The sequence below is a fragment of the Bidens hawaiensis genome, unplaced genomic scaffold (genome assembly GCF_021521415.1).
Source record: "Bidens hawaiensis isolate Kalapana, Puna unplaced genomic scaffold, B.hawaiensis_p1.1 tig00005162_1, whole genome shotgun sequence".
NCBI lineage: Eukaryota > Viridiplantae > Streptophyta > Magnoliopsida > Asterales > Asteraceae > Bidens > Bidens hawaiensis.
The window spans coordinates 270,296-342,384 of record NW_027491330.1 but is presented as its reverse complement, the minus strand read 5'-3'; the positions used below and the strand labels follow the sequence as shown (position 1 = coordinate 342,384).

General features: G+C 36.6%; 3 protein-coding genes and 2 pseudogenes across 7 annotated transcripts in view; 1 reads left to right on the top strand and 4 right to left on the bottom strand.

Moving 5' to 3' along the window:
- Window positions 1-4,251: 4,251 nt before the first annotated feature.
- LOC143629112 (mitogen-activated protein kinase kinase kinase 18 pseudogene) lies at window positions 4,252-5,662 on the bottom strand (annotated as a pseudogene).
- Window positions 5,663-32,152: 26,490 nt separating this feature from the next.
- Window positions 32,153-35,598, bottom strand: LOC143629111 (WRKY transcription factor 6-like). The gene is made up of 6 exons (XM_077098469.1): window positions 35,057-35,598; window positions 34,846-34,926; window positions 34,562-34,711; window positions 34,261-34,458; window positions 33,563-33,676; window positions 32,153-32,686 (listed from the first exon to the last, which is right to left on the bottom strand). Exons 1-6 carry the CDS (start codon window positions 35,279-35,281, stop codon window positions 32,153-32,155), a joined length of 1,302 nt encoding a protein of 433 aa, XP_076954584.1. The 5' UTR covers window positions 35,282-35,598.
- A 6,012-nt stretch (window positions 35,599-41,610) lies between these two features.
- On the bottom strand, window positions 41,611-47,992 carry LOC143629147 (uncharacterized). 4 transcript variants are annotated; one of them, XM_077098500.1, is made up of 5 exons: window positions 47,673-47,992; window positions 46,467-46,633; window positions 45,220-45,963; window positions 43,287-44,190; window positions 41,611-43,232 (listed from the first exon to the last, which is right to left on the bottom strand). In XM_077098500.1, exons 1-5 carry the CDS (start codon window positions 47,923-47,925, stop codon window positions 42,682-42,684), a joined length of 2,619 nt encoding a protein of 872 aa, XP_076954615.1. In that variant the 5' UTR covers window positions 47,926-47,992; the 3' UTR covers window positions 41,611-42,681. The 4 variants fall into 4 exon arrangements, with proteins under 4 accessions (XP_076954615.1, XP_076954613.1, XP_076954614.1 ...); XM_077098498.1 differs by having other exon boundaries at window positions 41,944-44,190; window positions 46,467-46,630; window positions 47,673-47,991; XM_077098499.1 differs by having other exon boundaries at window positions 41,944-44,190; window positions 46,467-46,627; window positions 47,673-47,991.
- A 12,249-nt stretch (window positions 47,993-60,241) lies between these two features.
- Window positions 60,242-62,409, top strand: LOC143629110 (uncharacterized). The gene is made up of 6 exons (XM_077098468.1): window positions 60,242-60,319; window positions 60,430-60,511; window positions 60,601-61,115; window positions 61,598-61,718; window positions 61,790-61,917; window positions 62,002-62,409. Exons 1-6 carry the CDS (start codon window positions 60,242-60,244, stop codon window positions 62,407-62,409), a joined length of 1,332 nt encoding a protein of 443 aa, XP_076954583.1.
- Window positions 62,410-70,461: 8,052 nt separating this feature from the next.
- The window catches only part of LOC143629109 (uncharacterized), a 4,352-nt pseudogene continuing 2,724 nt past the window's right edge, over window positions 70,462-72,089 (bottom strand). The window contains exons 13-20 of the transcript XR_013152875.1: window positions 71,997-72,089; window positions 71,820-71,907; window positions 71,631-71,711; window positions 71,466-71,532; window positions 71,280-71,378; window positions 70,867-70,983; window positions 70,734-70,790; window positions 70,462-70,647 (exon numbers count right to left, since the gene is read on the bottom strand). The exon at window positions 71,997-72,089 is cut by the window's right edge and continues 69 nt beyond it. The product of XR_013152875.1 is annotated as an uncharacterized LOC143629109 (transcript). The remainder of the gene's footprint in view (window positions 70,648-70,733; window positions 70,791-70,866; window positions 70,984-71,279; window positions 71,379-71,465; window positions 71,533-71,630; window positions 71,712-71,819; window positions 71,908-71,996) is intronic.

Sequence of the window (72,089 nt, the reverse complement as noted above, 5' to 3'; positions counted from 1 at the left end):
AACTACATGCCAAGAGGAAGAACTCTAACCATGGCTAATATTACACTTTTTTTTTCATTGGACCAGTTCTTAAAACATTCACATCCCTTTCCCTGTATTCGAATTCAAAATTACACTAAAAATAACTGTTTTTTCTCTCTTTTGTTCAATTAAATAATATTTTTCTATGCATTTATCGTTACGTTTTCCTTTTCCTCCACTCACAACCACATTCAAAAAATATTAAAAAAAAAGTTAGACTTGTTACAGAAATTTTTTAATATACAAAAAAATCACAACATTTTCTCTCTCATTGACTCGTAACACCCTATCTCTATATTTCAAAAACTTCACTTACATAGTCACATAATTTGATGAATGAATTAGGAAAGCTCTTAAAGGAATTAGATAATGTCACAATGTAGAGATGTTGTTAGAGGCAATGGTTATTCATACACCCTTTTTGGCTATTCACACACCCTTTTAACACACATTTAAACCCTATATACACCCTATAAAAGGTGTATGAATAACACATCCCCCGTTGTTAGATGACTATTTGTATTTGAAAACACATAAAGTAGTTATAACATTAAAGTCAACCATGAAACAAGCATGAAACATATTTGATGTGCTTTAAGATGTTGAAATCATTGATGTTTAAACAAGGAGGAGCAAAATTTATAAATTGGTTGACTTGAACAATGTCAATCCTTTCTTTAATCCATCCATCTATCAAATCAGCTTTTCCTTCAACCCTTTTACCACCATGACAACTTGCACAAGGCAAAATATCTACTCCTACTAGCTTTGATTCTTTCACTATTTATATTATTATTTCATTAAAAAAACATCATATAGATCGTTCAAAAAGCCAAAAGAATGTACAACATAAAAAGATAAAAGATGAGCATTGGAATAACTGTTTGTGTGTCTTTATTCGTTTGGCAACAACCATCTAATGTGACTTGTTTATGTGTTATAAAATCCCTTTTTCTTTTATGTTTTTATTTGGTATGTGCACATAAAAAATAATACGTACACTAGCCAATGATGTAATTATAAACTGTTGAAATCAATTGAACTGTCTAAACTGAAGCAAGTTGAATTGTTTGTTCGGTTTGAGTTATTGGTTTATGACATCTATGTTGCATACTTGACTTTGAATTCTTCTGTGTTACAAAGTGACCTTTGAAGACTTACAAAATGAGTTTACTCAAAATGTCAACTGATATGAAGCATTGTATTTGATTATTTGATGTACTTTAAGAGGTTGAAGTCATTGGTGTTCACACAAAGAGGTTCAGATGTACAAAGTGGTTGACTTGTACAAAGTTAACAATTTCTTTAGCAATCCATCAAAGTCAACGTTCACTTTAACCCTTGCAACTTCCAACCGGACCCTTGCACAACAAGAATACCCACTCATGTTTTTTATGGTTCCATTTATTTTCATCTCGCGCCATATAAAAATAATAAAATGATTAAAATTATATAGACTTTAATCTATATTAATATATATAAACGAAAACATAAAAATCATACGTGTCACGATGTGGTCACTCCCCCCTTTTTTTGGAGTCACCAGATTTTCTTGATTTTTAAATGGAGGGTTCTCATGCATTTGACCCGAATTCACGGGTATGTGTCTCATCAAACCCAATTCTATAAACGAGTTATAACATCTCATTAAATAAATAATTATTCTCACCAAATTTTTGATATAAAAATCTTATAAAATAGGATATACTAAAAAATAATATCTTCTTTATTTTAAAAAAAAATATATATGTTATTTAAATTAAAAAACCAATTTTATAGTAAAAATAAACGGGGCTTGGGTCTCATCAAACCATAAGTATATTATTAACTTTCATAAATATTATTTATAATTAAAAAAACCAATTTTATAGTAAAAAAAATAAACGGGTCTTGGGTTTCATCAAAACCATATAGCTTTTAAACCAGGTTATAACATCTCATTTATTTGTGAAACAATTTATCATTAAACATCATCATCATCATCGTACTCAGTATATCCCACCAATAGTAATGCTTTGGTGGGTCTGAAGAAGGTAAGATGTAGACAACCTTACCTCTATCCCATAGGGATAGAGAGACTGCTTCCGGTGAGACCTCCGGCTCGATAGTAGTTTTGCATCAAGCCTTGAACATAAGGCACATAGCACTCAATCATCGGGACATCGGCTGATTGGTGCATGTGCCCTTGTCTTTCGGCTATCAACGCCACCACATGATGCCTGATTAACCTTCCGCCACTTTTAACGTTATTTTCACGAGATTAGTAAAATAACGTCAAAATTAGTGCAATTTTACTTTTGCCCACCCGAGGGTTCACACATATATACATTATATGCGCGCATCGCAAGCAGGGCGTAACTTTCATACAATAAAAAAATATAAATTCAATAAATAAATAAATATTAGAACAAACAATATAAAACAACCCCGTAATACGGGGAATAAAAACCAGTATATTTATAAAGATCAAATGAGAACTTTCATTTCGTGTAACAAGCGTGAGAACCACTATCAAGGAATCATTTTTTTTCCTCATATGTATTAGATGTCAATAATCGTTATTAAAAATATATATAAATATAAAAATATATATAAATATAGGTCAACTTATTATATATATTTAATCAATGAGCAAAAAATATATGTAATAAGTGAATACCCCGTTTACATAAAATCAACTAAAAAAGCTCCCGATATGCAAAATGATAATAAAAAGCCATATGAGTTTGTTCTCTCTGCAAAATAGTCCTTATTATCATGTACAAAGTACCTTTAGTATTTATGTTTTGCACATAACCTTTAGCACTGACTCACGATTTTACACCGTACGTAGTTTGCTACTTTGTTCTATGTTCAAATGGATCGTTGCAGAATCTCGAATTATAGCTAGACATGCATCTTCATGTACTCTTTTAAATATGTGATTTCTTGAAGTTTATATATTTTCTTCAAGTACTCTTAACAATATGTGATTTCTTGAAGATGAATTTTCTTCTAGGTTATAGCCTCTCTACCAAACACAACACACCAAACACAAGAGTCCAAATCTAGAAGGATATAGCATATTACAAGATTATACTTGCTGGCAAAACTAGAATAAAAGGTCAAAATAGATACTTTTAAACTGCAAAACTAAACCTCTAGTGGGCTGTAGGCATGTATATTTATTATTATTTGTGACAATAAAAAATTGAAGAAGTCTTTGGAACTCAAAAAGTGAACTAAATGCCAAGAGGAAGAACTCAAACCATTGACCTCTTTGTTCTCTTTTTTAACCTGATTCTACTTTCAACTTTCGGTTTATTGTAAAAAGCGACTAATCTTATGCTCGATTCTTCCTTCTTCGTATTAAATAAGTTTGTAAGCAGGCCGAATAACGTCACAAAGTAGCCCCATTTGTTATCAATTTGCAAAATGATGTTTTACAACTTATAAACTTTATTAACAAAAGAAAAAAGTCAACCATGAAACAAGCATGATATGTGATATACTTTAGGATGTTGACATCATAGATGTTCAAACAAAGAGGTGCTAAAATAGTAAAATGCAAATTGGTTGACTTAAACAATGTCAATTCTTTCTTTAATCCAACCATCTTCAAATCAACTTTTCTTTCAACCTTTTTACCACTTGCACAAGGCAAAATATCTACTCCTACTAGCTTTGATTCCATCACTATTTATTTATATTATTATCATTTTTATTTAACAACTAATAAAACCATAAAGAACATTCAAAAAGCCAAAAGAATATACAATTTATAATGATAAAAGATGATTATTGGAATAATTGTTTGTGCGTCTTTATTCGTTTGGCAACAACCGTCTAATGTGACTTGTTTATGAAATTTGAATTTTCTTTCGTCTTTTCATTTGGTATATTCACATAAATAATAGTAAAGCGATTAAAACCTATTAAACCGTTTAAACTTAAAAAATAAATTGGATGCTTTGGCTCGTTTGAAATTTGAACAATTTGTTTTGTAACTTGAAACCAGCCGTGTAAACACAACGTTTAACCTTTTAATATTCATATATTTTTTTCATCTTTGTAATAATATTATCAACGTATATGTATCAAAATCACGAAACATATTATTATTATATTGTAATTTTAATTAAAACATAAAAAGTTGTTTAAACCGTCAAAAAAAGTAAATTTAGCAAGTTCGGCCGATTCACAAACCCGACGGTATGTTTTAATCTTTTCTTTTAAAACGTAGTTAGTGGTTCAACCATAAATTTTAGCCAAAACTGCGTAACTAAATCGTGAACAAATCGCAAAGTTTAGATTTGAATCAACAAGCAAACAAATACTATTATCACTGTTCTTGAAATCAAGAAACCTTGAATTAACAACACTTGCAACACTAGTTTCAAGTACATTAGATTCTATAACACTTCTAACTAAGACATTGAACTCTTCTTCAAAATACAATTCCGAGATCGATACCGAGTCCGACCGAGTTGACTCACTGATTTCATCTTCCATGTCTAAATCTGTAAACAAATCCTCATGAATAATATTTAAATATTCTTCCACTTGATCACCTCTCACTGTGATCCAATCTTCTTCCACAGCCCAATTTGGCAAACAACAATTCTCCACCAATTGTTTTATCCGGTTCATCGGAGACTCACCCAAGAAACCCATGAACCCGGTCCGAGCTGATGACTCGGTTACCTCAAAGGTATCCCAAAACCCATGATCAAGTACACTACTCGGAGACCTTTTCGGGAAATTTTCAATCTTTTCGGCCCGAAAACCCGAATTAACAAAAGGGTGTTGAAGAAGCTCTTTTACATTCCATCTTTCTTCATAATTTCTTCGCAAACATTTTTTCAAAAAATCCTTAGCTTCCTCGGATAAATAATCCGGAAACACCGGTACATCACCCGAATACCCAATTCGGTATAAAGCTGACACCGGGTTGTCTAACCCCTGCCAGGGGTGACAACCCGTTGCCATCTCAATTACCGCACACCCAAGGGCCCACACGTCAGCAGCAAACCCTTGCACTTCCCCTCGTACAACCTCGGGCGCCATAAAAACAGGGGTGCCCGAGGTTGCAGAGGATGTGACATGGGTTGTGCTAATATCAACCAGTTTAGCACAACCCAGGTCCCCGATCTTGACACTTTCTTCACACACCAAAATATTTGAGCATTTAATATCACAATGCACAATATTATTAGAGTGAAGGTAATCCAACCCGAGTAGAATCTGGTGAGTGTAAGACCGGATCAAAGACTCGTTAAGAAACCCGCCTTGTTGCTTAATGACATCGGATATAGTCCCACCGGGTGCATACTCCATGAACATATTATACATTGGAATATTATTATTATTGTCAGCATAACTAATATCATACCCTATGTATTTGATCACATAAGGGGATATTAATTTAGAAAGAAGATATTGCTCTTTTTGTAACAACAATGAGTTGGTCAACTCCGTTGACTTCACGGCGAAGAGGTTTCCGGTGAAGGTGGTGGCAAGGGAGACGGTCGCGGTTGTGCCGCGGCCGATGATGGGGCCTTTTGTGTAGTGTTCCATTAATAATAAGAAGGTATAAAGTGATGGAGAATATTGTATATGGTTTATGGTGTGGTGATAATATATATATAAGGGAGAAATGAGATGTTGTGATTGGGACACGTGGCGAGAGGAATGGGTGGCCGACGATGGGGCGGCGTATGTTTATTTATTTATTTAAGTTTGCTTTGGGTTGAAAAAAAAGCCAGCCACATGAAAACATGTGAGCACGTGGAGTGAATGCGACATCTGCGTACCTTAGTTTTCACTGTCGCATGTACGTATGTATGTAACTTGACAATTCATATTGATATTATTTACATTGCAGCGCCGGCTGGTTTGGTTGTATGGCCGGTCGAAATAGTATTACCCTGGCGACACTGTTTCTTTTCTTTTTTTTACCCAAGTTAAGGTGAAAGGTTTACTCTTTACTAGATTTAAGGCATCCATTGTGGGGCGTTTTTGAAGCTTTTTTGGTGCAACCGGTAAGGCTGAGTGGTGTGGGGGGCTCTAACGGGGGCGTGAGTGGGGACTCCAGCCAATAATATTGTGACGTGTGGCAGAGAGAGAAACTGGATAAGGTGGGTGTTGGAGCCCCCGCTAGAGCCCCTGGCCCTGGTGTGGAGGGGCTCCAGCAGGGGCTCCAGCGGATTTTTTTTTAGTTTTTTATAAATGTATTAAAAAAACGTATTATTAAAAAAACTCATAAATTATTTAAAAAAACACACATTTTTTTTAAAATTCAAATTACAAAAAAAAAACATACTAAAAGTTAAACAAACAATAATACTTAATAATAACACTAATCTAATACAAGATCATCGGGTCGCCTCGCCCACAAATGTTCAACCAACTCATGTCGAAGATCCCCGTGTATCTCACGGCTCTTGATATTTGCTATGTTATGAAGTTTTTGTTGATCACTGATTGTGGACGGTTGTGGCGGAATGTCACCTTGGTAGTTTTGGCAGATAGCTTTGCCCTCGTCTTCTAACGTCATGTTGTGTAGGATCAGACACGTGTAGACGACGTCCGTTATCCTCTCCCGAGTCCAATAACGTATCGGGTTCGCCAGAACATAATATTGTTTTTTTATAGCTCCAAAAGCTCTTTCAATATCTTTTCTAGCAGACTCTTGCTTCTTCGTAAAATACTTCCGTTTGTCGGCGATTGGATCTGTAAAAGCTTGAACTAACAAAGCCCATTCGTTGTAAATACCATCGACCAGATAGTACCCGTACTTGAAGAGTTCTCCATTTGCAACAAAAGATTGAGGTGGTTCAACCCCGTCGATAAGGTCGTTGATCAAATTTGACTGATCGATAACATTAAGGTCGTTATTTGACCCAGCAACACCAAAAAAAGTATGCAAAAACCAAAGATCCTGTGACACCGCCGCCTCAAGTATAAGGGTCGGCCCTTCATGATCACCACGGTGGAACTGACCTCGCCAGGCCGTTGGACACATAGCCCATCCAACATGCGTACAATCGATGCTACCTAGCATCCCAGGAAAACCATGTTTTTCTGCGTGCACCTCATATATGCGTTGGATGTCATACATTGTAGGTTTACGCAGATATCTCCGAGCGTAAGTCGATATGACTCCTACGTATAATATATATTACAAAATGTAATAAATATTTAATAAAAAGTAAAATTAATGTTTTTTACCTTGGCAGAAAAAATGAAGGGATTCACGTGCAACCCTTTTCGACATCTGTAAATACTCATCCAAAGCGTCCGACGAGATGCCGTACGCTAATTGACGGATAGCAGCCGTGCATTTTTGAAGAGGGGTAAAACCGGGGAGACCCCTAGCATCCTCCCTTTGTTGAAAAAAGGGATACCGTGCCTCTAAATCATTTGCTATACGCATGAACAATTGTCTGCTCATTCGGAAACGAGTTCGAAAATCCGACTCCTCATATACCGGTTGAGGGCTGAAATAATGCCTAAACAAAGTATCGTTAGCACCCGATCGATCACGATCACGAGGTGGTGCTCTAACCCTCGGGAGTCGAGGTTGATGGGCTTGATTTTGCAAGAGATCGACCACGGTTGCGGTCAAAACTCCCCCTACATGAAGAAGCAAATCATCCTCTTCGGAGGAGTCGGAATCAGACAAGTACGACGACATTATTTTTTAAAAAAAAATTGGGAAGATGGGTTGATTTTGGGTTTTATTTTGAAGTTGTGGTGATTGATATGGGTGAAATGGGGTATTTTATAGATGAAATGGGGTATTATATAGGAGTTTGGGATATTATATAAGGGTTTTAAGGTTTTTTTTTAAAAAAATCTCGAGCTCAACGGCTCTTTCTCTCGAGCTCAACGGCTCTTTCACTCTCTTCTCCCGCGACCACACTCACGCCTGCCTGGATTTCCGCGCTCGCGCCCCGGCTCGCGCCCCGGTGGTGTGGGGTTAGCGCCCCGAGGCGCGAGCGGAGGGGCTCTCGCGCCCAGGATTGCGCCCCACACCCCTCAGCCTAACCGACGAAACTGAGCCTAAGTTAACTGAAAAATAATTATTGGCTATTTTTTGTACTCTCGGTTATTTGAAATTAATTGAACCACATCTTTCATATATTCATATTTTACAAGTTTTTATACCTCCAATTCTATGTATTAATTCATATTTAATATCACAATTTTATGTGTTTATACTTTCATTTCATATATTTATATCTTAATTGCATGTATATATGCATTTATTTAATGTATTTCTAAATAAAAGTTTTAGCCCAAGTTTGATTTGGTTATTTATTGAAAAAACTAACCGAATAAACCTAACCGAACCGAATCGTACACACCCCAATTGCAAGTGATTAATAAATATTGTTTTTCTCTATGAACAATATGTTTTTTCACAATAATTTACCGAACATTCTATTATTTTACTTTTTTTATTCAGTATTCCTTATAATATTTTGTTCTAGCAAGTGTTTCCATGGATTTAAATTTTCAACAACCCGAACAACCCATATTTTAACCACAAAACAACATGAAGAACCCGTTTTATCACCAGCTAAATAACCCGAAACTAAAATAGAACCAACTAATACAATCACTAAGAAATTTGGCATTTCCTATTTTAACTGCTCAACTAAAACAGAATTGAATCAAAACTATTGTGTTACTACTTGTGAATTGGATCTTTTAGCAATTGACAGTTTTAATCCAATTCTAGAATAAGGAATCTAGAACAAGATGATAGAGCATAGCATTGAGAACTCTTTTGGAATCTTACTTTGTGACGAATAACAAATGCACCTCTAGAAAAATAAAGTGAAAACTTGTTGTGTGAAGCTTCCTTAAAAGCACTTGAACACGCGGAAGAATAAACACTAATTCAGTTTATGCATATATTCTTGGCACACACACTATCGGATTATCCGGTGTATAACAAATGCAATCTCATCAATCGGGTTCCAAAATCCAGGTCTTAGAATCCATATCATAGCTAATGTTAATTACAAAGATGCCACACTAAGATGAAACATAAAGAAAAAACAAATAGGGCTTCAATCCTTTGAGACGATCAAACGGAAATCAATACTCAAATATCAATTCCAATATCAAACGAGGGAAATGAAAAAAGCAAGCTAGAAAACAATCGCGTTTCATTGTTGTTTTAATGAGAAATGGAGAGAGAAATGCGGAAAATTTATGCTTATTTTCTTTCTTCCATATAGAAGAGTTCTAAACACATCTTTATTTTATTTATTTTTCATTTCCTTCAAAATCGGAAACACGATAGTTAATTTTATATATCTCTTCCCCTTAATTTTTCTTCTCTTTCCTTATTTTTTTTCTCTTCTTTTTCTTGCATTTTTTAAACTTGGTAATACGCATATGTGAACCAGTTATCTTTCCCTTCTCTTTTTCTTATACAAGTTATATGACTATAATGGTTTCATATAAATTCAACTGAAAAACATATTATTTAGTAATTAGTATCTTACATGTTCACACTAAGACCATGGATTGTCCATGAAATTTTAGTTATCTGTTCATTATTAATACACTGTTGTACCATTTTAATCTGAAACTATAAATTTATTTTATGTTCCCTTTACAATTTCAAGTAATATTGCACCTTCCAATATCTTGAAAGGTTGGGAAACACACTATCCCAAACAAAATTTTGACGTTTATATATTGGTCAACCAGCTTAGCTTATTATAATTCAACAGACTTTGACTTTTGCATCTTGTGAAAGGCACTAATTCCACTTTAAAATTATATTAAAATCCAACCCAGACAAGAAAATAAAGGAAAAAGAAAGGAGCACATGAGATAAAAATGTTTAAATTGTACCTTTCAAATTCAGTAACTTTTGATCAATAGTTGCTTTAATTTTGTTTCTCTCTGTTAATAGAGAATGATATAAACATAAACATACACAAGTAAGTTTATTTTTAACGAAAGTACAAATAAGTTATATTTTGTGTTTGTATTTATTGTTTTTAATTAAAATTAATTTTGTTAAAAAAGATTTTTTATCGACTATTAACTATTCCTAAATCCATCTAACATGTCTATCGTGATGTTTGAACCTTCGATCTCCAAAGAGAGAAAACACATATCGTCAGATACCATTAGATTAAATGCTATGTGGTTTATTACGTTAAAATTATGTTTTTCTTTGCATTTAAAAATAGTTGACTTGATATTATAACAAAGATTTACTAGTGGAATATGGTTCGTGGTTTATTTAGAGGCCAGATCTTCCATGTGATAAAGGGCAAGAGCAATAAATGCCAATGAACGGCTCCCAAATGCCTCATGATTTCATTTCACACTACATGTTCCTTGAAAATTATGCTCCATGTGACATTGAAGTTTAAGAATATAATAATAAAAAAAACATTATATAATTAAACTAAAAAGGATGGGTGTTCACATTCCACTTTAGATGGTTTTTAACAATAAACCTACCCGAGCCGTTAAGTATGGCTTCAAAGAAACGATGCTACAAATCACAAGTTTTCTCTCACAATACTATAAAAATTCTAAAATCAAATAAAATAAGGACAATATCCAATCTTCTGTTTTAAACGTTTAACGATTTGAACTTGTTTAATTCTTATCTGAATCATTAGTTTTCACTAATAAAGCCTTGACTATCTGGTCCAATGACATGACGTGATGGTTAAGATGTAATTTGTTTTTTAAGAGGTAAAATGTATGCAGTCTGTGTATTACATCTGCAGGCCTTAGTAGAATAATAGGTGGGCCAAAGGTTTGCAATATATAACAAGAAGATTGTTGGTTTTTTAATTTTGTGGGATTTTAAAATAAACCGAAATACAATTATCTGGTTTAGCCGTTTAGGGTTAATGATTCCATTTCCTCAAACAAAAATCAAACTTAGGTATTTTCAATATGAGTTCTCAAATGTTATACACGTTGATTTCAACATTCAAATACACGGAAACCTAATGACTAATCACATAGCTGAGGTGAACAGAGAAAGTTAAAATTACATTGATTCATTCATTCTAAACTATGCAATATGCCCCTTTCAACCCATAGAAAATGCATTGCCTTGATCTAGTCGCATGTTCTTATTGTAGAATGTAGATGTGGGCATGCCGTTGAGTAATTTACAATTTCCACATTTCATGATGGTCACAAAAAATATTGTTATAGAAAGTTGAAGAGGTAGGTCCCAGCAGAGCCCAGTTGGACCCGCAAGACTCACCTTGAAAAGGAACGTCTGCGCAGAAACCAACTGGATCCGCAGGACCAACCATGCTCAGAGACGTGACGTCCTTACGCGCAGTACGCAAGCTGTTCCCGCAGGAAATGCCTCCCAATGGTGAAGGACTCCGCCTGTCCCCGCAGCCTCGGATACAAGCCATCAGGGAAGGCCACCCGCGCAGCAAGGCTACACGCACAAGGCACTTAGCTCTCAATCACTCAGTGTCACCTGAAGGAATGAGCAAAGCCGGGAACAATCCCGCACAAGGGCGGGAGGGGGAATACTCCCGCCCAAATAAGCCAGTCCGACGATACGGGAAGATCTTCTGTACTGTACCTGACGAGGTATGGGAAAAAGATCTGACTAAAGATACGACAGCTTATTGACCACAGTATGGCGAGCAGCATGCTCCTGTACTGTGTCACTATTAGCCGCTGCCTACTCACCAACTACTGCCATACCACGTGCGTAGCCGGCAGTTGGTGGAAAAGGAATAGTACACAGCAGGCCTGCCGCTGCCTACCCACCAACTACCAGCAGGGCACATGCGTAGGCCACTGTTGGTGGAACAGGAACACTGTTGCAGCCGGCCACACCTCCTTGGAAACCTACCTTCGGCTATAAATACCACAAATGGTATGACCATCTTATCTTATCTTATATCATCATATTATACCTGATATCTGCTCTAGCAATCTCTTAATATACACTTATATTTAAAGAGCAATCTAGTCTGATTCTCACGCCGGAGGGTGGTCACAAGGAGGAACCCCCCCCCCTTCTCAGTGACAAGCTCACGGTGTCTGTTTTGCAGGTTATCAGAAGAACCATCTTCTCAGGGTCTAACCCCTCGTGGGAAACATCTATCTAACCCCCAGGTTACCAGTAATCTGCCCGGGGTCCGGTTAGTGTTTCTTCATTGGCGCCATCCGTGCATAAAGCTAGAACATTTTTCTCCAGTTTTTTCAAACTTCTAAGATGGTTAAAGAAATTCCGGTAACCACAACCCCAGCTACTGGGGGGAATACCGGCAACACAGTTTTTACAAACACTACCCCGGCTACCCAAGCCGGGGCAAGTGAAGTAAATTTTACGAACACTACCCCAGCTACCCAAGCTGGGGCAAGTGTAGTAAATAATCGCTCACTGGGATTCACCGATACCCAGTTAGAGAAACGAACAAGACTCCCCCGCCAAACACTCGATGAGGTTAAGGCATGGGCGGAGGCACGTCAAAAGGAATTCCAAGCTGAGTTGGACGAACGCCTGCGTTCCGTCCAACAGGCTGACGAATTCGAAGGATACTGGGACGATGACTCGGAGTCCGACTCCGACGCGAACCCTCGCCATAGGGCAAAAGGGAAGCGTAAGGAAACGGACTCCCAACCGAGAAGGCATTTTGGACAAGCCTTCAAACCAAAAAGCACAGGTGGAAGTCCACGAGACTTCTCCAAAACATTCAGACCAAACGTTGCAAATGCGGGAACGTCCAAATTTGCAAGGGACATTGCGGAAGCAATCGCCCCAAAAAGTGCCAAACAAATGTCCAGCATAGGCACATATGATGGTATATCTGACCCAGATGATCATTTGAACAGATTCATAGCGGGGGCAACCGTCAGTAGTTGGACGGAACCCACGTGGTGTTACATGTTCCAAATGACGCTTGTCGGGGCTGCTAGAGCGTGGTTCGATCGTCTACCGGTCAATCACATCTACGACTGGGCTGACTTCCAACAGAAGTTTAGCCAACACTTCAGCCAACAACGAAAGTATACCGAGGAGCAATGGACAATCCTCAAGTGCATTCGAGAAAAAGATGAATCTTTGCTAGACTTCATCACTCGCTTCAATTCGAAGAAGCTGAGTCTGGGTAACATTAGCGAAGAACTTGTTCGCGCTGCCTTTATTCAGGGCGCGAACGACCCAGAGCTCATCCGCACCTTAACGGGTAAAGATGGCATGCCATCCACATGGGATGCCATCATGACAGCAGCAAAACGCTTTGCGGAAACGGAGAAGCAACTGGGTAGAGATCTCCCACAGAGCACAAACCTCTACACCCAGAAAACAAGGGAAGACAACGTCCTTACCGCCCGATTAAACAAAAAGCGAAAGCTAGGCATTTGGCAGTCAAGGGTAAACTTTGACACCTCATCCGGCTTGCAAAATCGGTTAGGCGGAAGGGATAACGTACAGCCAAATAAGAACTCCAGATGGACGCCGCTCACCAAAAGCGTCACCGAGATATTCGCCACCGAGGAGCTCCCATGGCCAAAGCCTCAAATAATCCGACATCGTCACAATGCTGATCGGAGCAAATACTGTGACTTTCACAGGACAAAAGGCCACAACACTGAAGAATGCATAGACGTAAAGGACATGGTCGAAGCATTCGTCAGAGATGGGACGCTCGCGCACCTCGTGGCGCAATGAACGCTGAGCAGGCTGATGCGTGTAGAACCCCAGCTGGGGAAAACACGAATAAAATTCCAGCTTCAATGTGGAGACTACATGCTGCGTAAAGAACGAGATCCCGAACCAGGTGCGTATCGGCTCGATGGCACTCCCATCCCAACAACATGGAAGGGAGCTCATTTACACAGTTTGCATGTAAATCAATTCCAAATTTGTAAAGAAAAGGCCAAGAGCCACTTCTAATGGAAACGATTCTCCTTAAAACATTGACGCTGATGATTTTACATTTTTATGAACTATCAACACGGATATGCCGGTTTTCACCGCATAATTACGTGAAGTCGTTGCGTGGGGAAGGCGGCAAAACCCGCATAAACCCAAAAAACGACAAACCTTCACGCAGGTCAGTTGAAGGGGAAAAGTTCAGTTATCCCACTAAATGAAAGTGCCAGTCTATCCGCATGAATCATGAAAAAGGGAACTGAACACTAACCTATTGACAACCGCGCGTCGAACGGTTAATTTATTCAACACGGATATGCCGGTTTTCACCGCATAAGTACGTGGAAAGTCGTTGCGTGGGGAAGGCGACAAAACCCGCATATACCCAAAAAACGACAAACCTTCACGCAGGTCAGTTGAAGGGGAAAAGTTCAGTCCTCCCATTAAATGAAAGTGCCGGTCTATCCGCATGAATCATGAAAAAGGGAACTGAACACTAACCTATTGACAACCGCGCGTCGAACGGTTCAAAACAGAATTTCTAACAAAAGGATGAGGAAAACCTACACGCAGGTTAGACGCAGGTAAAGTTTAGCCATCCTACTAAGTGCAAGTGACGGTCCTACCCGCACAATCACGAAAGAGGAAGCAAAACTTCACACCTATTATCTACCACGTTCAAAGGTTAACTTATCCTCAGAAGATGAGGAAAGCCTACACGCAGGTCAGATATAGGTAAAGTTTAGCCATCCTACTAAGTGCAAGTGACGGTCCTACCCGCACAATCACGAAAGAGGAAGCAAAACTTCACACCTATTATCTACCACGTTCAAAGGTTAACTTATTCTCAAAAGATGAGGAAAACCTACACGCAGGTCAGATGGTAAAGTTTAGCCATCCTACTAGGTGCAAGTGACGGTCCTACCCGCACAATCACGAAAGAGGAAGCAAAACTTCACACCTATCTACCACGTTCAAAGGTTAACTTATTCTAAACACTTGGAAAATTGCTAATTTAAACTAAAGTATGCAAGTCATATAACGTTTATAAAGCAAGGAATCCAATAAAAGAAGCGGTCTTACCCGCACAAAGATTTATATTTCACAATGATTCATTACAAGAATGGCCGGGTAACTACCCGCCTACAGGAAAATAAATCTATACAAGCTAAATCTATCCTAGCAGTGGGAAGGGATCTTCAGGATCAGGCTTCAGGGCCACTTCCACTTGGACCAGCACCGTCAGTAGAGCGTGACAGTTCAAGGAAAGCCTTAAGGAAAGCTAGCCCATCATCAGCAGCAGCAACTTCATTCACCTTCTCCACCACCGGATGCGGGAAGGCGGCGTACTGATTCACTGCTTGGTCGTAAACAGATTCAGTATCAACATTGTACAAAGGGAAGTTGGAAGGCGGGACGCCTTTCTCAACGAACCCTAGACCAAGCAGGAAGCCGACCTTTTCCCCATCCTCGTGAGAAGCGTTGAGGGCTGCGCTCATAGCATCATCATAAGAGGTCCCAGCAAAGACCCGATGCACAACCTACAAGAAAATATACAAGTGTCAAAACCTTTTCTATTTACAAAGAAAAGCGTAAAGACATGAAAAACCTACCTGAGACAACGCTTCTCGAAGAAGCCATTCCTTGGCAACCAGAGCTTCTTGGAGGGCAGCTTGAGCTTCGTTACGGGCGCGTTCGGCTTCACTCTTGTTGAGGTTGGCAAGCAACACTTCTTTAGCCGCAGCCTCTTCGACGCCCTTTAGCTTCCGCTCAGTATGGTCAAGCACCCCCCTCTGGTCCAAGATCTCCTGGAGCTTTTTGGCGTCTTCCATCGCCAAGGCATCATGAGCCTGCTGGAGAGCCTCTAATTTGGCTTTAAGCTCTTCATTCTCCACGCGTAGAGGCTCAGCAACAGCTTCAGCCTTGGTGGCCCTCTCGGTTGCGTTCCTTGCAGTTTCCTTAGCCAGCCGAAGCTGTTCATTAACAGCTTGGGCAGCCTTGGAACGGGCCTCAAGTCGAGCCTGAACTTCAACCTCGAGGGCCTTGAAGGCCTTCTCCTTCTCCGCAGCCACTGCGGTAAGTTTTTGGTTCTCCTCCCGGACAGCCCGCGCCTGAGCTACTTCTTTAACGCGAGCTGCTTTTAACTTGTCGTTTTCACGACAAAGCAGCTCGACGCGTGGCTGCATCCGGGCCAGGAGAACCCGAAGCTCATTGCTAAGCCTACCCTCCTGGTAGCTAGCCATGGCTTCCCCCAACGCACCACTAGGAGCAGCGTGACGAGCCCACTCCACGCACTCCACAGGGGTGCGAAGGGTTGTTCCTCGGCGAATGTTCCATCGTGGAACATACACTTCATTGGAATCCGACACTGCAAAAACATAAAGCAGTTAGGAAAAGATAAAGAATATATATATATAAAATGGGCCAAAAGAACCCTACGCACCTGTAGGGTCAATTACAGGCCGATAGCCGCCGAACCCATCACCTGAACCCAACGGAAATCCATCCAAGAGGTCAGGCAGATGGGAAGGTGGCAGAGATTGGCGAGAAGCCCCATGCGTACCTGATGGATCGGTCGTCGTTGCCGATGGCGGGGGCATGGTAGCAGCCGCCGCGGTCGCCGCCGCGGAATCCGCAGCAAAAGTAACCGCCGGCTCGGTGAAAGATGCTGTAAAAATAGCACTCACAGCCGGCGGTGACGTCATCTCAGCTGGAACAGTCGGCTCAAAGGAGTGAGCAACTGAACCAGCGAAAGCAGGCGCAGGCGCCTGGGTCGACGCCTCAGGTAGGCTGACCAAGCCTACCGTCATTGGCGGGGAGGTACTCCTCTGCGCTCCACCCTGGAATGCGTCAACATCCACGCCTGCGTAAAGAAGATAAGTGTTAACGATATTAAACTATGAAGATAAAAGCTAAAGGAAATTTGTACTTACGGGTTTTCTTGAGCCTGAAAGTACGGACGGGCGGGGATGAACCCGATGGAGCCGGCCTCTTCACGCCGGTCACAGCCTCCGGAATGGTGATCTTGTCACCACCGGGATTCCCCGCCACCTCTTCGCTCTCGGTCTCCGAGTCAGACCGAGGCGCTGGATCGGCTGTGGAGGCCACCTTCTCCTTCCCCTTCCCGCCGGCAGCCTTCTTCTTCCGCACCAACGGAGGACCATCTGCGGATTCCTCATCAGAACATACGATTAGAGGAATTCCAGTAGAGGTTTCAACATTGAGGGGTCGAGGGTCGAATAGCGCCTAACCTGGCCGACGGGCGCTAAGGATCTCATGGCCTAGCGGATAGACCTCCACGAACCGATCCGCCGTTTGTTCTAGGATGGGCAACTCGTTCTCGTCTAGAGCGCGAGTACCCATCCGAGTGGGACCGTCAGCCTCCCGCGGGTTCAGGAGCGACTGCAAGTCGTTCCCCTCTGAAATAAACAGGAAAAAAGTTAGAAGAAATTCTAAATCAACAAAAAGAAAGAAAGCATACCGTAAGGAACAGAGTTCGAACCGTATTCGAGGACGATTGGGATCTTATGCGCATCCGCAGCCTTCCACACCCGGCTCATCCCCAGCATCACCATCCCGGACTCCGCAAACCGGTAAACCGGAGATTGGACCCGAGATATCTTCGAGAACCATTCCGCCTCCTCGTAGTTGGAGGCGTGAAGGCTTGGGAGAGCTTGCCCATTCTTAAACTTCATGGCAAGGGGGATGGCGCGAGCGGAGATGAAGAAGAACTCCCGCTTCCACGCGCGAAGACTGCGCTCGGTCGCGCAAATCCTCAAACCCTTGATTCTTGTTATCAGGGTGTACCACTCCTAGATGCACCTCCAAGTGTAGAAGGTCATCAGGCGGTCAACATAGGGCTCAATGCCCAAAATCCGGCACACCCACTCAAAGTGGCGAATCTTGGCGATCGCCATGGGGTGCAACTCGGTCAAATGAACACCGTGCCTCTCAAGGACACGGTAAACAAACTTTGTCAATGAGAACCTAAGATTCCCATAAACAAAGAATGCAGCATAAACCCCGATCTTGCCTCTGGGGGCATCGTACACCGTCTGGTGGGGTTCAGGAAACTCAGGCTCGAGAGACTCGAGCATGAACTTCCTGATGACGTACCGATACAGATCGCCAGGCAGAGCACACTGGCACTCGCCAGCAGTACTCTTGTCATCAGCTGTAGATTCGAGATCACGAGACATCTTGTAAAAGAAGAAGAAAACGATTTCGGGAGAATGCTTGCCTGAAAAGGTGAGTATTCGCCGGAAATCGCAAAGAAGATGAAGAGAAGAGTGAAAGTGTGGATTACAAAGAACCCTCTACCCCTTTATATACTAATCGCAATTAATGCGATGAAATTAATGCGGAAGAGAGAGAAAACGAAGGTGCAATGAAACTATGACACGTGGCAAAAAGCAAGCTGGCAACAGCTGTTGACAGGATGCATACCATTAATTTCGCGGCCACGCGCCCGAAAAATTGCGCCCACGCGCCTGAAAAAGCGTCTGGAATGACCATGTACTGTCACGTCACCATAACTTCCTGCACGTCCTGACACAGTCAGAAGAAACCGTCGCACGACGTTTCAGAGGTTTGGACTGTTCTTATCTTTCCACCAACTCTTCGAATTTCAAAATTCAAAATTCAAAAAGATCAAAAAGTAGGCGGGAAAATACCCCTTACCTTGGCAACCAAGTAACCGTAAGACGGATGCGGGTACAGTGTTAAGGCAAAACCCTTCACATACCTAGCACCCGCAGGGAATTGAAGCCAAGAAAACCTTGGCAACCAAGTAACCGTAAGACGGATGCGGGTACAGTGTTAAGGCAAAACCCTTCACATACCTAGCACCCGCAGGGAATTAAAGCCAAGAAAACCTTGGCAAACAAGTAACCGTAAGACGGATGCGGGTACAGTGTTAAGGCAAAACCCTTCACATACCTAGCACCCGCAGGGAATTGAAGCCAAGAAAACCTTGGCAAACAAGTAACCGTAAGACGGATGCGGGTACAGTGTTAAGGCAAAACCCTTCACATACCTAGCACCCGCAGGGAATTGAAGCCAAGTATACCTCGGCAACCAAGTAACTATAAAACGGGTGCGGGTACAGTGTAAAGGCAAAACCCTTCACATACCTAGCACCCGCAGGGAATTGACGCCAGGAATACCTTGGAAGTAAAGTAACCGTAAGACGAGCGCGGGTACAGTGTTAAGGCAAAACCCTTCACATACCTAGCGCTCCGCTGGGAATTGAAACCAAGAAGGATCTTCTGGGCAATGCTTGCGGAAACGGAAATAACATCCCCGCATAGCGGGAACGTCGAGAACTACGTTGTTTGAAGCTCCATGATGGAATTGGTGGTTTTAACATAATTGATCATTATGTTCAAAACTACCAAAACCTCAGGGAGAATCCACACAAGTGGGACTCAACACTCCTGACTTGCGAGGAGGTTACAGCCTACCCGCATCATACCCAAAGATCAAGCAGGAAACTCGGGAATTTCTGCAAGTGACAAGGACTTCCGCGGGAAGAATCCCCATGGAAAACCTTAAAAAACCCTTTTCAAAACCCTCTGCTTAAGTCCAAAAGTTCACCTCACTTTATTAAACACTCATGAGAAGAACATTGGACTGGGGGGACTTGAAGAGGTGGTCCCAGCAGAGCCCAGTTGGACCCGCAAGACTCACCTTGAAAAGGAACGTCTGCGCAGAAACCAACTGGATCCGCAGGACCAACCATGCTCAGAGACGTGACGTCCTTACGCGCAGTACGCAAGCTGTTCCCGTAGGAAATGCCTCCCAATGGTGAAGGACTCCGCCTGTCCCCGCAGCCTCGGATACAAGCCATCAGGGAAGGCCACCCGCGCAGTAAGGCTACACGCACAAGGCACTTAGCTCTCAATCACTCAGTGTCATCTGAAGGAATGAGCAAAGCCGGGAACAATCCCGCACAAGGGCGGGAGGGGGAATACTCCCGCCCAAATAAGCCAGTCCGTACGATACGGGAAGATCTTCTGTACTGTACCTGACGAGGTATGGGAAAAAGATCTGACTAAAGATACGACAGCTTATTGACCACAGTATGGCGAGCAGCATGCTCCTGTACTGTGTCACTATTAGCCGCTGCCTACTCACCAACTACTGCCATACCACGTGCGTAGCCGGCAGTTGGTGGAAAAGGAATAGTACACAGCAGGCCTGCCGCTGCCTACCCACCAACTACCAGCAGGGCACGTGCGTAGGCCACTGTTGGTGGAACTAGAACACTGTTGCAGCCGGCCACACCTCCTTGGAAACCTACCTTCGGCTATAAATACCACAAATGGTATGACCATCTTATCTTATCTTATATCATCATATTATACCTGATATCTGCTCTAGCAATCTCTTAATATACATTTATATTTAAAGAGCAATCTAGTCTGATTCTCACGCCGGAGGGTGGTCACAAGGAGGAACCCCCCCCCCCTTCTCAGTGACAAGCTCACGGTGTCTGTTTTGCAGGTTATCAGAAGAACCATCTTCTCAGGGTCTAACCCCTCGTGGGAAACATCTATCTAACCCCCAGGTTACCAGTAATCTGCCCGGGGTCCGGTTAGTGTTTCTTCAAAAGTGTAGCTTTCGACCCTCTCCTGTGTCAATATGAAATTGTCATGTTATTGGAGACCAAGGATGTCTAGTGGCGAATGGCATTCAACTCTTAAGAGTTTGCACCATGATCTTATGTTGGACCATATGGTTTTTACGAACTCGCGCGTTAGTATGAGCTCTGTTGATTCCGGTCATACCCCATAAAGAGGACACATATTTGATGGTACCACTTCTGAATAATGACTAATGATAGAATTTTGTTCGAAAACGCTCCCCAAACAAAAAAAATAATAATATATGATACCATTTTGACCAAACAAACAATGGATTATCTTGGAACGATGCTTTACATTCAGTCTCATACTTGAGAGACTTTATCGTGAAGTTACGTGTCCCAACCATATCCATTTGTCTTCACTGTCTGAAAGTGTTAACCACCCAATCTACTCAATGCATTCTTATAGTGTTGCTATTTCTACAATTACGGTTGGTTCCCTGATCTTCCTCAAGCTCTAACACCATACTACACGATCGTCTTCCTTTTCGCATCTATCATTTTACATGATTCAAGCCTAAACATTCATAAATATCCTCAAATTCTTTATACGTATAAATATTGAATGAGTTAATTAGCCGGTGTATGTTCTTATTACTTTATGAGATTTATATGCTATTACAAGTTACAACAACAACCATCATCATAGTCGTAGCATACCATAAATATCAAAGCTATTAGTAGTGGGTGAGATATAGGCAAATTATATCTCTACCCTCTATATGTTATTAATAAAATAAATTATATTACATACAGACTATGGAAAATAATTATATTGTAAGTTATTATATCCGTTAACTAGTTTGAGGCCCGTGTATTACACGGGTAATTGATGAAAATTTAAACTTTAACCATTAAGTGAAATACATTCAATAAATTGATCATATATTGTTAATACAATTACTATTAACATTAAAATTACAAAAATTAGATAACTAAGATTGCACATATATGTTACAAATAAGTAAAAACTCACTTTTACACTACATATGTGATTGTATTAGTAGGTATACATTGTTTATCAAAAATCAAAATCTTTAGTCCATGTCTACTTGTAACTCTTAATAAGGTAGTATATGGGTCTGCTTATAACTCTTGATATAGCCACGTATAGCTGTCCGTATGACAAAAAAGGTTCTTCAAATACATACCAACTCTAGATAAATGATAATATATCCATAAAATTATTAAAAAAATATTCATACACATAAAATTTCATAGCTTTTAATCAATTAATATGATGTCATTTGAGAATATCTGCTCATGGTTATCCAAAAAAAAATGATTATCCTAAAAATCATATTACCTACACTTTGATTTTATAATCATCCTTAGAATCTTTAGAATTTAAAATTGATTGATTATGATAAATTTGTTGTCATTAATATTCTGTGTATGACAAATTTTTAATTGATTTTATATATTACAATTAAAAATTATACAATCAAGCAACATAAAAACCAAAAATTAAACTATAACAAAATGATTTGTTTAATTTCATATGAATGTAATTGTCAGAAAAATGACAAATACATACTAACCTTATAACCATGTTTAAATAATAGTGATTATTCTGAGTTAGAAGAATTTTAGAAGATTTAAAGTTGTATAAAGTGAAGGTAGTGATTCTTATATATAATAGTTGGAAGTGGGACTGCCACTTTTACCTGTAACCTGAAACCCAACCCAAGAAAACCTATACCCAAACCCAAACTAACCCGACCTGAGAAACTCGAACCCAAAAAAATACTAACCCGAACCTGAACCGAAGTAATTCGGGTTGGTTCTTGGTTCAGAATTCTAGGTTTCGGGTCAACAAAAATAAATTTTTAGTTTTAAATCATATATATTTTTAGGTATTAAAAGCTAAGCCTTAGTCGCTGACGTTATCAGGATTTCGTCCAAGTCGATTGTTCTCATTCCACATATAATGAATCGATTGTTTATTTTTTTATTATTTTGAATATAAACCATAATAAGCACTTTAATTATGTACTAACCAACATGTAACACTAACATAACCTCAATTCGTTGTATTTGTATACAAATAAAAACAATAAGTTAACATAATATAGAAATTGTGTAAATGACTAATGAAAACGATATTCTAGGTTTCAATATCTTAAATGATTTTTGGAAAACGAAAATAATGGAATGGGATTGAAACAAATTTTTTGGTTTAAAATATCAATTGCTTATAATTAAGTAATTTATCTTATAAGGCATATTAAATTAAATATATTACACTGTATGGAAAAAGTATAAATCAAGTCTTAAAACAAATGTTTCTGAAACATTTTGGTCTGAGTTATAAAAGAAAATATTGAAAACTAAATATTGATCTTCTTATTAAACTTGAATTCATATATTGAAATAACTTAAAAGATAAGGACCATATATGAAAATTTGTTGAAAAAAAGTGAAGAGGGCTATGAGCTTGATAAATAACAAAAAATTGTAGTATTTTATTAGAATAGATTAATCAAAAATATATTAAAATGTCACATTGATTTTAAGAAAAAAAAATGAAATCACAAAGTGAAAATGAGTTGGCGGCAGGGAAGCCACTCGAATACTTGATAAAAGGAAAGGTTCAAAATCACTCGTATAACCACCAAATTCCAATTCCAAAAGTGCACAAAAAATGAAGTTGGTGGGGAGATTTTTGTTCTACAAATTTCTAGTTTTCTACATTTTCTATTTAGTGACCGTTTTCTTTTTTCAAAAACAAGTAGCTAGGTTTATTAAATAAACTATTAAATTCTTTAAAAAGAAAGTTACTAGTGTGATATTTTAAAAATCAAACATTAATAAAATTCTGATAATATATAAATGCTACAATCCATCGGTCCTCAAAGACTTCATAATCTTATGAATTCTAACGTCTAACATGTTAATCATTTACTACACGTAAAGCAACCAACCATTTTCTTCATATATCATGTATCGTTTAATGATATCATTTATTGAATTATTTAACACTGGCCATACTCCTCTTGCAAACATACTCTCCCTCGACCCAGTCCGATTCTCAGACACCCCCCCCCCCCCAACAACAAAAAAAAGAGGCGCTACTCCCACTACCTCCAATTGGCATTGCAAAAGTGATGACAATTTGCCCACACTCATTCGATGACCACTCGCTCCCACCATGGTATAAAAAAACATTGTGTACCTCTTAGCCTTCACACGACCACTGGCCAACCCATTTCTTCACTCCCCAAATCCCACTTGTATACCTTTAATGATCCAAATTAGAAAACATGATTCACTGGAGAACATAGAGCACTGATAAATAATACGTATGATCTTGTTCTTCGGCCAACTAACTCTCACATCAAACGCTGCATTTTTTAATTCTGTCATAGATTCTATGTCAATATGTAGGTTATGTGTATCATGTGTAGAAATACCTACACATGTATAGATAAACATTTAAAAGTGGAAAATAAAACATATAAACAAATGAATTATTTGTTTTTTTTTTCTTTCAATAAGAAAATGCCTTGTGTGACATGTTTTAACTATAATATGATTGGTCATACTATTGAAAGGTTGAATTAATATTAAATTCTTAAGGTTTTAAAGGAAAAATTAATGGCAATTTGTTGGCGGAACCATATTTTCTAAAATTGTTGTTTTAAACAAAAGTAGCTCGAGTATTATTGTTTGTCGACAGAAATACAAATTTTGTCATTTAAACATACCTGATTTATTTATCAGGTCCCTTAAAGTGTTTACTTTCAGGCGGTGTCATATATATGACAGTTAGTTTAAAGGACGAAAATCAAATAAATATGACATGTAAATAACACCGTCTGAAAGTAAAATTTTAAATGACCTGATTCGTAAATCTGGTATGTTTAAAAAATAAAATTTGTATTTCTGTCCTTGATTGTCTTTTACTTCCATATAAATTCCTAGGCTTGTGTCATTGATAAGCAAAACCTATTGGGCCAATATATGTTCACTCAAACACAGCACACAAGAGGTAAACACATTACACATTGTATCAAATCATAGTGTTAACTCAATTATAATTATAAATGTGTTTTCTTCTTTTTTGTTTTAGTAAATATTTCTTCGAATATGTGGATTATTGTTATTTTACCTGTCACCTACTTAATTAACATGCCACTTCCTTTCTCTTTGCTTTTATGAAAATCCCCTTACATATGAAGTCATGTTTGGGTTTGAAGCTTCACTTTCGTATTTAAGAAGCTTTGTATGTTTATATTTTTCACGGTTTTACATAGTTTAAGCTGGTATGAAAATGTGACTGAAATATATTTCAGTGGTCAATTCAGATGTTAATATGTCAAAGATGCACACAAATTGTCGAGCCTTGTCAAGACATTTTTTCCCAAGAGATGCGGCCAAATGTCGTTGCCTTCTCAAGCCTCAATTTTCTCTAGCGGCAAATTAATCTACTCCTAATATAAGTACACCAGTGTCCACTACGTCACTCAAACCCTCGACCTCCAAAAGAAGAAACATCTTACAATACACCAAGATACCATCGGACCAAACGTTCTTTCGCTAAAACTCCCTGAACTGCTGAAATCTTTAATTCTCTTGAAATCTTCATGGACTTTATTTGTGGGCCTTTTATATTTATTCAGCCCATTTAAGCTCAACATGTTACATGGATACTGACTCTTAGCCCACCATCTCTTTTTGGAAGTAACCGTCCACATTTTATCGAGCAATAAAAGTCGAACCAAAATTCTCATTTTGTTTCAATCAGATTATCAATCTTAAAGTTGAAAAGGTTGATAACAATAATAACTAGTGTATAAATCCCATCGTGTCGTGGCAACAATAAATGTATTCAGTAGGTATTAATATGTTTGTTACGTTATTGAAACTAAATCAAAAAGTTTAATTTGTAAACGCTCAAAATAGCGTCGGTAGCTTATGCTAGAAAAAGATTAACATATTTAAACAAGTATGGTATTGGCATTAAGACAAATTAGTAAATGACACTAAACCAACAAAAATAAATAAGTAAACGTAAAAATTATATCGGCACCGATATAGCTTATGATAAAAAAAATATGGTAAATGCTCAAAATGGTATTAACACTCGTATAACTTATGATAAAAAAAATAGGATTAATTTATATATACCCTTACAAACATTACCCATATCATATATACTCAAGCAAAACTTAAAATATCATATATATCCTTACAAAATAACTAAAATATCATATATGCCCGTATAAACACAATTAAAATATCATATATTAATTAATAATAATTTAATAAATAACCATTTTACCGTTGTTTTTCAAAAAAAATTAACTTTTATATATGCCCATTTTAACGAATAAACCATTCTACCCCTTTCTATTACATAATGTGTTTATACCCTGTGTTATTATTTTAATTTTAATTGACGTTTCTCACCTTTAACGACAACCAAATCGTCTCTCGTCACTTCTTCAAAATTGCAAACCGTTTGAAGATTTATCGAATCGAATGGTCTACAATGTAAAACATTTTACCGCATCTAATCAAACTAGAGTAATATGGTCATTTTTAAAACTTTTTGATGAATTAGGTATATATGATATATTAATAACTTTGTAAGGGCATATACAATATTTTTAGTTTTGCATGGGTATATATGATATTTTCAATATTTGTAAGGGCATATATGAAATTGCCTCAAAAAATTAACGTGATTCTTTTAAATTTCGATACCAACACTAAATACAAAAAGTAAATTAGTAAACGTATAAAAAGTATCGGCACTTGTAAGTTATGACAAAAAAAATAACAATATAACAAAAATAAATATATTATCCGATGACATGGCGCATTACCATTGCTTGCCATGTGGTTCAATAGTATCATTGTGCTCATGGGCGGATTTATATGAGGGGCGGGGTAACCCGGGTTACCCTTCAACTTTTGTGATGAAGTGTAAAAATTTTGTTTTTTTTCTTCGTTTTAAGTATAAAATACCCCTGAGTAAATAATAGGTTACCCCTAAAAAACCTTGAGTTAAAAGAGAAAAGAAATTGTTTAAATGTTTTCTGGCCAAAAAGGGGTGTTCCGACGAACTGTGTAAATTGAAGAAGACAATGTGGACTTTTAGTTTTTCAAAGTAAATATTTAAATAGTTTAGTTTAGAAAATAAAGTTGGGTCCACCCACTATCTCCCTATAAAAGACATAATTACAAATTTTGTCCTTTAAAAAGAGCCAAAAACCGGTTCGTGTCCTTTTCTAAGTTTCCTTGCAGGCGGTGTACTTTAAACTTTTTTTTTCTACACGTTATGTCCTTTACGCTAACTGGGTTAGAAAAACTGAGTTAAATGCCCTCACGTGAGACGCATGTGAGGGCATTTTTGTCTTTTTGCCTACCCTGCAACTTCTTCTTCTTCAGATATGAACACCTCTAAATAAACCCAGATTCCGGTCAAACTCGCCAAGGGATCACCACCGCCACCATAGCTCCGCCACCAGCCACCACCGGAGAACCCATAAACCCAGATTCCGGTCAAACTCGCCGGAGAAGACACAAACCCAGATCCATCTTCCAGATCCAACTCGCCGGAGAACCCACAAACCCAGATCCATCTTCAACTAGAACCCGATTCTCTTGACCAGAATGTAAGCACACCATAAAAGCAATTTCAATTTACTGATTTTTGAAAAATATAATTGTTTGTGAAACAATTATATTTACCCAATGTCCAAGTCGCTATCGTAAATTAACAACCCGATTCTCTTGACCCGATTCTTTATACCCAATGTCCAAGTCGCTATCGTAAACCCTAGATCACCAAACCCCATCTGGGTCGTTCCAGATCTTCAGATCCGGCGACGGGGCTGTTCTTCGTCACCATTCGCCGGCCGCCATCATCGTCTTGTTCCCCGCCCACAATAGCTTCACTGCTACATCTTTCTTTCCTAATCTCGTTGTCACCATCTCCGCCGCCTGAAGCAGATATGAAGATGGTAGCGACTGTTAATAACAGAACCATCTCTACTGCCTTAATCGGAGACGAGAACGATATGAACCCTAGGGGTGTGCTGATGGCGGGGGGGGGGGGGGGGGGGGGCGATGGTTGTTTAACCCTAGGGAGGATGATTACGGTGGGGATATAAGGAAGCCCCATGATTGTTTTACTAGCTGTGTGAGAAATTGAAGGAAATGGGAGGTATGTATTATATTAATGGTGGTATCGGTCGGAGCGGGAAAAGAAGAAGAAGAAGAAGAAGAAGACGGCGGTGGTGATGTAGGTGACTGGTTGCAGGTACAGGTGAAAAGACAAAAATGCCCTCACATGCGTCTCACGTGAGGGCATTTAACTGAGTTTTTCTAACCCAGTTAGCGTAAAGGACATAACGTGTAGAAAAAAAATGTTTAAAGTACACCGCCTGCAAGGAAACTTAGAAAAGGACACGAACCGGTTTTTGGCTTTTTTAAAAGGACAAAATTTGTAATTCTGTCCCTATAAAATGAAAACCTTATTTTATTTTATGTGAATCTAGTAGTCCACCGTACCCAACCCAAAATTCCTTTTACACTCTTTCAAAATTACTAAGGCTGAGGGGTGTGGAGCGCGAGAAAGGGCGCGTGAGCCCATCCGCTCGCGCCCCGGGGCGCGAGCACCACACCACCGAGGCGCGAGAGGGGCGCGAGCGCGGAAATCCAGGCAGGCGCAAGAGGGCTAGCGGCTGGGATAACGCGTGAAGTGGCCTGGGAATGCGTAAATAGAGCCGTTGGGCTCTTTGTTTATTTAAAAAAAAAAAATTTATTCTTAAATTGAAATACACTGAATGAGAGACGAAAATAATATTATTTTATAATGAATACACATTAACATCATACCCTTTTTTGTTTACAAGAGACTTCAGTAACCTAAATCCGGTCGACCAAATGCTGATGGAAAAACAAAAGGAACGTATCCGGAAGAGGTTGATCAAAGAAGACCAAGCCGAAGAATAAGAATAATGTTTTTTTTTAGTACTTTAATTTTTTTTTAGATATTAATGTGTTTTTTTAATTAATGTGTGTTTTTTTAAATAATTTATGAGTTTTTTTAATAATACGTTTTTTTAATACATTTATAAAAAAATAAAAAAAAAACCGCTCGCGCCCCCTCTCGCGCCCCTCCACACCAGGGCCCGGGGCGCGAGCACCACAACCAACACCCATCTTATCAAGTTTCTCTCTCTGCCACACGTCACAATATTATTGGCTGGAGCCTCCACTCGCGCCCCCCACACCCCTCAGCCTAATCTTGATCATGCACCTATTTACTTTTTTTTTTTTGATTTTTTTATAAATACTTTTTATTGAAAGTTGTGAATTGAATTATGTATAAATGTTTATTCATATGTTAAGATATTTAGTTGTTAATTTAGTTGGTTAACTTTTAACTGTCGTCCAATAAATAAATAAATAAAGAAATAACTTTTAGATATATAAAAGTGTAATGTAAATCTCTAATTCTTTTATGTTAGGTTAATTGAATGGAGAAAAGTTGAAATTAAGTTTTATATGCAAACAAGGCCATAAGGTGCGGCCGGGTAGTCGACGGCTACAAGCCCGACACTTCACTAGGTTCGAATTTTTTTCTAAAAGAAATATTATATGTATTTTTATTAAACCAATATGTATATTTAGTGTTTAAACTCAATTACATAACTAATAAATTGGTCTAGTGTCAAAAAGGTATTGCTCCTAACCCAAAGGTTATCGTTTCAACTCTCATTTAAGGCATATTTAATCCTATTTTTATATAAAACCTTTTTATACAACCCAATTATAACCAAGTAAACCCATATAAAAAATAAATTGTTTAAACCCAACAAAAAACTTTTTTTACTTAAAGTCCCAAAAAAAATTTCGTCTTTGGCCCAAAAATTATTTTTGCTTTATCAGAGCCGGCCCTGTATGTAAAGAGATAAAATTAGGGTTTGTACAGTTGAAATAGTAAAAATAATAGATGTCAATATAGTGGCTCGACTTCAAGCAATCCGAAGAGGAAGAAACTATTAGGTATTTTTTTAACTTTATTTGTTATTGTGTTTTTTTTTTCATTTATATTGTTTGAATGTACAGTAAAAAAAATAGGCTACCCCTGAATATTTTTTCTAGATCCGCCACTGATTGCGCTGGCGTCGACCCTGCATATAGGGGTGTTCTTCGGGTTTTTTTTTTCGGGTTTCGGGTTTTTCGGGTCGGGTTCTTCGGGTTTCAAAGTTTTAAATCTTGACCCGAAACCCAACCCGAATCTCTCACGGGTTTTTTGGGCTCGGGTAATTCGGGTTCGGGTTTTTTTGGGTTGGGTTAATCGGGTTTTGAGTATCCTAGAAAACAAAACAAAAAATTTTTAGAAACTACAATGCTATAACTAAAATAACATATTATTGTTGCTCGTAAGCAAATAATCAAATAATAAACCAACATAACTTGATAAAACAATCCAAAAGAAGAGTAAAACTAACTCAAACCATAATCGCTTTCAATCGGGCATGATTTAGTTGTTTGATTACGGTTGCTATTAGTAATAAACGGAAAACATAAATTAACAACAAACAATCGATCTATAATAATTGTAATGACAACAATCGATTATTACTAGATTTTGATAACTTTAGTGGCTAAGACTAAGCATACTATACCTAAATATATATTTAATTTTAAAACTAAATTTTTGTTCGGGTTATTCGGGTTGACCCGAAACTTATAAATTAAACCCGAGAACCAACCCGAATTACTTCGGTTTGGGTTCGGGTTAGTCTTTTCTCGAATTCGGGTTTTTCGGGTCAGGTTCGTTCGGGTTCGGGTACGTGTTTTCTCAGGTTTGGTTTCGGGTAAAAGTAACCGCCCTAATCCATATAATAGTATGTAGTTGGCCATAATCCATATACACACTATAAACACACTGATATTGAATTAATTGTCCAAACTCTCTATAATATTGTAATTATTGTTATAATAAAGAGCAAAAACCACCACTAAATATATAGCGGTACCTCTCTCTTTAAGTATTTATACTAAACAAAACTTGTGTCCAACTCAATTTAACTGCAATTCCTAATAATACTCAAACAAGTCAATTTAACTACAATTCCTAATAATACTCAAACAATTATTACAAGCCTAAAAGCATTTATTTTATTTAATCCCATACTAGATAAACACCAACATAATCGTCATATTCTTGAGTTTTTTAACCAAGGAAAGAAAAGAAAATGAGAAGAAAGGATAAGAAAGGGAATAGAAATAAAGGAAATTTTTTTTAATTAGGTGTGTTCTTGAGTTAAATAGAAATTAGGGGAAATGAAAGGATAACTATGTTAGAAAATAGTTATCCTTAGTAATCATCCCATTTTTGGAAGGATAACTTATTGGAAAAATACATTAATTTAATCACTCCTAACTCCTCATATTCCTTTCTTTTTCATCCTAAAAAAAAATCTCAAGAACACCCATTTTTTAACTATCCTTAGTTTTTCTTTCTTTTCATTCCTTTAAAAAATTCAAGAACAGGACGAATATATTTTTTTTCTTTCGATACACCTCTTATAGTTTTGGGTTGCCTATGCTAAGCCCTTTTCAACATGTAAAATCAAAGATTATATCCATCATTCTCACCCTTAATCTCCATTTTTACCTTGGAGATATCTTTGATTCCAAGTAATACTCGTCTTTGATCCTACAACCCATTCACGATCCCCGACTTCCTGCATCCGCCAATAGGAATGATCACTTGTTTTCTTCCTCGCCTTCATCCCCAAATTCAAACACTCTAACTTCGTTCCAGAATTAGAAAATTAATGGAATCAAATCATGCCTTAGTGTTTTGCATCACCTCAAAACCAAATTTCCATCAAAGTCAATGTGGTCAACATGTCGTCACCGTAACATGTCTATCTTACGAACACATTATTTGTTATCAACATTGTGTCAACGTATCGAACAAGTTTCTTGTATTGGACTATCTATAGCAATGCAAGAAGAAGACCATTCTAGCGTGAAATGTTCGTGGTGGTGTTGTGTCGTTCTTCATCTTCAAAGGGAAAATAAACACCAAGGCCGACTCAACCTTTTTCAAGACCTAAAGCGAACATTGAAATTGAGGCTTTTTTCTATATGTCTTAAAATTTGAAGGCCTAAAGCCATGGAAATGAATAATATATAGCAGCCCTAATTTTGGAGGCCTTAAACTTTGAAGGCCTAAAGCACCTGCCTCACTTGGCTTATGCTAGAGTCGACCCTGATAAACACCGTAAACATCAAGAGCAACCCGTTCGAGGTCTCGGGACACTATTCAAGTCGGTACACTTGTATGATGTATTGAATATTAATGCATGCATCATGTATGTAGCCAAAATAATATGAAAGAACTTGTGTTATGGTGAAATCCAATATATCTTCATTTCTATATAATATACAAAACTTGACGGTCTTAATATACATGCATGGTCATATATAGTCCAGAAGGTTCAACAGTTGATACAAGTTTCCGTATATACTTACATAAACAACATGTATATATATATAACTCTTTTTCTCTTTACACAGTCATGCAAAGTTTGTGCTAGCTTTTCTATATATTTTAACATCTCTTGAAATTAACGAGTACCATTGTTCTGGTTGTCATTACCAATAATCGAGCCGATCGCTGCCACTAAAGCCGCCATAAAGTGTGGATTCGACGTGACAGCCGCCGTAGCTGCATTCATGATCATCTCCTGGTTGGAGCTCTGGACATCACAAAACTTTGTTGCATTGTTTTGTTGACCAGCCAAATGTCCTAAAGCCAGTGATCTGTTTGTAAGGTTAATATTCATATTATTATTATTATTATTATGCATGTTTGTGGAAAATGGGAAGTTAAAGGGTCTAGGATTGGTGAGGTCTAAGGTGACGGTTGGAAACGGTGCGGTGGCGGATAATATTGTGGTTACATGTGGAGGGTATGAAGAAAGCATGGGTGTAAGGTGGTGGTTGAGGTGATCCGAGCTTGATTTGGGACCGGAGAGTAGCATGGAGGCTGCTGCGGAGGTGGTGGAGGCCATTGCCATGGCGGCTTGTGGTAGCGGATGGTTGTGGGTACCTTCATATGTTGTTATTAGAACTGTTCGATCTTCGGCGCATCTTTGTACCTGTATAGAAGAATTTTGGTTAGAAGAAATGATAATCCTGATTTTATTAAACTGATTATATAGCTAACCAATGTGTCATATGTATTGGTAGTTTATTACATGATCGATCACATGCATGGAATGTATGCTACTATATTCTTTTAAGTTATTTGTTTGGCATTTTTCTAACTTAAAAAGTATATATAAAGAAGTTGATTACGTTATGTTGTATATCATGCATGTTTTATTGTGTTATATGGACACAAATTAATGGTAAATATGATCAGTTTCTTGTGTACACCCATATATAATTAAGTGTAACAAAGGTAAAATTGTTGAAAAGTAAGAAAGGATTTACAAATTTACATCAGTTATTAGTACTCTTAAATGAAAATAAATTAGCTAGAATTACTCTCTCTATATATATTAATGTTGTTATAGCAAACAATTGACTTTTGTGTGCATTTTCCCATATACATATATTTTCTTGTCTTTGTTTACACTTTAATTGTATTTGATTGAGCCGGATATGATTTGGATTAGTTGTATTAAAATGTATAAATTTATAAGTAGAATTAGATTAGTCGTTAAAAAAATAAATTTAAAAAATCGGATTATGATAAAAACAAGTACATATAACAAATACGATTTCACTTGTAGTTTAGTATTAAGTACTTTGAACTGTACGTGATAACTACATTTTCAATCGTGAATCCCTCAATATAGTCAATCCATGATCTATCGGTAAGCTTTTATCGACGATCATTTTACTCGTGTATTTTTACCAATGGATTAAAAACAGCCACAACCTTCATTGAGGGACCAACAAGGATTAGGTATATGTGTTGCTAAAGGTCCTTTGATATATATGTAGTGTAAAGAAGAAAGTGAACATACTTGTTTGCGGACCGGACAACCTACAGCCATTGTGCAGCGATAATAAGCACGAGGACATGGATTCCCTTTTGCCATTTTTTGCCCGTATTTCCGCCATTGACAACCATCTGAAATCTGTAATATCAACTCAGCTTGCCACTCTTATCAAGTTTAAACCAAACTTTTTAATAAAATCAACACAAGTAACTTATGATTTATAAAGTAAAAAGTTATTACAAACATATAAATTATTTTAGTTTTATATATATCGCATGTGCATCGAACCTCAAAGTCTAAATTATTAATGAGTAGTAATAACGAATTAAATTGAACAAATTTTTATTTTTTATTTTTTCAAAAATAAGACATTGGTTTACATGAGGACCACTCAAGTCCACGACTCTTACAAGTTTGGCAATTTGTTTCTGCTGGTCAAACTTAATTGGAGACTTATATGGCCAACTTGCAACTTAATTTCAACGTTCTTTCTTTCCTTTTAAGTTTTAATTACTTTTAATTATGTAATCTATTATTTTTAACATATATAGTATCGTGTACCAGTCGGTACTAATTTTTAATATATTACCGTCGTTTAAAAAAATGACAAAAAATTAATATGCTCACCACACATTTAGTTTTTGAGAAGGGTCATATCAACAAGTAAAGGGTATATTTCATTATGATAGATAATATCTATGAAGAATGAGTCTAGTACTAACCATGGATGCTTCGGACTGAGCTCGAACAGCCACACGAGCCCTTCTCATCGATGCTACAACGGCTCCTCGATCACTGTCTTTCGGTGAATCATACTTAGCATCTATGTTATCCGGGCTATCAACTCTTGAATCAGCCTTGAGTTCCAATGGAACCAATAACCTTTGTTTTCTGTCTTCTTGGGCGCCATCATTAATCAACTATATTAAGAATAAATCAATCCATCTTAATTGATTTTATTCTAACTAATTGAGAAAAAAAAACTATATATAATCATGAAATGATATACATCTATATTGATACCTTAATATGGTTTGCAGTTTCATGAGGTATGATGTTTTCTTCAATATGCCTTCGTAAATATATGTACTTTTCCTTAACTTGAGTAACCATTGATCGTAAACCTTCGTTTTCTCGCTTCATATTCTCCACTTCGGCTTGTAAAATCGCGAGCTTCGACAAAATATGAGGGTGAATGAGTTTACTAGCTATTGTATTAAATTTATCGAAAATTAAAAGATTTAGATTTGTTATTTATTCATTAATAATTTAGTGTTCATTTATCGAAATTCACTATACATACATACCTTGTTAACAGATTGGCTATTTGTATGCAAAGATCCGCCATTACTAATTGTTCTTTTTGTCGTAGTAAGATCCGAACCAACCTGCATATATATACATAAAACATGTACCAATTAACGCGCGCATATAATACATTAGTGGTGTATCAAAGCAATAACCTAAACAAAAACAAATGAAAATTAAAATGAAGAAACAAGATGTTATTCATGTTACATTTAAGTTAAGTTGAAGCTCTTCATGAACCCTAATATCTTGTTGTTGTTCTTCTTTGACATGATGAACAGTCAATGGTTTATTATTATTATTATTATTATTATTATTATTATTATTATTATTACTACTACTACTTGAGAAGAAATCCATCTCATGGTGAGTGACTGGAATTAACTTGTGACCATCTAATGAATTAAGAACCATATTTTCACATCTAGCTTCCATTATCAAAGAGAAAGATATAATATTAATGAGGAAGAACTGGATGGAATTGAAGTTTTAAAAGTCTACGGTTGGAGCGGAGATTAAGAAGAAGAAAGTGTGACCAAATGGGAAATGAAGTGAGGTTTGGAATATGTATATATATATCATGTATGTATACATTAAAATAAAAGGTGTCTAGTGAGGTAAGATGGTGCGTCAAGGTACATGTGTCCTGTCACAAGAGTGTCCTAGGAACAACCTTAACCCTAAACAAACCATGACTTTTATATATTATGTACTAAACTTCAAATTTCGCTTGTGTTTTGAAAAATTATTCATATTGACATATTCATGTCATATTCATTAACTAATCTTAAAAACTTGTGATAGGTTAATAAAAAAAGAACATTTTGGATTTTTTACATAAAAAGAGTAAGTTATCCAACCTTACTTTATAAAAAAGTAAGTTATAAAAAAGTCAAATTTTCACATTTATAAATTATAATATTTCTGATTTCTAAAATGAATGTTTGTTGAAAGTTTTATTAAGTTAATACATGTAGTAATTTACGTTTTATCCTTATTAGTTAAGATTACTTTTAAATACTTTTTTAATTACAAGAAAACCCCAAACCCTTTCTTCGTCGCTTTCTCAACACATTGCCACCAGAAAAGTCCTCAATGATGGTCGGAATGATTTTTCTTCATGATGGTTACATTTCTCACAAGCAAACGTAAATTTACGAGTTGGTTCAGGTCAAGTTTCTTACAACCAAACATTAAACCTTTTTTTTGTTTCAATAGCCCTAAAATTTATGTTTACCAAAAATATATCACAAATTCTAAGTTCACATTCACAAAATTCAAATTTAATTAACAAAACTAAACTATGAAAATGCAGGTTTCGTAGCCTTCGAATGTTTTTTAACAAGAGCCATTGAGACCCAAATAATACAAGCAACCCTGCTTTGAAATTGAATGGTGTTGAGCCTTGTATTAGGTGTGGTATTTAGAGGGAAGTTAGCTTCATGTGTAGTATTTATAGTAACTTGACACATTTGAAGGTTTATTCTAATTTCTAAGGTGACCTCAAATATCATAAAGAATGAAATAATACATTTATTATGTCATTCGATATTAAAACATTATTAAAAATAATAAAAGTAAAACATATAATGTTATAAATTCTTTGATTTATAGTCAAGTTTTATATAAAATGTATGTTTATTTTTGTCTTTTATATGTATATCAATATATGCAACATAAATAAGTAAATAATAGAAAATAAAAATCAACAAGCTCGAGCTTTGAATGAGTTGAGCTCGAGTCCTATTTCAATCCCTACCGACAAAACAGAGGTTTTTCAACTCGGCAAAGGTGAGAGTATACTCGGCTCGACAATCCTAAGTAAAAACAGGTATCACCAATAATAAATCAAAATGCATAGCATGGGTAAATAATCTAATGATGGGTTACTGATAATAATTACCACTAATTATCATATGTTTGGTTTATGGAGGCTTGGGCCTCGTCGGTTACGTGGGGTCGTTTGAGTTGCCGCTCGTGTCCATTGAATTCGGCGAAACCAAGACAAGTGAACGACATTTCCAGTTTTCCACAAATGAAGATATATCTTCATTTTGAGAGAGTAGAATAGTCCATGTTAACATTGAGAGTGCATACTATACATATGGTATTTTAGGAAATATTGATCTTTCAACCCCATATCAATAGATTTAATTTAAGGTAAAAGAATAAAACACTAAAAGGTGCATGTTGACCGTTTAAGGATCACATATGTGTAGAATTTTTACTGTCAAGGCTAAAGTGTTATCTATATATAAACACAAACTTGGTGTTGCCGTAATCTGATTGGGTCACATGGTGCTTTGCCATTGGACCATGCTATTTGTTTTTTTCTTTTTTTTTATGTTTTATATGCTCGCCGCCTTAACGTTGGGAGTGACAAGACTCGGGTTTTGCCAATGTCCGGGTTTTACCGACCGACGCCACCTCACCTGTTTTATATTTTTTTACTTCCGGTATCGTAACGAATGTAACCGTAACCGATCGAATTCACGTAACCGACTCACTTTCTCAACGCCAGAGACCAACAACGCTTGGGTTTTACTAACACCAGAGTTTTACCGACCAAATACACGTTGTTTTAAATATTTTGTTTTAATACGTTAATCTTTTGTATATTAGTTCGACGAATTTATGGTACTGTTACCAACGTAACTGATGCCTACCGAATTTTTAGCGTCGCACCATCGCAACTTGGGTTTTACCGACCGAATAAACATTGTTTTACCTATGCTATAAGAGTGGTGCTATACTTTTTTAGGTTTTATTCTAAGTATGTTAATTTGACGAATATATTTTTAGGTTTAGTTCCGACACCGTAATTAACGTAAACAATACCGACCGAATTCTCATTACTCGTCACTGCAACGCCCTGGTTCGCGCAAAGCGCTAGTAAATTACTAGTTAAGCCTATTATTTTAACTTCTGTGGACCGGTTCCACATATGAAGCACGCCTGCCTTAGACCGGAAGTTAATGTATAATTGACTGGCTACTGGCTGCCACGTCAGATATAGAAATTGCAAAGAGTCAACGAGTTTGACTAGCAGCTCGTCATGGCCCCACTCCACACATAACACATTTTGACGTTTTTGGTTGTTTTTCCAGATTGCATTTAATTTAACTTTTCTAGATTAGAGGTATCCACGTTTTGGAGTTACCTTGTGTATAATAATTTAATAGACAAAAAATATATATTTTACGGTATAATATTTTAATTTAGGCTTTCAAAATCGTTAAATCGGCCCTGAATTTTATAAGATAATTATAATCTTATTGTGAATAATAAAAATAAACCATTTGTTATAAGTATTAAACTTGTGACCTATTACTTAGCAACAAGTTTACCATCAAATAATACATAATTTTTAGTTTACTTTGTCCATTTAATATATCTATATATAATATCTTTTTTTTTAATTTAAATATCTTAATTAAGTGTGAGTCTAAAGTCATTGCTTGGTTTCATTAACCCAAAGACCGGCGCTAATAAAAATGAATATACTTAAGCTCTAGATTGTTAAGGGAATATGTAGTGGTTGTTAAAAATGTCAAAAGCACCTCATTACATCTTATCCATGTACCGATGTACGTAAGGGGACTTTTCTAATTTGGTGCGTCCCGGTTTCATTCATCAACTTTAATATTTAAAACTAGAAAATAAAATTAATTAATGAAAAATAAATTGAAGGGGATTATCCAATTGGTTTGAATTCAAAATAGGGCGCGCACGGTGTTTTGGTGGAGACGTTGCAACCCATTTTCTTTAAAAACGCCCCCCACATATGGTGGTGCTTGTGTGTGGGCGGAGTGAGGTGGACTAAGGGCCACGCCCAACTACGTATGTCTTTATAAAAATTAATAACACACGTAAAGGGGAAAGAATTAACCCCGGTAACTTAATTTAAAATATTCTGGTTTGATTTAAACTAAATTAGTTTCAGTTTTATTTTTTAATTAAAAAATAACTCAACTTATAAAAATATAAAAAGGGTTGGATTTAAGGTAACCAGTTGTTAAGTCATATACATAATTTATGTTGTTTAGCCAATTATAAGTGACCATATATTGTAATAAAGATACATTATGTAAACTTAGAATTTAAAAGTGGTATTAACTCTTGTATAAACAAGAGCAAAGCACATACGAGAAAGATACAAGTAAAAGATGAATTGACCTTAATTCCTTTCTAAATTTCCTGCAAATAAGAACAAATTATTTCACAATCAAAATGAAATATATATCCAATTTCTGAGAGAACTTACAAAATACCAAAATTGCCTTTTAACTACTTGGACCCGAGACCGAAAAACCGTTGATGTATTCGTAGCAAAATACGACCTTTGATGTGATAAAACTTGGATTTAGTTTCTTGAATCGCTCTTACAAAATGTTATTTTCTTGTTATTGAATGTTGTAAAGTCCTTTTTTTGACGATCAAGAAGGTATAATATCCGGTCAAACAAGTTAAGTAAGATGGTTTTAAAAACTTAATAATCTTGGGATGATTGAGATTAGAAAGAAAATTGCAACTACTTATTCAATGCAGTGTTATAAAACAATTAAATAATCTTCAAGGCCATGTCCACATATAATCAGTCCTATTGGCTAAGGTATTAATGGATATAGCGAGTTTTCTGATAATAAGTTCTTATAAATTTATAATTATCCTAAAAAAGAGAAATTGAACATTTTTATTAAGCAATGACGGACTCAAAAAAAAGTACAACGGGTTCACATGAACGTGGTGATTTTAAACTTTTATGTAGAAACACTATAAAAGAAATTTCGTAGTGAGCCCATAAGAATTTTAAAGAGTGAACCTATAAAAAAGATTTCAAAATTTAAGTAGTGATAAATCCCTTAAATCTTCTACTTTGTTTAGGTCTTGAGTTTTATTCTTGTTAAACCTGTTTTTTGAAATTATTATTTTATTAATAAATCATCATTGCTAGTAGTTAGGGTTTTTAGTAACCACATTTTTATTATGATATCGTATTTAAAATGTTATTCGACCTACAACCAGCCTGAAAACTTTAGCATTTGGTCAGTGTGCAATCTAACCAACGAAAAATTGTGAACCCATAAAAAAATTGGGCCTACCACTATTAATAAACAATCCCAAACGCCCTCTAATACAGTGGCATGCCTATGAATTCTTAAATGAAGAGACTGGTCAGGAAAAATTTCAGTGTTTGAGAAGCACCTTCGAAAATACACTAGACCCCTCTTACTTTATTTATTTATCACAACCCCTCTTCAAGATTAAATTTTAATGAACTATTTGTATCTGATTTGTTTACCCGACCTGTATTCAACGACTCGCATACTAATAATATGATTTATACACCCAAATGTGATGGGAATCTTAGTTAGGTTCTTGAGCAATTTCGAGATACTAGCACCACAACATATTTGGCTTGACCAACTAATCTTTATTTTAATGCAATCAACATAATCCGAAAGGGCAAAAATGATTAAAAAGAAAGAGAGTTGACACTTGACTGAGATTCTGCTATAACACGATTCTTACACGAAGTTAAGTGGCACCAAAGTGTTTATATTTTAATGTGGTTAGGTCTCTATGCTTTGAAGATGATGTACCACAAAACAATAATGGGGTGTGAAGACTTTGACCTATTCCAATGTCCAAACACCCTAACATTCACTCTAATTACTATTTTCTAATTAATTAAACCGATCAATAACCGAGCTTAAGCTACCTGTTTGAGATACCAGACGGACACGCTAATATGTGTTTGCAACAAAAAGTCGAAGAGTTGTATAATGACTAAAACATAATTGTGCGTTAGCGATAATCATATGCCCGGCACATGACTGTTAAACATATCCAACTTCTAACTATAAGAAATTAAGAACATGCTAAACTTTGACCTAGTCTTTAAAACTGCTAGTTCTGGCCTTCTAGATGGAGAATCATATTTTTAAACATTATGTGTGATTCAAACTCTAGCAACGTGAACAAAATGTCACGCGCCATTCATTTATATATTGGGATGCTTTTAATATATTGAGATGCTTTTAATACAAAATGTCACACGCCATTCATTTATATAGACAACAGTAAAAGCTACATTTACACTGCTAATTTGTTGTGTGATGTTGAAAATATGTAACGTGGAAGAGAGAGTGGTTAAGCGGTTAGATAAGAGACATATAAGGAATAGATACAAGTGGTTATGTGATTCTCATAGTTTTTAAGTGGAAAAGTGATTATGTATTGAGCGGTCCAAATGTTCAATACAAAAAGCTGAAAACCATGAGAATTGAAAAACACATTCACATAGTCTCCACTAGAATACTAGATATAGAGATATACATACATAATCACATAGCGGGCTTATAATATCATAGTTTAAGTAACATGTCTAGTATATTTACATGTTTCATTCTTTAATTTATGCTCGTGAACATTCATTTACTTTATTTGCTTATGTTTGTGAATATTCGTTCATTTATGTTTAGTTACATTCATCAATGTTCATTCTTTTATGTTCAAGTTTAATTTTTCTTGTTTTCTTTTCACGCTCATTTATATAATCATTTAGTTCTTTAGACTCATTACAATCCAGTCCAGAGTTATGAAACTAAAATATCAAAAATTAGATTTTAGTCCAACTATATCAACTTTTTAGCCGATAAATTTTTATCTTCGTTTGATGTTCGCTTTGTTATGCCCATTTATCAATGTTCAGTTATTTTCATTTGTTTACTTGCATGAACCGTTCGTTGATACCATTAACAAACGAACTAAAACACGCTCATTTTCAGCGAACACGAACAAAAAACCTTGGTCCTTTAATTGTTCATGTTCCATCAAGTGTTTGGTAAAAGGTTAAACAAATTAACACGAACATGCTCTGTTGGTGTACATTCAGTTCGTTTACAAGCCTAGTTAAATGACAAAACAAAGGTTAGTCTGTTTCACTGAATAGTTAATATGAAGAATATGTTACATGTATCATTATTTAAGAATTCTTGCAACTTGTAAGGGGACCAAGAGAGGACAAGTTTTGTAATTCATATGTCAACATAGAGTAGTTTAAGTGGGACTTTCATTTCAAAATCAACTCCTTGACTAACAAAATATCGTTTTCTTTCACTTATCCAAGTGGGTCAAGCATCGAGAAGTTGAAGTAGCCGACTGGTTCAAAGGAGTTTATAACGACGGTCCTGATGTTCTGTCAACTTTCGCCATCGCCTGGTTGCCAAATCGTCAAGCCATCGTCGTTTTCTAACCCAATTCAATAAAGGGTTTTGTTTCAACTTGACAAAAAGACTAGTATACACTGTATTACAGCTTGATTTGGAATGGTTTTTTTATATAAAATCCAACTGGCTTGGGATAAAGACAATTTGCTGCTATTGTTGACGTAATAGAGAAAAATAAATTGATAAAAGAAAACAAAAACGAACGCCAACACCTGTAGCAGCTTTTGTTGACACAATACGAAAGCGATAGGCCGATAGTAGCACAGCTAAAACAAATGCATACACACAGTTTGACTCAGTCAGAATCCAACCCTACCTAATCTCAGGTCAGTTAAAAGTATGAAAGTATTTCTAGCAAAACACAATTACACAAGGTTCAGGCCAAAAACGAGTTTGGAACAAAACGGGCCATACTGAGATTTATAATCTGTAACTAATTTCAAGAGCAAAAACTAAATGTGTACCAAAATTAGCAGAAAATAAAGGTTTACGAAGGAATAATTGTAAAAGTTGTACAAGGCATAGTTGTTTAGGTTACAAAACAACTACATACAAAACAATTTGTAAATAATTTCAAGGCAACTAACCACCAAAGTTTACGACTTACATTGTTGACATCAGCATTGCTCTGATTTTGGCCCTGAGATCATCAGAAACCTCAGTTGTCGTGGATGGCTGAGTCAGCGGTTTCAGATCTTGTAAAGAACTTGATGTATCAACCGAAGGTTCTCTAGTAGCTCCATTAACCAAAGGTACTCCTTTTGACGGGCCCGTTATCTCCCCTTCTTCAAGTTCTTCTCTTTCCGAGTTTGGTCCCTTAATATTCTTATTAGCCTTACTTTGGTCCCTCGACTCCTCTTCTGAAGACACATCATGCTTCTCTTTATGCCTAGAGGAGTGGCTTTTCCTATGCTTATGCCTATGAGAAGATTTGTGAGACCCATGTTTTCGTTTTCTTCTAGAATGTTTATCGTCACTGTCATCTTCATCATGTGAAGAATGGTGAGATCGGTGTTTCTTTCTAGAATATTCATGTTCACTATCTTCATCTTCATACGATCGGTGTTTCTTTCTAGAATATTCATCTTCACTCTCCTGTTCATCTTCATATCGGTGTTTCTTTCTAGAACGTTCGTGTTCACTTTCTTGTTCATCTTCATGAGATCGGTGTTTCCTTCTAGAACGTTCGGGTTCACTTTCTTGTTCACCGTCTTCATAAGAGCTAGAAGATCGATGCTTCTTTTTCTTTGAATGCTTTTGATCCTTTTCATCAGTGATTCTGTCCAAGTCATCATCGTGTTTATGAGAAGAACGATGAGATCGATGTCTTTTTGCATGTTTGTAATCTCTTTCATCTGCATATTTTTCGTCTCTCTCATCTTCAACTGAATGACTATGAGATCGATGTTTCTTACTATGGTGTCTATGTGACCTCTTTCTTTCTCTCTCATCATCGCCATCGTCCTCATCATCATCATCATGGTCATCTTTATTGTCTTTTGTAGAACGAGCTCGATATTTTCTCATTGCTCGTTTTTCTTCGTTCAAATGTTCTTTTTCTGATTTTGATATATTATCTGCAGCGCCAACATCTAAAGGAGGTGTGTTCTTCTCGGTTTCTTTGGCTGCAAGGCGGTTGTCAGTTTGTGGCTCAGCTGATGAGCCACGTGAGAGCCCGGCTTTTAATGGAGCTGCTCCACTTTTCAGCTGGGCCACAAACATCTTGGCCCGTTTAAGCCTCTCAGCCTTTAATTTCTGCTCGTGAGTCAACTTTGACTCAGAGGAACCATCTTCATTAGATGACTGCCCATACAAAAATCCTAAATTGGAAGGCTTAATGCCTCTGGTAGCAGCTTGAAGAATTGCTGCTGCTTGGTCAGCATCCACCTGGACTCGAGGTGGTGATTGTGTGGACTTAGCAGGCACGTCTGATCCTTCTTTTTTAGACTTGTTAATTATCATCTTAAACTTCTCTTTTCTTTCAGAATCAAGTGGTATATCATCAGATTCCATTATATCATTCTCATTCTCCCTCGAGATAGACTTTTTCTTGTTTGAGATATGTCCTTTGAAATCTTCTTTCTCATTGTAACTTTTGACAGTTAGTTTCGACTACAAGATGAAATGAGCAAACAATCAGCCATGAAGTATATAAATTAACTTGACACAACAACAACAACAACAACAACAACAATAATAATCAAGACCACGAAAACTCTATGATTTTGAACCAAGCACGGTGATAGCAGTCATAGCACAATCATATTAATCAGCTTCTTGTGTTAAGAAAAAATATGTACAATGAATTATTTAGTCAACTTTTTAAATATACATATAACTTATATAAGCCTTTGATACAACTCCACTCTTAATCATAATTTCATTGAAAACAGATACTGCAAGGTAAATTAACTTAAGCTAGGAAACGCTAAAATCATGCACAAACCAGCTAAACCTTTCAGCTTAAGGCAAACAGAGAAGAATGTGATTAGACATTAACAAGAATATTATAAATTTTGTGCCCGCGCGATGAGAGCCGCATTTGCGTATTTTGTTAACCATAGACTATTTACAAAAGGTTCTAAAATATATGTAAACCCACGAAAAAAATTGACATTAAATACACCATAAACTCAAATTAAAACGTTGTTAATTAGAATGCCGAAAACGGTAAACGGCATCATTTTACCACAAACAAAAAAAGTAAACTGTGACACGGGTCGCATGACTGTACGCTTATGCTTCGATCATTTGTACATTCCATTAACAACTCGGTTTTGAACAAAATTGATATCGATAAATAGATAAAAATAAGCACGTCACAACGGAATACTCAACTTTGTAAAGCATCGTATCTTAATTCTTAAAGGTTATAAGATAAACAAAATATTAAATCCACGTGACATTAACATGGTTGACCAAATAATAATAATAATAATAATAATAATAAAATCAAAAACTTTAGTGTCTAAATGGTATGTTTAGAGGGGGGTCTATAAGAAACTTAGAAAAAGTCATGCTTAAAGCACTTGGACCAAATGTTTTAAGCACTTGTAAGAAGTGAATAGTGTTTTTTATTCACAATCAAAGTTTGTAAATTAATATATATGTAAATATTATATGACAGTTAAGAATAAGTACCTCTTGGGTTCTCTGGAGAACTTTCAGATAGTATGGATGGAATATATTAGATGGGATTAAAAATGGGAATCTTCTATGACCACGGTCTTGTTCCATGAGTACAGCCTCAAACTGTCTCCCGTTCTTGATGATGAATTCAACTATCTTTTCAACCAGCCGTTTCATTTCAGATGGTGGGTCCACAAGCATGAGCTCAGTTTTGGGAATTGGAGGTAGAGAAGAAGCCCGTGACTTATCGGGTACAGAAGATAGTGAACCCAAAAACTCATCTTTCTTAGCACTACTAGTTCTTCTCTCTTTCAATGCATTTGGCAAAGAATTCCTTTTTATAACAGGCTCATCTTTGTCAGATGGCAATGCAGTTTTCGCTGCTGCAAGAGGAATGGTAGCATCTGCATTCACAGTGTTCCCAGATACGCATTCTTTAGATGATGATGATGATGGATGATCTGTTCCACCATCATCATCCTCGCCAGTGCCATAAACAGAACCAAGTAAAGACAATGCTCCAGTATTAGATATTTTCTCCTCATTTTCAGGCTGCCCGTTGTCTTTTGAATGTAAGAGATCCTGGTTGTCAACCAAAAATCTGAAGTATGGATGTAGCTGATGATCTGGCATTAAAAACCCAAAGGTCGGGTTGTCTCCTTGCTTAACCCTCAAAATAATTTCTGATTGACCTCCATTTTTACTCACAAAGAGAGCAGTCCTTGCAATAATCTGATGTACTTTCTCTGTCGAAGGCTAGAAAAACACAAAAACAAATAGAAAACAAGAATAATTGATTTTTAGCAAACAGAAATTGCTAAGAATGCCTAAATAATATAAACTAGAAATGACGAAATGCCAAATAAGCAAAGATGCAGAATAAGATAAAGAAACTAAAAAAAAGAATTATAATAACGATAATAATATGAATTACTTAAAATGTATAATGTATAAGTGCCATTCTCAAGTTGTGTGATGATTTATCCTTACTACAGTAATAAAGCATGTTATAATCCTAACCCCACCTGCACAGACCCTTGCACATGATATCAAAAGAGAACATGGTGCCTGTGAATGGCAACCTTAGATCACAACGCGATCCCTGCTCCAAGCATCTGTAAACTTAGACATGGTGAGCTTTTAAAAAACATATGTACCTTTGAGAATTATCCTTTGGTCACCTTCATCTAAGTAGCAGTTACAAATAAACAATATTATCAAAGCTATTAAGCTCATAAAGCTGATGTATTTGAACTTACCAAGTTTTGAACAAGGCTGTCAGGTACAGGAAAAGGTGGATGAAATTTAGGAACTTCTGGTTCAGTCTCGGCAGTCTTTTGATCATTAGGATCCTCATCATTTCCATAAGAAAAAGGAACAGCATTAAATCCAGCAGTGGGTTCTGGTTTTGCTTCTTCTTCTTCTTCTGAATACCACAAAACAGTTGTGTTAGATTTAGAAACACTAAAAATCCAGTAAAACAGTACCGTCAACAAAATCTATATAATAAAAATACAAAAACATGTGAGGGCCAATAACAAGTTATTACAACGCACACAACAATAAAAAAATAAAAAATACAACTAAATCACAAAATTATTTTAGATGCTTTTACGTGTTCGCACTGTATCCAAAGAGCTTCAAAGTTCAAAAGCCCAAGGCTTTCCAGAGACATATAGTCCATACATCATCTCAAAAGAAACATGTTAACTCTTTTGCAACACTAACTAAGCCCTTCATCTCAGAAGAACTTATAAGACGCTTTTTATCAAATCAAGAAACATCATGTCCAGATATCAACTCAATGAAACATAATATGAGTTCATAAAAAACATCTTGCAACAAATTCTATCAAATTTCCTCAAAACAGAAAAGCAATGCTTCATTTGATTTAGGACGGCAGACTATCCGGCTAAAGAAACTGAGCCGTTCAGGTTTCAACCTAGGCCCTCGGGCAAGGCAAATTGAGCAGGAAAAACACCTTTCTGCCATCCAGGCAGTCCATCGACCTTCGAGCAAGATTTCAGCCTGATTTTGGTCAGATTCCAGCCAAATGCTGAAATTCTAGCAAAATCTGCAAATTCCAGTCAAACTGGTCTTAAACATCCGACAATGACATGAAACCATCCTAAACTATCCTTAAAACAAAAGCCTAAAACATGTCTAAAACAACAAAAAAACGTATTCTACGCTATGCACCATGCTTATCTCGGGCCCTTGCTTATTAATCCCCCTCCACCTAGACCCTAAGCTCACCCTTTGCGCCTTGCGCCTTTGTCAACTATGGTTTCGACTTTCGAGACTAACATTCAATTTAACAAAATGCAATGACGTTTCAATCCTATATACCAAACAAACAAGTGAAAAACAATAACCCTATGAACCTAAAAATCCAGCTTACATTTCCACTACAACATACAAAATTCAAATACGTAATAAACAAGTATTAATATTAATATTATTACCTTCTTCTTCGGACTGTGAAGGGAGATCCAGGTACCGTTCGTAATCGAGGTCCGCATCAGCGGACGACGAGTGCGACGTCTGTGGATTCCGCCGCCTCCGAGACGGCGGCGGACTGGACAGGAGGTGCCGGACGTCGTAACGGTCGATTAACAGCGAATTCCATTCCACGAGTGCGTCGTCGGAGTTGACGAACGCCGCGGCGGTGTCGTCGTCGAAGAGAAGCGCGTGCCGTCCGTTGATTTCGATGTTCATTTGAGTCGTCTGTGATCGAATTGGTTGATTGCTTGTGCAGGTGGAAGTGATTGATGAAACCCTATGAGAGAGAATGTATGTATGGGTGACTTGATGAAACCGAAACCGAACTAATCGAAAATCAAACTGAAGTATTAACTGTCGGTTAATATTTTTTGATTTTTTGAATAACCGTTTTTCGGTTCCGTTTTAATTAGCCGTTTATTCGTAACCGGTTAACAAAATCTCAATTATGGCTGATTAATAATGTAACATGTCAGCTCAACTTTCGAGTCCATTAGTTTTTGTTTTATTTTCTAAGTGTGGCCCATTAACAATTTAACCTAAAAGTTTCCGTCGCTCGCAAGTTGTAAATCTCAGTTTCTTATTCATTCGGCATCCACATTAGAACTACACTGCCGTAACTATAATCTGACGTCAGCCAGAAAAAGAAACGCACTTAAGTGGCGACAATAAATTTCGAAAGATTTCAAAGAAGGATATTATCTTGATATAATCTTATAGTGATTCACAAAATCATTTTTAGTATGTGTTAGACTACTACAACAAAAATTAATTTCAAGTATAAACTAAAGTCACAAATTGGTTTCAATCTCAAACCTTAAAGGTCTTTTTTTATATGTAAGTGATGGATTTTGCATCAAGTCATGAAATTGATTGTAATTAATGGTACATATGATGTAAAAACAACTTACAATGGTATAAGTTTTTGGTGGTTCAAGACTCAAATGGCGATTATGTTCCGCATAATCGTTAGGGTTTATAGCATCCTTCGGTCATAATCACTAAACCGAATCTGTCTAAACAAAGTTTAGTATATTTAATTTAGCTTTTAACCAAGAAATATGGGTATATAAAGGTGTTTAGGTTCGGAATTTTAGTGAAAGTTAGTAGTAAATGTGATGTTTTGTAAAAATTATAAATAAAAAATTAACGAGTAAGATCATCATGTTCTCAACGTTGAGTCCGTTTCTTTTGCAGTAGTCTTGGATGAGTTGTCAGAGTCGATTCAGGGGACTCTCCCGTGGTGCATGATGTTCGCAGACGATATTGTGTTACTTGCTGAGAGAAAACAAGATCTAAACATGAGGCTTGAGGAGTGGTGAACAACCTTAGAGACAAAAGGTTTAAAGATTAGCCGCTCTAAGAGGGAGTACCTCCACTGTGATTTTGGTGGGATAAACGACAATGAGGACGCACAGATCACCATTGAAGGGCAGGTGGTCCCGCAGGTAACGAAGTTCAAGTATCTAGGGTCATTTGTTCAGAGCGATGGGGAATTAGACAGTGATGTGACACATCGAGTTCAGGTAGGATGGTGTAGATGGAAAGTAGCCACAGGTATATTGTGCGACAAGAGTTTCCCGACTAAACTAAAGGGGAAATTTTACAGGGTTGCAGTTAGACCTGCAATGCTATATGGAACAGATTGTTGGGCCATGAAAAGGCACAAGTGCGGAAGATGGAGGTAGCAGAAATGAGAATGCTACGTTGGACGTGTGGGCACACAAGGCTAGACCGAATAAGAAACATTGTGTTTCGATAGAGATTAGGGGTGACGAACATAGCAGACAAGATAAGAGAGTGGAGATTGAGATGGTTTGGACATGTGAAGAGAAGACAGACAACGAATCCTGTTAGATCCGTAGAAAACATTACTATAGAGGGGAGGAGGGGTAGAGGACGACCTAAATTGACTTGGGATGAGAGGATTAGGCATGATTTGATAGATCTAAACCTCTCCGAGGACATGGTTGGGGATATGAATTCTTGGAGAAGTAGAATTAAAGTTAAGGATTTTTAGGGAGAAATGAATACCTTAGGGCTTATACTTAACTATTTAGGTCACATACCATAATGGTATTTTCCTTACATATTATTATTATTATTATTATTATTATTATTATTATTATTATTTTAGTTTTTATCTAACTGTTGAACTTTGATTTTCTTTGTTTTGCCTCATACATATGTATTTAGAGCCAAGGGTCTCTCTGGAAGCCACATCTTTATCCCTTTGGATAGAGGTACGGTGTGCCTACATCCCACCCTCCCCAGACCCTACTTATAGCTTTGCTGTCGGTGGGACTTCACTAGGTATGATTGATTGATCATCATGTTCTCAAGAAATACCCAATTTCCATTTCCACTTCATAAGATTATTTGTGTAAATATATTTACCTTTAAAAAGGAAATTATATATTACATATTGCTATTGCATTCCGTCGTTAACTACAAGTTAGATATGGGAGATCTAGGTTCGGTGGCGAAGCTTGGGCAAATATGTCGAGGGGTGGACGAAAATACGCATTAAAAACCCGTAAAAGGAGGGAGCTGCGATCAAATTTTAGGTTAAAGGCGGGTAAATTTACATTATTGCGCAAAAAAACGGAGAGGGTCGGGCCACCCCTGGCCCCAACTATCATTCGCCACTGTCTAGGTTTAAGTTCCACATATGACAAATAAATATGGGGTATCCTCTGAACGGTGGAATGAAGATAATTGGATTGGTCATTGACCAATCAGTGATCCAAATGGCTATTAAACAAAAATAAAAATCTGGAACACCACAACACAAAAGTTCCCTTTTCAACAATGGATCAAAGATCAATTTCGTGTAACAGTGGACATCGTTAGTTTCTTTTGTTACGGTTTCACAGCCCCATCGTAACATGGCGGGTCAATATACTAGTTAATTCTAAATGATAGCTTGCACCCTTTTTTTCGAACAGATCACTTATACTTGTTGAAATGGGTTTAAAAATTTAAGAGGAGTTATGAGATAATAATTAAAATAAATGCAATATTGTTTTCAAACGGGTTAACAGGCTAAAATGTAAAGAGTTTGTGGCATTGATCCCAAATCTTCAAATTCATTAAGAATAACTTATGATAAATGTTAAGTAAAGGTTATTCTAGAGGAAATGTAGTAGGATAATAAATAAATAAAAAACGTAATAAATCAAGGCCGGCCTATGAAATCCGGGAAAGATTTACCGGAACCTCCGGAGTTTCGAAATATTTAGCTGAACAGTATATAAAAAAAATTAGAGTGAACCCTTTAATATAATACATTAAAATTGAACAAGTGATGCAGTGCTTAGTGTCACAGCCCCCGACCCCTATACCCCGGGAGGGGAGCCGTGAACATTGATTGGTGGTATCGGTGTTTATTAAATTATTTTGCAGCGGAAAATTCATCAGAACCGTAGTTAGGAAAAATGATCAGAGTTATAAAAACACCATGATTATTATTATGATAAAACCGGGAATTTAATCCGTTCTGATACAAACATAAATTTTATAGGGTTAAACCCTAATTTACAAAACACGTTTCTTTATTCTGGTGACAAGCCACTTATTTAAGCTGGAAGCCCGCATGCATCATTCCTTTGTCTTTAACAAGTCACCTGAAACATGTTTAAAATATTTGATCAGCAAGAAATACTGGTGAGTACATTCATTTGTAAATGACCCATTTTACAGTTACAGCATTAAGTTGTTTTTACATCTGTCTGCTTACAAATTACCGAAAGGTACTTGTCACTCGACCGTATCTATGACTGTGGTCATATTACTTATTGGCTAACACTTGTCCAATAAGTAACGTGTTAGAGCCAGTAGGCAAGCCGTGTATACAAAACCCCACAATACCAGTAGTAATCATCCCGTAAGTCTACAGAGACTTAATCACTGTAATGTATTTAAAATACTTAAAAAATATATTTGAAAACATTTAGATCATTTGCCATGAGTTTTATAGGTTTTGAAATCATCATGACAATGTCGGAAAAATAGTTGTCTCACGCAAATGTGAGTTGTATAAAAACTCGAATGTCTCACCTTGCAGGTTTACAATCAAAGAAAACCTCTGGTATTAAGCACCTAAGATAAACACAATGTAGTATCACTAGATTAGTATAAAACCAATAATCATAACGATAATCACGAGAGTAGAAACTTTACACGATGACACAATGTCATACCTTAACAGGCAGAGCTTTTGGATTCGTGTATATTTCTTTCGATCGGATAGGGTATCGTTACGACACTCGGGTATTATACTATCTCTTAATATTATATGTATGTGTGTGTTTTCAGAGAAAGAAAGAAATTTTGTGCGAAGAAATAAAGTCCCGTTCACTTCCTATTTATAGCAAGTTTCGGAATCGCGGTACGCGATGGCCATAAATAGAAAGCCGCCGCGTACCGCGAAGCATCTTGTAGCTTCGCTGAGTCAGCCCTAGGCCTGCTACGTGGCAGGCCACGTGTCCACTGTGTAACCTCCACGTCGCGGTACGCGATGAGTAATTTGAACCCGTCGCGTATCGCGTTGGAAGGATTTTATTTATTTATTTATTTATTTTATTTTTCTTAATGCCCAACAAAAATACTAAGGCGGTGCGAAGTGCAAAGTGCGCCATCAAGGCACCACATTGCGCCCGAGCCCGTGCGCGTGCGGGTGCTCTGCACCCTCCGCTAGGACCACTGGGTGTGATATGCCTTATAATAACATTATCATAGAAATTTCCGATTCTTATAAAGAGTTCACTAGTTTGTTAATCTAGCGATGTGGGACAAGAGTTTACAAACCTATTTATACTAAGGTGGTTCCTTCTCCATTTCTTTCCTCCACTAATGTGGGATGGAATTTCCTTCTTCCATTTCCTTACTTCTTCCTTTTATTTAATTTTTGGTTTGTTATAATTAGGGTGCAAATGAGCTTATTCGAACCCCAACTCGGCTCGTTAAACTTACACAATATCGATCTCGGCTTGTTTACTATCTAGTAATTAACTTTTAGACATTTATAAATTATAATTGTGTGCGTATATAATATTACAAAAATAACATGTTAGTTTAGGCTCGCAAGCCGACTCAAACTCGATAAATAAAGCTTGCGCTCATTTAAGCCTGGTTCAATCAAGTTTTTTCATGAGGTGATCTCGAGTAATTCGCGTGTGGTTAAAACATTGGTTTGTGTCTTTGTGACATTAAGCTGAAGCTCCCTCCCTTTCAATTTTTTTACTTTTACATGTTTAATTAGGGTTTGTCTTTTGACAGTTGCAAACATCAAACAACAATACAGCCGCCCCATCGAACCATCCTCCGCTCCGGCCACCGCCGCAGCACCGCCAGTCCCCACCACCGTCGGCCGACCACTGTTAACTCTACCAGGTTTCACTCTTTGTTAATTTGATTTAATAGACTGTATCATTTAATTAATTACTGTTTTACTTTTTACATTATTAAGTTGTTAACTTGATGTAAGGCCCCGTTACCGGTAGCCCTACTTTCGTGTTGGATTTACTCATAAACACAGTTCTAAATATCAGAGTTAATTAAAACATTTACGCGGAATATAAAACTTTCATAAAACATTACATAATTCATAACTTGTCTCAAAACATCCTTTGTCTTTCAACATTAAAGCATTAAAATTAAAACATCATAAGTCTTCAGATGCCAGACTCTTATTCAGTGCCACGTGTCTCCTCAAGCGAGCTGCCTCATCCTACTCACCTGCGTGCATACTAAAAGTCAGCTACGCTGAGTGAGTTCTAGTTAATCACATAATCATACAATACATTCTTACATTTCATACTTAACCTCTTAACTTTCTTTCATACACACCTAAGTGCTTTTACTTTCATTTTTACCTTCATACTTTCTTTACATACATAATCATACGTTTTAAAGAGCCTTTCGCCCTATAACCTCACAGATATTATAAGGGTCTGGTCCCTAATTTCGAATATTAGAAGGGTTCGATTCCCTAACATCACAGATATTATAAGGGTCTGGTCCCTAACATCACAGATATTATAAGGGTCTGGTCCCTAGTTTTCGAATATTAGTAGGGTTCGATTCCCTCTTCGTTACCATACAACCATACATCATACCTCGAGTATTATTAGGGCTCGGTACCCTCCTTCCTCGAATATTAGTAGGGTTCGGTTCCCTAGTTCTCGAATATTAGTAGGGTTCGATTCCCTCTTCGTTACCATACAACCATACATCATACCTCGAGTATTATTAGGGCTCGGTACCCTCCTTCCTCGAATATTAGTAGGGTTCGGTTCCCTAGTTCTCGAATATTAGTAGGGTTCGATTCCCTCTTCGTTACCATACAACCATCATTTCCTTCTTTTATTAACTTTATCACATTCATACACATAAGCATACATAACATACTTACCTTATATCTTGCTGGCCATAAATCCTTTCTTTCTTTACTAACCCTTCATCTACTAACACTTCTGACTGCACTTTGATGATTTCTTCAAAAAGACTTGAGTTCATGATCAACTTGTATGACTTCACTGTTGCAAGGACTTCCTCATTCTTACGACTTAGCGCATCAGCGACCACGTTAGCTTTACCGGGGTAATACTTAATCTCACAGTCGTAATCCTTTATCAATTCTAACCATCTTCTCTGCCTCATGTTCAATTCTTTCTGCTCGAAGAAGTACTTTAAACTCTTATGATTTGTATAGATAGTACACTTAGTACCGTACAGATAATGCCTCCATATCTTAAGAGCATGCACTACAGCTGCTAACTCCAAATCATGCGTTGGATAAGTACTTTCGTGGACTTTCAACTGTCTAGACGCGTAAGCTATCACCTTCCCTCGTTGCATCAACACGCAACCTAGTCCTTGATGCGAGGCATCGGCAAAAAACAACGAAATCCTCGTCACCATCGGGTAGAGCAAGGATTGGAGCTTGCGTGAGTCTCTTCTTTAATTCTTCAAAGGCTTCTTCTTGAAACTTTCCCCAACTGAATACTATCGACTTTCGGGTCATACCGGTCAGCGGTGCGGCTATCTTGGAGAAACCTTCGATGAATCTCCTATAGTAGCCAGCTAACCCTAGGAAGCTTCGTATATCAGTCGGATTCTGCGGAGTCTTCCAATTCGTTATCGCTTCAATCTTAGCTGGGTCCACGGTAATCCCCTCCGGATTAACCACGTGACCTAAAAATTGCACTTCTCTTAACCAGAACGCGCATTTCGAAAACTTGGCGTACAACTTCTCTTTCTCCAGAACTTCCAATACCTCTCTCAGATGCTCGGCATGGTCAGACTCGCTCTTTGAATAAATCAATATATCATCGATGAATACGATAACCGACTTATCCAACATCGGTCGACACACCCTATTCATCATGTCCATAAATGCTGCAGGAGCATTGGTTAGACCGAATGACATTACGAGGAACTCGTAGTGTCCATACCGCGTTCGGAACGCTGTCTTAGGGATGTCTGCCTCTTTCACCTTCAGCTGATGGTAGCCTGATCTGAGATCTATTCGTGAGAACCAACTTGAACCTTGCAGTTGGTCAAACAGATCATCAATCCTTGGCAAAGGATATCTATTCTTTACCGTAAGCTTATTCAACTCACGATAATCTATGGACATTCTCATACTTCCATCCTTCTTTTTCACGAACAATACTGGTGCGCCCCACGGGGAAACACTCGGTCTTATGAAACCTTTGTCGAGGAGTTCTTGCAGTTGGGACATCAATTCTTTCATCTCGGACGGTGCTAGACGGTAAGGCGCCTTTGCGACAGGCTGGGCTCCTGGTATTAAATCTATCTGAAATTCTATCTCTCGCCCCGGTGGCAACCCCGGAAGATCCTCAGGGAATACTTCTGGGTAGTCGCGCACAATAGGAACATCTTTCATTTCTTTCGTCTCGGCCGTAGCGTTGACGACATACGCCAGGTAGGCACAACACCCTCGCCTTAGCAAACCCTCGGCTTTTATCATCGAAATGACATTAAGCCCAGAACTTTCCTTATCACCATAAACTGTCACCGCACTACCATCCAATGACTTTAACCTTATCATCCTACTCTTACACACTATCTGAGCCTCAAACTCAGACAACCAATCCATACCCAAAACCACATCGAACCCTCCCAAGGTCATAATGTACAAGGTAACCGGGAACTCATGTCCTTCCAATTCTATCTTACAGTTCTTAACCATCTTTGTTATTTTAACCGAAGTGTCACTGGCGGTTTCTACTACAAAAGTTTCAGACACTCGGCAGCCTTTCATTTTAGCGAGTTTACTAAATGTCGTAGCTACAAAACTTCTATTCGCACCAGAATCAAATAATACGGCAGCAGAAATGCCGTTTACTAAGAACGTACCGGTCACAACATCAGGAATCTGTCTAGCTTGCTCTTGGGTCAACATGTAGGCCCTAGTCCTCGGCCTTGCTTGATCAGCATCTTTCTTCCCACTACCTCCAGCCTCACTTTCAGTGCACTCCCTTGCCATATGACCTGTCTTGCCACATTTGTAACAGGCTGACTTAGCACCGCACTCATTAGCATAATGTCCTACCTTTCCGCACTTATAATAGACATTCGACCCCATTCTGCATTCTCCACCATGAGCCTTTCCACATTTTAGACAAACATCAGAACTTTTACCCCACCTGCACTCACCACCATGCATCTTTCCGCAGGTCTTACACGATCTCTTCTCCCACACTCTCTGCTTCTTATCTTTGGGGTTCCATAACTGGGTACCGGGTCGTTTAGCAGGTGCGACCCATCTCTTCTCTTTCTTCTCGTCTCCCACCACCACATCATCCGCAGCCAGGTCTGCATAGACCATCTCTGCGAGTTCAACAGCAGAATCGAAAGTAGCAGGTTTACTTGTCCTGACTAACATGCGGACTCTCTGTGGTAATCCCCTCACATAACACTTGATTCTCTTAGCCTCAGTGCTGACCATATCGGGTACCAACCTAGACATTCGGTTGAACTCTGTAGTGTACTCACGATGTGTCATCGTTCCAGCTTTCAAGTTTAGGAACTTCATCTCCGCCCTTTCAACCTCGGCGTCAGCACAGAACTTCTTCATTACTAACTCCTTCAGATCGTCCCACTTCATCTCTTTGATCTCTTCTCGGGTCTTCCTCTGCTCCACACTCTCCCACCAATACATAGCCTCATCCTCGAATGATTGAGTAGCATACCCTACTGCTTGATCGGGACGGAACTCGCTAATGCGGATAACCTTATCCATGGCGGTTATCCACTGAAGAGTAGCGATTGCGTCTCCTAAACCAGTCAGCTTAGGCGGGTCACAACCTTTGAAGGACTTATAGTTGCAACCGCCTCGGCCCCTCTTCCTATCATCATCTTTCACAGACCTTACCTCACTTGAGTCACCCCTTTCCCTCTCGTCATCCTTTCTATCATTACCACCTGCCCCTTCAACAGTTCTTTCACGGCTTCCAGCAGACCTTCCCGGGGTAATATTCTTCACAGCAGTGGCCACAGCTTGAACAATAGCTGCTTGAATGGCGGGATCCAGTTGAACTCCTTCATTGTTTTCCGGGTTTCTTCCCGTTGTGCTTCCTTCAGCTTCGGTGTTGGAAGCTATCTCAACCGAAGGTTGCTGGACACGACGAGGCCTGCCGCGTCGTCCAGTGCGACCTCCAGCTCCAACAATGTCTCCAGCTCCAGCCATCGTATTCTAAAAGGGAAAACACAAACATCATCACTCAAGGAACTATTTAGTACAAGGATAGCAAGGCTAACAGGTAATAACAGTGGCCAGTTGTGATTAGCTGATCACGTTACTTTCCGTGTCCTATACACTTCCCTTTATGAGTCTATTTGTGCTGGTTCTACTTAAGCAATTAGTCAAATCAAACAATCAATTATTCCTATTCCTGTCGTTCACATATCTTTTCTTTCTCATTAACATATATCATTTAATCATACACTTTACCTTTACTGATCTTGCTTGAGCGACACATGGCATTCTTGAACTGGCATCTTCTTTCCTTTCTTACTTAAATCTCATTCTCTGTTCGAGTCTAAGCATGTAGGATGCTTAAATCTCTCGAACTTTGCTCTGATACCAACTTGTATGGCCCCGTTACCGGTAGCCCTACTTTCGTGTTGGATTTACTCATAAACACAGTTCTAAATATCAGAGTTAATTAAAACATTTACGCGGAATATAAAACTTTCATAAAACATTACATAATTCATAACTTGTCTCAAAACATCCTTTGTCTTTCAACATTAAAGCATTAAAATTAAAACATCATAAGTCTTCAGATGCCAGACTCTTATTCAGTGCCACGTGTCTCCTCAAGCGAGCTGCCTCATCCTACTCACCTGCGTGCATACTAAAAGTCAGCTACGCTGAGTGAGTTCTAGTTAATCACATAATCATACAATACATTCTTACATTTCATACTTAACCTCTTAACTTTCTTTCATACACACCTAAGTGCTTTTACTTTCATTTTTACCTTCATACTTTCTTTACATACATAATCATACGTTTTAAAGAGCCTTTCGCCCTATAACCTCACAGATATTATAAGGGTCTGGTCCCTAGTTTTCGAATATTAGAAGGGTTCGATTCCCTAACATCACAGATATTATAAGGGTCTGGTCCCTAACATCACAGATATTATAAGGGTCTGGTCCCTAGTTTTCGAATATTAGTAGGGTTCGATTCCCTCTTCGTTACCATACAACCATACATCATACCTCGAGTATTATTAGGGCTCGGTACCCTCCTTCCTCGAATATTAGTAGGGTTCGGTTCCCTAGTTCTCGAATATTAGTAGGGTTCGATTCCCTCTTCGTTACCATACAACCATACATCATACCTCGAGTATTATTAGGGCTCGGTATCCTCCTTCCTCGAATATTAGTAGGGTTCGGTTCCCTAGTTCTCTAATATTAGTAGGGTTCGATTCCCTCTTCGTTACCATACAACCATCATTTCCTTCTTTTATTAACTTTATCATATTCATACACATAAGCATACATAACATACTTACCTTATACCTAGCGTTACAACCTGACAGTACGTGCAATATCCAAAGATCGTTCACGTACCATCAAGCAATCATTCATTCATATCACATATATCACATATGGCATACACTTATCACTTAGGATAAATGTATTAATCAACACATCAAGTATGCACACAGCCCCGAAAACATAACAAGGAATGGGGCTAGAAACTCACCTGAACACGGTTACGTTCACCGTTAATCGTAATCCCTTTCTTCAGTTGTGCACGGCTGACTGTATAACAAGTATACGTATCAAACAACTATCACTACTTATATCATCTTTCTAGTCTTAACTACTACCCACAACGAACGGGGGTCCAGGGGCAGCGCCCCTGGCAGCGGGGTCTAGGGGCGGAGCCCCTAGCAGGGTCCAAGGGGCAGAGCCCCTGGCTGGAGTCGAGCTGCCAGGTCAGCTTGGAAAAATTTTATTTACATTAACTGTCTTAACACATTTTTCATTAGGTTTTTTTTTTTAATTTAATTTCTAATCGAACTTGGCTTTAGGCGAAGTTAAACCTTAGGCGAACTTAGCTTTAGGCGAAGTTAAACCTTAGGCGAACTTAGCTTTAGGCGAAGTTGTCATCAGGCGAACTTGGCTTTAGGCGAAGTTAAGCCTTAGGCGAACTTAGCTCTAGGCAAAGTTGTCATCAGGCGAACTTAGCCGTAAGCGAAGTTATCAATTAGGCGAACTTGGCCTCAGGCGAAGTTATCGCTTTGAAGGCGAAGTTATCGCTTTGAAGGCGAAGTTGCCCAGTTGCAGGTGAAGTTGCCCAGATCAGCCGCTGTTTTGGTTTTTATTGAGCATTTTGGCGATTTTAACACCCTTGTTAAGGTTCGACATCACCCACTACGCTTCCCGACCATTTTCGGTCGTATCTACACTATAAAACTTGGATCTTTAAACTTCAAAGATCAAGAATCATACCTTTCTGAGCTTGTTTGGATCTTGTTTAACTTGTTATCACAACTAATCGCTCTCTCTCTCGGATCTGGCTCGGTTCTTCCCTCGGCCGGCGGCGGTGTTGGTGTGTGGTGTGTGTGTTTTGGAGTGTAAGAGAATATGGTGAAATGAAAGATATTTTAGAGTTTAGGGGATATTTATATCACTTAAATCCCATGGACCTAAGGCCCATTCTCATTTAACCCATCTCAATTAATCCAAGTTCATGATCCGCTCCTTACTCGATATCCAATAATTAACGCGAAATCACTAAACATAACTTTCTTTATTCAACATTAAAATTTTAGGATGTTACACTTGAACTAAATGTTAGTTTGTTAAAACTTGGATTTAACTTATAGGTATAATGAATATTAAGAGATATTTTCAAAGCGAACCATCAAACATTGGATCACCATTATCTTCAAGTAGTAAACGTCGAAAATAGATTTGGACAACCTTTTGTGGGACCCTTTCGAACAGAAACCAATTTCATCTTACCACCCAACTCAAAAAGATGAAATTAGACGCGCATATCTACTTAGAGGTCCGTGTCAGCCAACCGAGCATGATTTCCCGCAAACAAATTATAGTGGTAAATTAAGACGTTTTAATCATGAATGGTACGCTAATGAATTTGGAAATTGGTTGGAATATAGTGTCAATACATATAAAGCGTATTGCTTGTATTGTTACTTGTTTAAGGAGAGTGGACAAAGTGAAGCGTTTGTGAGTGAAGGGGTATGGTGTTGGCAGAAGGCTGGGGAGAAGTTTGGTGGTTATGTTGGTAAATGTAATAGTTTTCATAAAAGGCGCATGAAAAAGGGGAAGATTTAGTTAAGCAAGCTCGATATCTAGATGTGGTTGTTGATGAAGGAATTGATATACCGAAAAGACTATGTGGAGTCCGATTAAATGCTTCGATTCAACTTGCAAAAGCGTTGTTGAATGGTGCGATAGATTTTTGCGGTGGTGATGATGAGTCTGAAACGTCTCTATATAGAGGACATTTTATAGAGTTTTTAGAACTATTTGGAGAATTGAGTGAAGAAATTAATGAGGTTATATTAAGTAATGCTTCCGAGAATAACCAAATGACGGCTCTGCCGTTTCAAAAGGAAATTTGTAATTGTTTTGCAGAAGAACTCTTAAGGAAGATATTTGAAGAGCTTGGCGATGATGTCTTTTCCATATTAGTTGATGAATCGAGAGATGTTTCTGAAAAGGAACAAGTGGCTGTGGTTTTGAGATATGTTGATAAATTAGGATTTGTGAATGAGCGATTTATTGGTCTTGTGCAAGTTATGGAAACAAGTGCATTATCTCTTAAATCTGCAATTGATGAATTATTTGCTCGCCACAATTTGAGTTTTGGTAGGGTTAGAGGTCAGGTATATGGCAGGGCAAGCAGCATGTTCGACGAGTTTAATGATTTGAAAGCTTTGATTTTGAAAGAAAATTCTTCAGCATATTATGTTCATTGTTTTGCTCACCAACTTCAACTTGTTGTTGAGGCCCTTGCAACCAAACATCATGAAATTTATAAATTTTTTAAAGAAGTATCAGTTTAGTAAATGTCATTGGTGCATCTTGCCAACCAATAGATTCAATAAGAGAATGTCGAAGAGAAAGCTTGGGGTTAAATCCGCAACTGGAAGTTGAAACCGAAAGTGAAACGAATCAAGAACTGTCACTTACACTGATTTCTCACGAAAAAACAATTCTTCGTTTGGTTGCTTTATATCCTAGTGTTATTGACGTGCTTGAATATATAGAAACATCGGGAGAGATTAGTGCGGACAAAAGTCAAGCAATCGGTCTTCATATATACATGAAAACTTTTAGTTTTGTATTTTATTTACATTTGATGAAGCACATCTTGTCTGTTACTTCCGCATTGTGTGAAGCGCTTCAAAGAAAAGATCAAGATATTATGAATGCTGTTGAGCTAGTTAAATCAACTAAAGAAGACTTAAAAAGTTATCGGCTTGAAGGTTTGACTCGCTTTTGGAAGACGTCACATCGTTTTGTGACAAATATGATATTGAAGTGGTTGATATGAAAGCCGAGTATGTTGACCCGATATGTCGAAGAAGGAAGACCGGCATCACCAACCGTGACCATTATGTGGTTAATAATTTCAACACGGTTCTCGATATGCAAATCCAAGAGCTTGAAAACCGCTTTAGTGAGGTAACCACTAACTTGCTTACGCGTATGAGTTCTTTGAGCCCGTCTTGTAGTTTTAGTGCCTTTAATAAACTAAACTTGTTAAAGTTGGCCGAGATGTATCCGTATGATTTTAATTTAGATGAAATAGACAAGCTTATGTATGAACTCGGCCATTACATTACTGATGTGAAAGAAGATGAGCGGTTTGCCAACTTAAACGGGGTAAGTGATCTTGCCAAAATGATGGTGGAAACAAGAAAACACATTGATTATCCGTTGGTCTATCGTTTAATAAAGTTATCATTAGTTTTGCCCGTTGCAACGGCAAGTGTTGAAAGATGTTTTTCTTCAATGAACGATGTGAAGGCGGATCTATGTAATTATAGGACGAGTGATGGATACATGAACGATTCTTGCATTTGTTACATAGAAAGAGAGTTATTCCAACAAGTTTCGGTTGAAGATGCGATGCAACGATTTCAAATGATGGAAAGTCGTAGGGAACAATTATAGGTAGTTGTGGTCTTAACTCGTAATCGACAATTGTAATAATATTATGTGAATTTTATGTCCGGTCTAATTTTGATTTTGAGCTGTCTAATTTTCTAAGTATTTGGTGTATCTGTGTGTTATAAGTTGAAGTTCATGATTGAACATGTTACAGGTCAACCAAATTTTTTGGAGTATAAATCACAATGGTGTACAATCAAAAAGTGGAGTATGAATTATAATGGTGTATATAGAAACTATAGAATCATTAGTTGGAAGTGATCAAATGGGGTATGAATCACAATGGTTTTGTGATCAGAAGGTGGAGTATGAATCACAACAGTGTATATTGTGTTGAAAAAGGTTGGATCACTAGTTTGTAAGTGATCAAATGAAGTCACAAAGTTATAATGTTGTATATTATTATGTTGAAAATAGTTAGATTTTAACGATAGTCCATAAAAGGTGTTTCAAGTTCTTGCTCTGTTGTACTAGCTTAGCTTGAACAAGTTAAAACTTAGTATTCATGCATCAAAACTTAAATTGTGATAAACTGTATAATGTTGAAATTGTGTTTTAAATGGGAACACCAAAGACAAAAACTGATGTATGTGAGGCTCGAGTTATAAATAAAATCCACCTAAACCAAGCCGAGCTCAAAAGAATCTATAAGAATTCCGTAGTAATCAAAAGCGCTCGCTTTGGACGCCTACCGCTAATTCCTGTCGAAGCGCAATTTTAGCAACTTGTCATACTTAAGGTGCAATTATAGGAGGTTAATACGTTTTTGATTATTTTTTCTATTTTTTTTAATTTATTTTGATTTATCACTTAACAAATCTAAACCTAAATACCTAAAATTCATCATATTAACAAAACTAGCACCTATTCTATATCTGTTGTGAAACAAGTCTAATAGCTAAACATATGACAAAGAGATGTAGGGAGAAAGATGGAAGATTTCATTGATTAGGTGTGTTATACAATATGATACAATGATATGTATATATAGGAGAAGATAACTTGGAGAAAAAGCCTAACTATATTTGGTATTGATAACCACAATAATATATATTTATAACACTCCCCCTTGGTTATCAACTCGATACGCTTGGAGATGTTGCCTCATTAAAAACCTTGCTAGGAAAACCCAGTGGGATAAAACCATAGCTAAGGGAAAAAGAGTGCAACGCGTATTGTCTCCCCCTGATTTATATATCCTTTAAAATGGTATATATCGATCTTCCGTGAAAGTTACCCAAAACTTTTGTGGTAAATCATTTGCGTCTTCGTCACTTGATATTTGAATCTTTAAGTTGAATAATGTTGTATGATCTTCACATGAAAACTTCTATTGCTTAATCTGGTAAACACTATGACCTTGATGTGTTTCTCTGCATAAACAAGACTAACCAAACTTGTTTTGATGGGTTAGTAAAATATAAACACATATCTTTCATACCTGAAATATATGTTTTAACTCATTCGGATGTCTCCTAGCATGACACATGCTGATAAATATAAACAAGAAAATAATAATCCTATATAGCTAACAGTATGACATAATGCATATATGCATTATGATATTTCCAATAATATTTCATATTCATATAGGAAATGATATAGCGTCATTGTTAAACATCCTTTAATGTGCTAAAAGGATTAAATTTGTCCATGGTAAAATGCCTTAACATTTTCTAGATGCACTTTGAAGGATTTATAAACATATAATTACACATATACTCGAACTATAAGTCGAGTAATAATCGCACCGTGTCAAAGTCTTTCAAAAGTATTTTCTCTTTAAAAGCTCATAAGTTTCTCTCGGTGATGTATACATCATCACTATAAACTGTGATTATAATGAACTTTTAAAAGTAAAACTTTGATAAAAGTATGGTTAATTATATCCAACTTATCTCCCTCTTTATCAAAATATCTCTTAATTTGTATCAAGCTCAATCCGATTAATCCATACTTAATAAGCATAAATTCATGCATTTACCAATCCATCATGAACTTCTTTCCAACTTGACAAATTATGCATGTGTATTCACTTTTCTAGAATTTTTGCTGCATAAACTTGCTCATTTAAAAACATCAATTTTGTATCACATATCATCTATATTGTACCATTTCTTTGTTTATTGATATATTATACTCATAATATAGATTCTCTTCTATGTGTATGCTTATTGATGCACAAGAATTCCATCATTAAGATGTATTAGTTAACCTTTCAGGTATGCAACTACCTCAGGAAACTCTTTAGGTTATGTTCAACTTTCAATAACCGCAGCATATTCAAATATGACTCTATACACAAAAATCATTGTGTTCTCGAGAACTTACTTTACATGATTTGTTAATTCAAATCGTGCAAAAACTTTCTTGTAAACTTTCAATATCAACTGAATCATAGTATTAATTGGACGCATATCAATTCTCTCTTTATATTACCAGACTGTTTAGTTATCAGAAAGTTATTGCTTCCACCATTGGAGAATGTGTCTCCTCATAACTAATCATGGGTCTTTGCAAAAATTCTTGTGCCATCGATTTTGCCTTATATCACTTGATGAATTTTCATAACTCATATACAATACCCGTTTGTATCTAACACATTTTACAACTTTAGTTGTATGGACTGCTGGTCCAACAAACGTTTCGTTATTTAGAGAATTCAACTTCGCCTTGTTCGCGTCTCTCCTTTTTGGCCAATTTATTTTTCATATGCAGATCTTATATCTTGATCCTCATCATTTTCAAGCGCTATATTATATTATAACAACGTCGATTTTATTTCGATTCCATATATCTTGTTGACATGATACAATTTAATTTATTAATAGCTCTTTATTTTCAGGTACCTGAGGTTCTTCTAGAACCATCATATCTAATATCTCTTGAAGAGACCTTTTATCGTGCCTCGACTTGACCACTTTGATTACTTGCTCCAATTTGCGAGGAAAATTCAAATTTGGAATCGAATGGTCTACCACGTTTTAGACGTGCCATAGACTCATCACTAATATGTGATCGTCCTTCTTAGACACTAGTATTAATCGGAGCATAAGCAGTTGATTTATTTGACTTAATTAGTCACTCTATTTAGGTCAGTGAACTTGTCTGGTAATTGATTCAATAATCTTTTCAAATGAATTATCCTTTGAACTTTTAGTTCACATCATTTATTTGAGGATCAGTGATAATTCATTCTAGCTCATTTCTTTTTCTAACTGCTTTATATCTCCCCATTTTCCAGCTGCTTTATATCTTTCTCTAATGTTGAGAATGTTAATTCACTTATATTGAAAACCAATGAGTCATAAACACATCTCTCATTAATGGCTCTGTATTTAATAGTATATCAATGTTTCATTCCCAACATAAATTCTCAACCTCCTTTAAGGTTTCATCATTGTGTGTTGTGGTGGATTAATTCATTACATATCACACAACCAAAATATTTGACGGGAGGTATATGGTTCTGACCAAAACCAACTTTAGTAGGGAGTAAATGTTATAAAATGTTGGCTCGATGTGAATTAATTATAAGACATGTAAAATCATATGTATTCATATACAAACATGAACCCTTGCTCTCATGATAATTGCCTTTGCAACCAATTATAGACGATGAGTAATCGTCTTTAACAAAAAAAATGTATGTAAGAACCTAATATGTTATTAAGTTCAACACTTATTCCAATGATCATTATTAACTTGGGAATCAAAAAAAAATTATAATCGAATGTAAATATACCAATCTGAAATAATATGCTTGCTATCTTATTAGCTAAGCCATAGATCATGCAAACATGAAGTTGCGATCTTGATAACCATTTAGACGATGCATCGATTTTCAAAATACTAAATGGTATCATGTTAGGATATGTGTATCCTTTTCTCAATTTCATCATCTAGGGATTCACATCCTCCTTCAGTTGGTAAATAATTGATTTCCCTTGAGAGCAAACTTTGCATGTTCAATTATCACGAAGAATCAAATGGTTCTTCAATATATTTCACATCATTGACTCGGTGTGGTCTAACCGGTCATGCCATTATATAATCATGATCCATAAACTTCAGGTTTACAATCGTATATGTATTATGCTTCTTTAATACAATGCTATAAACATGAGAGAATATTGTTTTATCGTTTCAAGCGATCATGTGATTTCACATTTGTATTTTCATACTTTGTTCTCATATGTGATTAATCCATTTACCACTTTTTGTGGTCGATCTCATTATTTACATGAATACTCTTAATTCCCATGGTCGATCTCAATATTAACATGGCCATCAATATAATTTTCTCAATTATGTCGTGATCAAAGCGATCAATACATAGTCACATTCACTTTAGGAATGGAGTAAAGCCACAAAATTTCATGGTTTTTCTTATTTTCTCAAACTCATGAATGTGAAGTCATCTCAAACACTTCATGTTCCTTAAATAATATACATTAGGAGCATAATTGAAGTCGCCCTGCTTGCGGTGCGCGCATATAATGTATATATGTGTGAACCCACGGGTGGGCAAAAGTGAAATTACACTAATTTTGACGTTATTTTACTAATCTCGTGAAAATAACGTTAAAAGTGACGGAAGATTAATCAGGCATCATGTGGTGGCGTTGATAGCCGAAAGACAAGGGTACATGCACCAATCAGCCGATGTCCTGATGATTGAGTGTTATGTGCCTTATATCCAAGGCTTGATGCAAAACTACTATCGAGCCGGGGGTCTCACCGGAAGCAGCCTCTCTATCCCTATGGGATAGAGGTAAGGCTGTCTACATCTTACCCTCCTCAGACCCTACCATAGCTTTGCTATTGGCAGGATATACTGAGTACGATGATGATGATGATGAGGAGCATAATTGAAGTGTGACAAATAAGAATTGTCTTATCTAAAAATTTTCTTATAAACAATCTTGTCATCACATAACGTTAATTATGAACTAATTACATGACCGTGTTATGTAAAGTTCATGAGACGACTACTCTATAGCATTCAATTATGAGATTCTTGGAGAATACATATTGGGTATCATAAAACTATATGCATACTCTTTCATAAGAGTAACAATAAACCCTAACTTCTGTTTAGTTGTTGATCCACATAAATAAATAAATAAATAATAGAATATAAAATACAAGGTTTATGCAAAGTTATATGACACGTACAATACATGATTTAATATATCACCAAGTTATAATAAAACTTTATGATATCAAAAATGCTCAAATCATTCACATGTACTAGGATATAAATATATTACATATATTTGTTTTACTTGCATCAACCAATATCCTCGTCAAGTTCATGTGATGAAATAAAATTTGTCTAGAATAATAAATTATGTTATTGTGGAAAACATATAAAATATTACTCACAATAAGTTAATTTACAAAACCCTGTTTGTCTATAAAGTAAATAGAATAAATTCAAATTCTATTAAAAATACTATTTAAGAAGTTGATTGCTTGTTACCAAACACCCGAAAAATAATTAAGAAAAACTGATTTTTTTTTATTATTTTTTAGGGATTACAAAATCAGCTAGTCAACCAGAGGGTCACATACAAAAATATCAATAGACAAATCCAATAAACATAATAAAGGATGTATAAATTTTGTACATTCAAACGATGATTATCAATATCATAAAATCTCGTCAACATATATAGTTTCCAAAACAAGCGAATGTTTATAATTCTTGCTTAAATCTTTTAAGTCATTATCACTTTGATTAGCACAAACTTCTATCAAAATAACCATATAACAAGCTTATTTAATTATGAAATATATATCACTAAGAATCATGATGTATCGTATATGGAAATTATACCCGTATATAATTTACCTATTTGGATGATATTAATTTATATATAAACACTCAGTAGGATAAAACTTAATTTAACCAATCATATATGTAAAGTTTATTATGTCTCTAAACATCATTCATCATCATATAAGACAAGTATATGGACATAATTTTATACCTAATAAAGATTATATATGCAAACCATATGTTTAAAGTTAATGTGTAGATAGACCGTTTAGATACCAATTATTTGCACATATTAAAACAAATAACATATAAAACATAAATATGCAAAGTCATATGTTTAAAGGTTGCTTAAAACTTAATTTAAACAACATACATGTTAACATATTTCTAACAAAAATAATATTAAATATGTTAATCTCATGTTTTCATATCAATTAAAATTTTCTTCTTAAAATAATCTTACACTCAAAACGAAACAACATCTTTTTAATAAAATAGGTTTTTGCCTATATATGCATAAGAAAAATATTGGCATACAATTTGGAATATAATAAATACCTTTTTATATGAAATTTTATCAGAATAAGTTTCGTTATAAGTTTTTTTTTCTTTTGATAGAAATTTAAATTTAATAAAACTAAAGAGTTATCATTCATTTAACTGGATTTAATAAAACATAAAAGAGCATCACAAGTTAACGACTAAATCCCTTTTCTTAAGTTTGATGAAACTAGAAACATAAATAAGACTTTAGATTATTTTTTCAATACCAATAAATAAATTTAAGAAAAAACACAAACGTTCTGTGAGCCAAGTTAAATTCCGAAAAAAAACCCTTTAATTTCTAGGCAAAATTAATCACAGAAATTACTATCACAAATTTAATTTGTGGAATATTAATCTCGAATTAATCTAAACTTGTATAACTTATAATATAAATTATTTTGAAAGATTTGATAGAAAAACAAGTCTAATGCAAACTAATATTTTATCAATTACAATTAAGGTTTGAAAACAATAAGTTTCATATCATCATCATCATCGTACTCAGTATATCCCACCAATAGCCAAGCTATGGTAGGGTCTGAGGAGGGTAAGATGTAGACAGCCTTACCCCTACCCCATAGGGATAGAGAGGCTGCTTCCGATGAGACCCCCGGCTCGATAGTAGTTTTGCATCAAGCCTTGGACATAAGGCACATAGCACTCAATCATCGGGACACCGGCTGATTGGTGCATGTACCATTGTCTTTCGGCTATCAATGCCACCACATGATGCCTGATTAACCTTCTGCCACTTTTAACGTTATTCTCACGAGATTAGTAAAATAACGTTAAAATTAGTGCAATTTTACTTTTGTCCACCTGAGGGTTCACACATATATACATTATATGCGCGCACCGCAAGCAGGGCGAAACAATAAGTTTCATATCATCATCATCATCATCTTTGAAAACAATAAGTTTATTAGGCAATACTGACGTACCTTGTGATGATGCAATCCAACTCTAAAAGCAACTCGTGCTGATAATGTGTTGTGAAACAAGCCTAATAGCTGAACATATAACAAAGAGATGTAAGGAGAAAGATGGAAGATTTCATTGATTAGGTGTGTTATACAATATGATACAATGATATGTATATACAGGTGAAGATAACTTGGAGAAAAAGCCTAACTATATTTGGTATTGATAACCACGATAATATATATTTATAACAATATCTATATAGTGAGAGATAATTAATTTTGTATTTTACAAAATAAAAATTATACTAATCTATATCTATATAGTGATCTATATGTTGTTTTAATGATGATGCAACATGTTAGCATGTTTTAAAACTTTAAAATAATTTAGTTTACTGTATAAATTCTTTTAATTGAAGATGCTCATATAATTTTTTTTGAATAAACTCTCTTTTGGTGAGATATGTTGATTTGTTGATGTGTAATGTCAGATGATCAAATTTTGTTATTTTAGTTCACTTTGTTTTAATGATGATGCAACATGTTTATTTTGTTATTTTAGTTCACTGTTTTGATCAATTCTCTTTAAGTGCGCTTGTTTTTTAGGCCAACGCTTTTTTTTTGTGCCTTGCGCCTGGGCCCTCGGAGAGGCCTTTGCGCCTTGAGGGTGCCTAACGCAATTGATAAGTATGAAGGATTCAACAAACTCAAATTTATAATGATTATAGTTGGTGTAAAAAAGATGCATCTATATTGTAAATATTGTGTTTCACAATTCACGAATCTTAACATAAAAATTTCACAACAAAAAATGCTCCATTTAGTGTTTGATCCCTATAATATTAACAATCATTCTCCCCCAACAGATACTGGAGACTGTTTATGCACAAAATCAGTAGTTGACTGCAAATATTTATCATCACCTCCAAGACATGATACAGCCGTTTCCATCAACTTAGAACATACAGACGATATCTCATGATTCACCTGCACAATAGATATCCAGCAATGAATCAATAGTTAAACTGTTCGTTATTTGTTCAAAATGATAAAAAAAAATATATGAAACTTACTTTCAAAAATGAGGCGATGCAGTTGCAAGCTTCTAGTGCCAGCTTTCCTCGCGTAACCTGAGCAGGATTATTAGTATCACGATAAACACATTGAATCTTTCGGTAAATGCATGTTAATTTTTACTTAAATCACCTGTGAAGATTCTTGTGCAATAGTATCCACCATGTTTTGAAGAATAACCCTAGATAACGACCCGAGTTCTTGAAAATATGTTGCATCACCAAGAAATAAACGATCATTGCCAATAACCTGAAAAAAAATAAGCAAGCCTCGTGCCATTTCAGAAATTTCTTAAAAAGTTAAAAGGAAACTGGTCAGGCGGATTGAATGGGTCAAATGAGTCGAAAATCACCTAAACTGTATTTTGAAGTATAAAAACTCTCAAAAATCATTTTATTCAAAAAGTTACATTATTATTAGATTTATATAATTTTGGTCATATTTGACTAGCAAGCTCATAAAAACTTAAAATTTTGAAATTATCTTGTTTTGACACGTTACCGTACATTGAATTCTAAAAGATGTAAACAGGATTTCAGAAGTACCTCTTCGTGAATTGCATGATATGGAGCTCATTTTGAGCAAATGTAGCAACTAATGAAAGAAGAGAACATAATACCCTTATCCTTAGTTTTGGTGTAACCCTAAAAAATTGTCATAAATCATGAAATAAGTATAAATATATATCTGTTTCCATTATCAAATTAAGATTTGAAAGATGGAATCCTAACCATGATTGTGAATCAAGCAATGATAATATGCTCTTTGGGATATACATAGCTCCTTGTTCCGAATTAACTTTAACAAGAAAACTAAACATAAGTTAACTAAAAAAGATTCAAATTGTTTATTATTTTATAAAATTGGAAACTCAAAGATAACTGTATATAATAAACCTGGAACCATGAGCATGAAGCTGCACAGCTTTCTAGTTAATGAAACAATACTATCAGCATCTTCATTGGATTTATTCAAACCTACAGGCACAAGAGATATAAGACGATGCATCTTTTCAATAAAGTAATATAAGTCAAATATGATTATAAAAACAATACTAAAACACTAATGTATCTGACAGAACTGACCATCTACCAAGTAAACATTTTGTAAGCAGCAGACTGCAGAATCTAGAAGTCCATCTGAATGAGAAATCAAGCCTCCAAACAAACAAATCTGAAGATTAAAATGAATTATAATTATAATATTAATAGAAATGCTTGTGATCGGTTGTTGTTAACAGGTCAAAGATTACAAATGTTTACCTCTGCGGTTTCAAGATATAAGATTAACTGCCTGGAATAAGATGGGATAGATGGTATTGTAACTTCATTAAAAGTGATGCAAGATTTTATAAA

What these genes read in the sequence shown, in the direction of transcription:
- LOC143629147 (XM_077098497.1), bottom strand. Translation starts at nt 47,925, where the DNA reads ATGAACATCGAAATCAACGGACGGCACGCGCTTCTCTTCGACGACGAC. An exon ending in ACAGCCTTGTTCAAAACTTG is followed by an intron (nt 45,964 to 46,466) that starts GTAAGTTCAAAT and finishes GTGTTTTTCTAG; the next exon opens with CCTTCGACAGAGAAAGTACA. An exon ending in TTCTCCAGAGAACCCAAGAG is followed by an intron (nt 44,191 to 45,219) that starts GTACTTATTCTT and finishes TTCATCTTGTAG; the next exon opens with TCGAAACTAACTGTCAAAAG.
- LOC143629110 (XM_077098468.1), top strand. Translation starts at nt 60,242, where the DNA reads ATGAAATTAGACGCGCATATCTACTTAGAGGTCCGTGTCAGCCAACCG. An exon ending in AAAAAGTTATCGGCTTGAAG is followed by an intron (nt 61,719 to 61,789) that starts GTTTGACTCGCT and finishes TTGATATGAAAG; the next exon opens with CCGAGTATGTTGACCCGATA. An exon ending in TTGAAAACCGCTTTAGTGAG is followed by an intron (nt 61,918 to 62,001) that starts GTAACCACTAAC and finishes AACTTGTTAAAG; the next exon opens with TTGGCCGAGATGTATCCGTA.
- LOC143629111 (XM_077098469.1), bottom strand. Translation starts at nt 35,281, where the DNA reads ATGGAAGCTAGATGTGAAAATATGGTTCTTAATTCATTAGATGGTCAC. An exon ending in AAACTGCAAACCATATTAAG is followed by an intron (nt 34,459 to 34,561) that starts GTATCAATATAG and finishes TTCTTAATATAG; the next exon opens with TTGATTAATGATGGCGCCCA. An exon ending in GTTGTCCGGTCCGCAAACAA is followed by an intron (nt 32,687 to 33,562) that starts GTATGTTCACTT and finishes TCTTCTATACAG; the next exon opens with GTACAAAGATGCGCCGAAGA.